The sequence below is a fragment of the Peromyscus leucopus genome, chromosome 6 (assembly GCF_004664715.2).
Source record: "Peromyscus leucopus breed LL Stock chromosome 6, UCI_PerLeu_2.1, whole genome shotgun sequence".
Classification (NCBI taxonomy): domain Eukaryota; kingdom Metazoa; phylum Chordata; class Mammalia; order Rodentia; family Cricetidae; genus Peromyscus; species Peromyscus leucopus.
Genome location: NC_051068.1, coordinates 65,683,176 through 65,755,264, shown reverse-complemented (window position 1 = coordinate 65,755,264; position 72,089 = coordinate 65,683,176). Strand labels below are relative to the sequence as shown.

General features: G+C 44.0%; 1 protein-coding gene across 1 annotated transcript; it reads right to left on the bottom strand.

Annotated features, from left to right (window-relative positions):
* Positions 1–17,969: 17,969 nt before the first annotated feature.
* LOC114683336 (Fc receptor-like protein 5) lies at positions 17,970–49,501 on the bottom strand. The gene is given in 15 exon segments (XM_037206741.1): positions 17,970–19,412; positions 26,275–26,346; positions 26,694–26,756; positions 26,949–27,031; positions 28,392–28,419; positions 29,039–29,152; positions 33,758–33,883; positions 33,886–34,035; positions 36,655–36,933; positions 38,208–38,489; positions 39,906–40,196; positions 40,460–40,708; positions 41,846–42,091; positions 43,725–43,745; positions 49,332–49,501. Coding segments are annotated over 14 exon segments (2,043 nt in total). The 5' UTR covers positions 49,396–49,501; the 3' UTR covers positions 17,970–19,412; positions 26,275–26,299.
* Between the last annotated feature and the right edge of the window lie 22,588 nt (positions 49,502–72,089).

Here is a 72,089-nt window from a genome sequence, read left to right as displayed (position 1 = left end):
TCTGGGAAAGGGAAGAGGGCTTAAGAACGATGGGAAGGGCAACTGATACCCTGTGAGTGTTTTGTAAATGCTCTAGGGACCATTGTCTTCACTGTACAGTTGAGGACATTGGTATTTAAATGATTTTGTCTCTGGGGTCGAACAGCAGATCATTGTGAAAACAAATCAGTTTTGCAGTGACTTACAGGGGTCAATCTATATCTGTGGTACTGTTTGGCTTCTCATAAATCATAGTTTTGACTCTCATAACTCCAGACTGCATCCCGGACACCCCTAACAGGTTCCTTGTAGACCTCCAATCACTTTGCCTTTTGGGCAATTCTGAGAGAAGCCACAAGATGGCGACATGGCATGCCTATGGCTCGGCATCTGGTCCTGGAAGATGGAAAGTCAGGTGTTCCATTGTTGCATGTTGAGCTGTGAGAACTGCTTTTCCACCTCATTTATTTCATCGGCCCGGCAGATCTTAAAGGGAACTCTTTATTTACCAGACTCACTTTCCATCAAGGGTCTGTTTAGGATTACACAGTTTAGTGCAATGGAAATGGAAAATGAATTAATTCATCTGGATCCCAAGTGCCTTGAGACTGAACTCCTCAGGGGAGACAGACAGACAGACAGGGGAGAACTACATGAGTAAAGCCTAGGGAGGCGAAGAAGCACTACTTTAGAACTGTCTTTCACAGTCATATTGTAACCCTAACCTTAGTCCTACCCTGAGGGACTCTGAGTAGTACCTAATTCTTTCCCAAGGCCATTGAAAGGAAGAGTTAAGAGTTGCCGGGAGAAATTAATACAGTTAAACTTAATTCTTGTGAATCCCACAATGGTGCTGTTGTATTGGAAAGCAAGTACTCTCTTAGCATGTATTTTCTTCTGCTTTTGAACAGATTGCCTTTCCTCCTTTAAAACGGGGGCATTTTATAGGAGGAAATTCCTACCTATTCCTATTGATTAGTGCAGCTCTCAGACCCCATCAGACTGTGCAGTGAACTCACCTCATGCAGAAACTTAATGCAGAAACTCACAACTGAAGTACAGGGAATAAGTGTCTGTTGGGTGCTCTTGAACCTCCGCCACGGTTCAAGAATAGTTGTAGAAGAGGGAGCAGAAAGACTCTAAGAGCCAGATGTCCTGGAGGAGCAGGGAAAAAAATGATGTCTCCTGGAGACAACTGGACTACTGGACTCATGAACACATGGCAGCTGTGGTGGCTTGCACAAGAACTGTATGAGATGGAGCCAATGAGCAGCCCAGCACAGAGTGGGGAGGGGCTCTTGAGCCCCCATCCCTAGCTGAGGAGCTTTTGAGAGCTGATAGCGGCCGGGGAGGGAGAGTCAGCAGTCTTTACGGGTGTATGGACCCTGGTCACATGACCATGCCTCAGCAGATGGTCTCACATCCATGAGTATGTGGACAGCACAGTATATGGAGGCCCTGGGCAGAGGTATAGAAGCAGCTGATAATAACCCACAGCGACAAATGCCAGCAGAAGGTGTGGCCCAGGGTCAAGGTGAATCTTTCCACCTCAAGGGATTTGGATTGAAGATGGGTCTTCCCATTTTAAATGACTTAATTAAGAAAAAAAAAAATCCCTCATAGGTGTGCCCAGCCATTTGGGTTTCAGTTAATTCCAGATATAATCAAGTTGACAACCAAGAATAGCCACCATAGTCCACAATCATAATATTTTAAAGATTTCTCCATTTATTTTTCTACTTTAATTCACTTAGCACTTCATTGTATCTCCAGTGTTCCAGTCTTTGATTGCCTTGCTTAAGCTTATTCTTTTGTGTGCTACTGATTTCACAAATGTCATTGTTTACTTCTTTTTCATATAAATTTTGGACCATAGAAATAACTGGTCACCCTTTAGCACAGTGGGCAGCATGTCAGTCTCATAGAAGCAACTGATTTTTCATTTTGCAACTTTTCTGAATTTATTAATTAGTTGTAGCAGGATCTTTAAAAATGCAAATATTAGCATTTTCTACACACAAAAGGGTGTCATATGCAAAACCAGATAATTTCACCCCATTGTTTCTAATTTGAATGCACATTATGTTTCTTGCCCAATTATGCTGTACAATACCCAGCGCTACGCTTAGCAGAAATGGAAGACAACAATAACAGCAACAACAACGAGATTCCTTGAAATTTAGATAAAGGAATAGACATCAAACTAGAAAAGATCAGACAAAAACATGACCAGAGAAGAACCTCTCCATGTGTGTTGTAATTAGGATGTCAAAACAAAGGGGGAACGTAAGAGAAAAATGCCAATCCCTCTACAAAGGCAAACCCATCAGAATAACATCAGAGGCTTCTAAAATCTGGGAGAGCATGGGATAATATATTTAAGGCCTTGAAAGTAAATAGTCACTAAGTTAGACTGCTATATCCAGAAAAGCAATCATTAAAAATTAATGGTTAAGTCAGGACTTTTTAAACAAACACAAATAAAACCATTCGTGACCACCAAGAATTACTGTGGAAAATGTGTAAGGAATCCTAAGCATAGAGGAGAAAAGAAGGTAGCCTCAATCATGAGAGCACCGGAAACAGTTCATGAAAGGACTAGATGAACAAAGGAGATCTAAGAGAGAAATCAATGTGTCAAACACTGTTCAATCAACCCTTACCACTAATAGTTGAGAAAGGAAAGAAACAAAAAATACAAGCAACCAGAAAGTCATCAATGAAATGATAGAAATTACCATCTCTCAACAATAACCTTAACTGTAAATAACCTCAACTCAGCAACAAGGAGGTGCAGATCGGTAGACTAGGTTAAACAATAGATTCCCCTGTCCGTCCTCTAGAAACACCCCTCACTGGTAAGGACACAGAGACTGAGAGTCAAAGGATGGAAGTCAGCCTGTCAGGAGAATGCAAGGCATGAGACAAGCTGGCATAAGTCTCCTAACAGTTAAAAAAGTAGACTACAAACCCAAATTAGTCAGAAGAAATAATGTCCCTAAATATTAATGATGGGAACTGTTAATTAGGACGCTATAGCAATCATTCATATAATATATATATATATAATACTATAGTATTAAATATATACAATATTATATATTTAAATATATGATATACTATATTACATAATTATATATGCGATTGCTATAGCTTCTTGATATATATATATATATATATATAAATGTTGGGCTCCCAGTTTCATAAAAGAAACACTAATAGATGTAAAAGGTCAATTAGTGATCATAGTGGATGATTTCAACACCATGCTCTCATCTCTAGAAAGGTCACCCAAATAAAGAAGGTGCTCACTGAGCTTGGGCCTTGTCTCTAGACTAGTAGTCACAAGAGTGTGTGCCCCAGACTGGATCTGGGTGACTTAATAAAAACTCCAAATCCATGAAGACCTCCTCCTGGCCTCCTCTTGGGTGAGAACAGCTCAGCTACAACAGCTGTAATATTTAATGTCTTATTTAGGGAATAGGCTACAAATCTACAGGAAGAGGAACCCTGGAGCACAAACTCATGAGATCAAACAACGCAGTACTGAACGATGAATGGGCCCATGAGAAAAATCAAGAAGGAAATAAAAATTCTTAGACTCAAATGAAAATAATCTATAATAAGCAGAAATTAAAAATCTCCCAAATAAAAGGAGTCTGGATCCAAATGGATTCTCTGATGAATTTTATCAGGCCTTCAAGGGATTAATACCAATGCTTCTTAAACTATGCTAAAAAACAGGAAAGGAAGAAACATTACCAAACTCATTAATGAAACTGACACCAAAAAATAAAGATTCACCAAAATATGAAAATTACAAACCAATTTCCCTGACAATATTAGATGCATTTTTTTTTGCAAAAATTCTTAATACAATACTTTCAAATCAAATTCAAGAACACATCAGAAAGATCATTACCATGATCAAGTTGAGTTTATTCCAGAAATTCAAGGATGACTTGGAATATAATAAATAAAAAATATTATAAATTAAGTAAATAGGCTCATGTACATAAAGCACGTGGTCATCTTGGTAGATGCAGAAGAAGCTTGTGACAAGATCTAAAATCCCTTGATGTTAAAAGTCCTGAAGAAACATTGAATAAGAAGAACATAGCTCAACATAGTAAAGGCTATATATGACAGATTTAGTTAACCTAATACTAAATGGGAAAAAACTGAAGGCATTTCCATTAAAATTGGGAACAAGACAAGTGTGCCCACTTTCCCACTTTTATTCACTTTAGACCTGAAGTATTAGAGTAATAAGGCAAGGAAATAGAAGGGATATAAATAAGAATGGAGAAATGCAAAACATCTCTATTTGTAGCTGATACTATTCCACACATAAAAGACCCTGAATACTCCACCAGAAATCCCTTAGAATTGATAAACACTTTCAGCAAAGTGGCAGGATATAAAACTAACTCACAAAATTTGCCTTCCTGTTTACCACTGAGAAACAAACTGAAAAAGAATTCAGGGAAGCAGTAATATTCACACTATCCCCCAAATTATACCATTGGGATAAACTCAACCAATGGTGTAAAAGATTTTTATAATGAAAACTTGAAAACACTGGAAAAAGAAACAGAGTAAGACACTATAAGATGGAAAGACTTCTTAGGCTTCTGGCTTGGAAGATTCAATATTGTGATTACCAAAAGCAATGTGTATATATATATATTTTCATCAATGCAATTTTGATGAAAATTCCTTTGTGATTATTCACAGAAGTAGAAAAAACAATTTTAAAATTCATTCGAAATTTAAAAGACCTTGGATAGCCAAAGCAATCCTGAGCAAAAGAAATATTGCTGGAGGTATCACCATTCCCGATTCAAGTTATACAACAGAGCCATAGTAATAAAAACAGCATGGTGCTGGCTCAAAACCATACGACTACAGCTACTCCACTTTTTGACAAAGATGACAAAAAATACATAGGGGAGAAAAGTGGCATCTTCAAGAAATGGTGTTGGGAAAATTGAATATCTACCTATAGAAGACTGGAACTTATTCCTATTTCTCATCACACACAAACATGTATTCCAAGTGGATTAAGGACCTCAATGTAAGACCCAAAATGCTGAAACTGCTAAAGGAAAATGTAGGGAAAATACTTCAAGATATAGTTATTGGTAAGGACATTTAATATGATTCTTATCTCTCAGGAAATCAGGTCAATAATCAATAAAGATATTTTGTAAAACTAAAAACTTAGCCGGGCGGTGGTGGCACACGCCTTTAATCCCAGCACTTGGGAGGCAGAGGTAGGCGGATCTCTGTGAGTTCGAGCAGCTGGCTACCAAGTGAGTTTCAGAAAGCGCAAAGCAACAGAAACCCTGTCTCGAAAAACCAAAAAACAAACAAAAACAACAACAACAACAACAACAACAAAAACAAAACAAAACAAAACAACTTTTGTATAGCTAAGGAAGCTGTCGATCACATGAAGTGACAGCCTACAGAATGAAAGTATTTCTCAGCTGTGTATTCAACAAAGGATTATGTGCTAGTTAGGTTTCTATTGCTGTGACCAAAGGCAACCTGGGGAGAAAATCATTTATTTCAGCTTACAGTTGTAGTCCATCATGAAGGGAAAGTCAGGACAGGAACTCAAGACAGGAACCTTGAGGCAGGACGGAAGCAGAAGCCATGGAGGCACACTGCTTATTGGCTTTTTCCTCGTGGAGTTCTCAGCCTTCTTTCTTATACAATCCAGGACGCCCTCTGCTTACAGATGGCACCACCACAGTGAGATGGCCTTTCCCACATCAACCAGTAATAAAGAAAATGCCCTCACAGACTTGCTTACAGGCCAGTCTGATAGAGGCAATTCCTAAACAGAGATAGCAAGAATACATAAAAGAAACTCAAGAAAATAAGCATCAAGCAAACGATGGGCCATAGAACTGAACATAAAGTTCTCAAAAGAAGTAATGCAAGTTGCTAATAAACATTTCAGAAAGTCGAAGACTAGATAGTTATACCATATACTAGATAGTTTTCTTTGTTGCAAAATTCAGAAAAGAAACTTACAAAACTGTTTTTCTGTGCAGGTTCCTCAAGAAGCTAAAAACAGAACTATCACATGACACATTTGTATCATTCACATAGCTGAAGGACTCCATATTTTCATGTAGGGATATTTATACATCCTTGTTCATTGCTTTTATGTAGACAGACATTTTTGTCAGACTTTCTTTGAACTGCTAGCCCCCAGATGATGACATGGAGACTTACTATTAATAATGAAAGCTTAGCCTTTAGCTTAGGCTTGTTCCCAACTAGTTCTTACAACTTAAATTAACATTAATCTTTTAATCTACATTCTGTTTCTATTAATCTACATTCTGCCACGTGGCTAGTTACCGATCCTCCATGATGTATGCCCAACTTCCTTGGTGTTTTGCACCTAGATTCTAACCCTGAATTCCTCTCCCCCAACCCCCAGAAGTCCCACCTAACCTTTCCCGCCTAACTATTGGTTGTTCAGCTTTTTGTTAAACCAGTCACAATTTGCAACCAACCCTCCTAATCAAACATCCATAACCATTGAATGACCAAGAACTGCCCAGCTGCCTCTTGGAAATGTGGGTGCTGTGTTCTTAAAATTACTTACCGTTGTCTGGGGGTGATAGCATCTTTAGGAGACCCTGGAAAAATTGGGATAATAGTAAAGTCCTGGGAGAGCTAGCTGTTTCCAGTCTCTGTGTAACAGGAAAATTCAGGGCTTATCTGAAGTCCTGGCTGGAGTAGTCTGTGAGGCTGAACCATCTCAGCTAGTCACTTTGAAGTTGTTCTGGATGTAGATTTTTGAGGAAACTGTAACAGAGGCATTCTGAAAGCCTGGATCACCTGGGCTACTTGTCCTCATTGATGGTTTTTGTTCTGAAAGCACATAAACTTTTAAAGGTAACATACATTTCTGCATCAACACAAATATGGAATGTGTGGTATGTACAAGTCAGTTAAAGATGGTTTTCTGTTCTATGTTTGAGCAGGTAAAAGACATCAGTCAACTTTATAAGTTTGATTGGATTGCATTACCAATCTGTAATATAAATCTCCATCCATGCCATATGAAAAGATGACATATAATAATGTCATGAGGACTCTGTAGACAACAAAATTTATCATGTTTCATCTAGTCTCAGAGATGTTCCCATGTTGAGGGATCAGCATATATGTCACCTGTCTTGTAGTTTTTCTTGGTTCCTTTCTTCATGTCTGTAACCAAGATTTTCAGGAGGTCTCTCCTGGTCAAATCTGATCTTTATTAATTTTGAAGGAGTCTATTGTAAAGGCATAACTCTCCCAAGACAACACATCTGACTTCCATTCTAAAGTTAAGACATTCTTAAAATATATAGGCTGGCTTAACTCAGTAGTTTTTCCCACAATCCAATATCTCTCAGCAGCTGCTGGTTTTTGTTCATTAGTATTTTAAAATTTCAAGTCAACAAAGCACCATACAGAATCCAGATGCCCTGTGTATTTCCCATCCTTACATAGCTTATTCTTCTTATATTACTTTTTCTTTAAAGACTTTATTAAACTATTTTTTTATATGACTGTCTATACCAATTTTCTTTTCTTTCTTTAGCACCTAAGCACATTTTTAAGTATACTGTATCTGTCCACATGTTTTCTTGGCTTTGACCTAGTCTTTTGTGGGGAGGGGACATCTGCAGCATTTCTCTAACCACATGAGTCAAACCTTAACCAGCTAGGCTACGCTCTGCTTGTCTCCACTTAGCACATGGTGCTGGATGCTGGCCCCACCACCCTGGGTTCTGTGAGAACCTAGCCTCATGCCCCCGAGAGTAGCAGCAGCAGACTGTTGTGAGTGCTCTTGGAGAGACCCAGGCAGTGACTGCGGTCATTGGTCAGCTGGTGTGACTTCTCCATCTGTGTGGTTTTGCTGCTTATTGGATCACCAAATGTAGGAGGTCTTTCTCATCAGACTTTCTTTGGACAGCCAGCCCCCAAATAATGACATGGAGACTTATTATTAATTATGAAAGCTTGGCCTTTAGCTTAGGCATGTTCCCAACTAGCTCTTATAACTTAAATTAACCTGTTTCTATTAATCTACATTCTGCCATGTGGCTAGTTACCTATCCTCTGTAATGTATGTCTGACTCCCTTAGTGTCTTGTTGGTGTCTCCTGCATGCCTAGATTCTAACCCTGAGTTCCTCTCTCCCCCCGGAAGTCCCGCCTAACCTCTCCTGCCTAGCTATTGGCTGTTCAGCTTTTTGTTAGACCAATAACAATGACACATCTTCACACAGTGTAAACAAATATCCTTTAACACTCCTTTTCCCAATAGCTAGGAAATGGAATATGCTTATATAGCTGTCTATTGATGATTGATAATAAATATATGGTGCATCTCTGCAATGGAATTTTATTCAACTGTAAAGATGAATGAAATCATGACATTTTCAGGTAAATGGATGAAACTGAAAACTGTTACACTAAGGGAGGTAATCCAAGCCCATCAACACAAACACCACAAACTCTCTATCATATGTGGCCCTTATCTTCAAATTTTTGGATTGTATTTTACTTTGGAATGCCATCCATAGAGATCAAGAATCTAGAAAGGGCCTTTGAGACAGGAAGAAGAAGTCTTAAGAGGTGAGAGGAAACTGTAGAACATATGCCATATGAATGTTTAAGTGAGGATTGGGGTTGGGGAACAGGTGGGGAGTGTTTTAACCAAAACTTATGTAGGTGTAAAAAGCCCTTTAGAAACCCACTACTTTATAAGCTAATTAAAAGTTACATTAAAAAGAATAAGGGTTTAAAAATAGGTATCCTGCATGGGTGGACAATGCTTCTTTTGAGAGACATAAAGGAAAATCTCAGTGCCAAGAACAGGATACCTCTCTGTGAATTGTTGGGGTCAGGAAGGCTGAAAGATACCCTAAATAATATAGGCTATTGTTATTTCTCTTAGCCTCCCGCTGTAACTAGATGTAAGACCCTGTTGTGGAAGGCACATCACACTGTAGTTGCAAGACAGAGAAATGAAGCCGTAACTGATGTGACAAATTTCTCCCTGCTGGTAGCTTTTATAGCGCTGGAAGATGCTATGGGGTGGGGGAAGCAGTGGTGTTACCCAGGAGTGAATCCTTGATGCTACAGTGTTGACATGGCAGGTGAGATGTGCCCACTGGACCAAGAGTGGCACGAATGTTACAGGGATGGCCAAAAGCTTTCTGGTTTGACTTGAGGCCTGCTCCAAAGAAGGTGGTTCATGCCTAGGACTGCAAACATGGTCAAAAGTTCATGACTTTGGAGGTCATAGGCCCTAGTGGGGAACTTATCATTACTGCTTTTCTAAATGAATGTGTGGTTAAACTGCCTTCTAAACATTTGTTTATACCCATAGGTTAGTGCTGCTATCAACCTTGTCCAGAGGAGCTTCTGCAGTGGACAGTAGTTAATGAAGAGACTCACAATGGTTGAAGTGCTGAGAATAAGTGGTTGCTGAGTGCTTGTCCCGAAATGGGAACCTCTATCACCCTTCCTCCCCAGGCTCAGGGGTTATCATGGTAGAGGGGGCAGAAAGAATGGATTGGGAGGAGGCCTGTGACGTGAAATGGCCATTGAACTCATGAACTCACTGCAGCTATGGTTGCCTGCATAGGATCAAGCCAACAAAGTCAGTCAACATTATACCAGGCAGCACTAACTGGACTCAGGAGGTTACCCAACCCCCCAAAAGAAGAAGCCATGAAGGTGGGAGGAGGTGTGTTGGAAAAGGTGTCTGGAGGGAGTGAGGACATGGGAGTGGACATTGTATACAAGTATGTAATTGTCAACAAATAAAGATATTCTTAAAAAAAAAAGAATGATCCAGAATAGCCAAAGCAATCCTAATAAGAAAAAGCAATCAATGGTGAGGACATCACAACACCTTATCTCAAATTATATTACAGAAACAAAGTAACAAAACCAGCATGGATCTGTCACAAAAACATAAATGTAAACAGTCCTAGGGTTTCAAGTGCTATGATAAGACCAACCATAATCAACTCAAGGAGGAAATGGCTTATTTCATCTTGTAGCCTGTAGACCATCATTCAGGGAACTCAAGGCAGGACCCTAGAGCAAGCATTGAAGCAGAAGCCATGGAGGAGTGCTCTTTCTGACTTGCTCCTCCTGGTTTACTCGGCTTGTGTTCTTAAACACCTCAGAGCCACTTACCCACGGTGACACCACCCACAGCGGGCTGGGCCCTCCAACACCAGTCATCAATCAAGAAAAGGAGACATTTTCTCCACGGAAGTTCCCACCTTTCAGATGACGCTATCTTGTGTCAAGTTGACAAAATGCACATAACCAACCAGATAGACTAGTGTGCCCAGAAATAAACCCACACAGCTATAGCCACCTAATTTTTGACAGGATGCTTCTTATCTGCTGCTCAGACTTTCAGCTGCAAAATGCAACCCAGCATGGCCATACTACACAGCGGCCCGTGCCTCTCCTTCCTTCCTTTCCTACCTCCTTCTTCCTTCTCCCCCTTCTCCTCCTTCTTCCATTCCTCCCTTCCCCCTCCCCTCTATCCTCTTTAATCCCCCTGCAGATTCCATTTTGATTGCTTTTTCTGAACAGCAAAACCACGATTCCCACATGCTCATTCTCACTGTGCTTTGAAGAAACTTTGCTCCCACGTGGTGTTGCTCACTTGGCCTCTTGAATGGGCAGGTGTCGTCATGTCCCTAAAATGGTTTAGGGCCAGGAGAACCGACTCCCTGGGGGCAGGGCCAGGCCTGGTCATGCAGACCCAAGGCTGGGGCACTCTGACTGGGCAGCCACAGGCATCACTTTGTTAGGAGTGGGAGGGTCACTGTTCAGGGTTAGCATGGCATGCTTGCCCCTGCAGGTTTGTCGTGGGGTGTTCAGGTGGGAAAAGCCTGTGCCTCACCTCAGCCAAGGTGGGGAGCCCGGGTCCACATTGCTGTGGCCAGGAGCAGTGTGGCTCTCTCTCACCCTCCGGGCAGCAGGATGGAGCTGGCAGTGGTTTACAGGGCAGCTGCTGGCTCTGGGGCTGTCAGGAGCCTACCAGTCTCTTTGGGGGTCTTGTCTTTTGACCTGAGTCCACACAGAGGACGGTTAGCGTCAGTGTCAGAGGTTAACGGTAAGTACTTTGGCTGTGGAGTTGAGCGTTAACACCGTCTATAGAGAAAACCCTTCCCACCCACAGCTTCCTCTTTGACTTCCTTCTCAACTCGGTTGGTATTTCTGGAAAATCAGAAAAAGAAATTGTCACGTTGACTGAGGCAGGGGACAGGGAAAGTCACAGACTCATTAGGGTTTTGCCCAGTGGGCTGTAAGGCCCTGTGCCTCGTCACAGGCTGGTACTGAGTAGCTGAGGTCCTGGGGAAGAGCGGCTGTCTCGGGGAGGAGGGACAGGCGCAGAGATGGGACTGAGTTACAGTTCCCGAGTCGCGGGTGTGCTCCCCAGGGCTAGGCTGCTTGTCCATCCTCGGCAGTTGCTTTTGGCAGGCGAATGTGTCCTGTGTGACAGAAAGGGCAGAGTGCTTCCTGCCTTCCCTTCTCCCCCCACAGTTGCTTGGAGCTCCACCGTTGTCCTGGAGGCCTTCCAGCACGGACCCTTTCCTCCCTCTCTTAGGTTGTCTTGGTAATGCTCCCTCTGCGTCTGAACAGCAGCTGGGGTCCACTCGGGACATCCCCACCTGGGCTGGGCTTCTGGGTCCTTGGGTATCATCAGCTTCCTTAGTGGGCTCCTGGGCTCCTTGGAAGGGAGGGCGGTGGGAGAACTGGAGCCCTTCATCCCGGAAGGGCTGGTAGAGTTGATGTCTTTGGGAAACCGAGAGAAAGAGTCCACATTCTGTTATAATTTACAGATTCAGAATGGGGGGAGAGACAACTAGCTTGTGGTGAAGAGGAGGTTGAGGATCCAAGCCTGGGGACTCTAGGCTGCAAACGGGATGATCCGCCAACAGGCCCCTATTCTGTGTCAACAGGAAGGGACTGGGGACGAAGCAGAAAGGGATGGAGACAGATATGGAAACTTGTCCTGGAGCAGAGACGTGAGGGCGTGGCACCCGGAACACGGGAGGTCACACTGCCTCTGAAGCTATCCTGTGGAGAGGGGTCCAGCTAGACTTCTGGAGTCTGAGCTGGAGGGAGCCGCACTGGCCTGGGGTTCTCCCCTGAGGAAGGAGAGTTGTTAGTGTGCATGCTTCTTCTGGGCTGGGGGCTCCTTTCCAAGCAAATTGCCACTAAGCAGAGGCCCCTGGAGGTCCTGGGTGTGCCTTAAAACCATGCATGGCGTTTTATTGCCAGTTTTCATTTAAAATATGAAAAGAGGGGGCTGGAGAGATGGCTCAGAGGTTAAGAGCACTGGCTGCTCTTCCAGAGGTCCTGAGTTCAATTCCCAGCAACCACAGGGTGGCTCACAACCATCTGTAATGAGACCTGGTGCCCTCTTCTGTATACATAATAAATAAATAAATCTTTAAAAAATATGAAAAGAGTTGGTTTTGTGATGAGAGGAATAGTGTGGGGAAAACTCTTTGTCATTCATGGGCATTGCCTGAGATGCTGCCTGGCCTGGGGACCTCAGGTGAAACCTTGTTTCCTAATGGTTCTTGGCAGAACCGTGGAAAACAGAGCGGGTGATCACTGATTGGGAGTATTGAACCAGCTCAGGAGTGTGCGTACTGTTGAGTAGGATGCACGTTCAGAAAAACAAATTTGACTGTTGTATGGGAGGAGTCTTTATTTCCCAGTGAGCTAAGGCTTTCATCAGCCAGATTCAGGAAACCAAACGAAATCCTCATTTTTAAAAGGGACAAACAGTTTCTAAAACTAAAAGGTTCTATGCAAATACAACGTGGTTTATGCCCAGCATTTGACAAGCTCTCTGTCACCGAACCACATTCCTAGCTACATGTCACATTTAAGAGCCTGGGAGAAGACCCACAACCCGATGAACAAGTGGCCTAATAAAATGATATGAGACGGTTCTCAAAAGAAGAAATGCAGATGTCCAGTAAACATATTAAAATCATTCAACCTCAGTAAGCTTTGAGGAAATGCAAACCAGGACTACACTGAGAGCCCACCTCCTCACCCCAGAGAGAAAGTCAGCCATTAGGAAGACAAATAGCAGGGCTGGAAAGATGGATCAGCAGTAAACAACTTGTACTCTTCCAAAAGACCCGGGTTCCATTATCAGCACCCACATTACGGCTCACAACCATTTCTAACTCCAGTTCCAGGGGATCGAATGCCCTTCTTTGGTGTCTGAGGGCACTGTACACACACACACGGTGCATCTACATGCAGGTAAAGTACCCATATATACATTTTTAAAAATATGACAATCACATTTGGCGAGGATGTGGACAAGAGGGAATCCTATACATTGCTAGCCAGCTTGTAGACTAGCCCGGCTGTGTAGACTAGTCAGTATGAAGGACTCTCAAAAAACTGAAAGTAGGGCTTGTATATGATCCAGCTACATCACTCCTAGGTGTTTACCAGGAGGCACCCAGATGGACATATCCTTGAGAGACTTGCCACCGGTGTTTATTGCAGCACTTCTCACCACAGCTAAGTTACGGAACCAAACCAGGCATCTAACAACAGATGAACAGATAAAGAAAATGCGGTGTCTATACGCAATGGTTTTTTTCTAGCCATAAGGAAAACAAAATGATGTCATTGGCTGGAAAATGGCTGTTTTTTGATCCCTATATTTGTGATCCCTAGATTTTATAGAGATGCATAAATTACATTTATATGTGTCATGGAAGTGGAAGTGAAACTGTCTGGGGAACAAAGGGGACTGACTAGAGAGGGAAGCACTGAGTCACAGGATGGGGGAAACGCTCAACCTACGATACACGCTCGCATGAAGATTGAAAAATACCTGGTAGACTCAGTCCAGGCAGGTCCATTCCCCCCCTCCCAGACCGAGCCAAGTGTCCCTGCATAAGTCCCAGGATTCAAACATCCAACTCATGCAACGAGCCCAGGACCCGGCACCAACGCACAGCTGCCTCCCAAACAGATCAAGCCAAATGACTGTCTCACCCATTCAGGGGGCCTGATCCAGTTGGGGGCCCCTCAGCCTTTGGTTCATAGATCCTGTGCTTCCATTCATTTGGTTATTTGTCCCTGTGCTTTATCCAACCTTGGCTTCAACAATTCTCGCTCATTTAAACCCTCTTCTATCTCACTAATTAGACTCCCAGTGCTCCACCAAGGGCCCAGCCGTGGATGTCTGCATCCAGATTCCTCAGTCCTTGGATGGGGTTTATGGCACAACTATCAGGGTGTCTGGCCATCCCATCACCAGAGTAGGTCAGTTCCTGCCGTCTCTCGACCACTGCCAGCAGTCTTTTGCGGGGGTATCTTTGTGGATCTCCGTGGGCCTCCCTAGCTCTCTGCTTCCTCCCCTTCTCATGTGGTCTTCATTTACCATGGTCTCCCATTCCTTGTTCTCCCTCTCTTTTCTTGATCCAGCTGGGATCTCCCACTCTCTTTCCCTCGACCGTCGCCCTTCATTGTTCCCACTCATGGAAAAATAAAGGAAACAAAACAGTAAGATCTCATGAACTGAACGGTCATGAAGGCTTTGACTGTTATATTAAAAAAAAAAAAAAAAAAGCCCAGCCAATTATGAACTTTCAGTGAATTTCATGCATTTTAGTGGACTGTATGGTGCACATTTGTGAAATAGGAACTGTTGAATGAACAGAGCTTTTTGGCCTCATTTTAAATAGATAGCTTTGGTGACAAAACGGAGAGTTTTCCATTTCTGGATGCTGTTTAGCAGGAGAAATGTATTAAAGGGAGTCTATAATAGACACTTAGAAATCACTCTTGATGGAAAGCACTGGCTCCTCACTCAGGCCTGTGAGGCCCCCCAGAGCTGAGTGAAAGCCTGACGTTCCTGCCTCCATTTTGCACTGGTCTTTTTCCCTCTGCTTTAAACTTTGGGCCAGACTCTGTGCTTAACTCTGCACAGAGCTGTGCTGATTACCCAAGATCATCTGTCTGAGCAGGCAGGAGATGAGATGCATAGCTATAATTCTAGACATGGAGGCTGAGGCTGGAGAATCACCTCAAGACTGAAGGAGCAAAGATAAGAGCCATCAAATCATCTTGCTGTCAACTTTTACAATGCCCTGTTTACACCCCCATCAAGATCCAAAATCTGTATACATCTGGGATTCCAGGAACAGCAGAATCTGCAAGAGATCACCCCATTGTAGCTTTTTTTTTTCTTTTTTTTTTTTTTTTTTTTTTTTTACTTTTTGCTCTTTGGGGGCCTGCCACTCAGCTCCCAAATAAATACAGTAATAACTTATATTAAATAAGTAAACAAAAAATAAATAAGTAAAAACTTATTCTTACTTTTATGAATGCCTGGCCTTAGCTTGGCTTGTTTCTAGCCAGCTTTGCTAACTTACATTATTCCATCTACCTTTTTGCCTCCGGGCTTTTACTTTTCTTTATTCTATATCTCTTTCTTTCCTTCTTACTCCCTGACTGGCTGTGTGGCTCAGTGGCTGACCCCTGGTGTCCTCCCTTTCTTGCTCTCTCTCTCTCTCCTCCTCCTATTTATCCTCTCTGCCTGCCAGGCCCACCTATTTCTCTCTCCTGCCTCATTATTGGCTATTCAGCTCTTTATTAGGCCATCAGGTGTTTTAGACAGGCAAAGTAACACAGCTTCACAGAGTTAAACAAATGCACCATAAAAGAATTCAACACATCTTTGCATCACTAAGCAAATATTCCACAGCATAAAAGATATAGCACATCTTAGATTAATATTCCATAACACCTCATGATGAGATTGCCCAAATAGGAGCAATCATCTCATGGGGGACAAGATTGCTCCCTTGAGCCATAAGGACTTTTTTTTTTAGGACACATTGGTGAATCAGAACCTAGAGAATGAGCAACTGGAACACACTTTGGCCAAGATGGCTTACTTATGCATGCTTCTCATCCCTGCCTCAATTCTTTCTCTCTTTAAAGTTAAAACTCATGCCAGCACCATGAAGGCAGGCTGCAGAGCTTTGTGCCTTCTCCAAATAGCTGTTTTATTTGCTTTCTTTTGGGTAAGTGGCTGACTCTGGTATGTTGAACAGGGGCCATGTTTCAGGTCTTGAACTCTAGTTACAAACAAAACTGTTTTCAAGGCATTGGGCCTGAAAGATTGAAAAAGGAAAATGAAAGACCAGAGACTCGTGCCTGCATTGCAGCCAACACCTAGGCTTCCGTCAGGACTTGTTCTACCTGAAACCATGCATAGATCAATTCTGGGCTTCCTCCACAACCCTACTATGTACCCAGACTTCCCATGTTCTCCTCCAAAAAACCACACCTACTCCAATAAGGCCACACTTCCAAAGATGCCACTCCCTATGAGTCTATGGGGACCATTTTCATTCAGACCACCACATCCCTATTCATACCTTTTCCACGATCCAGAAGATTTAGCTTTGGTCTTTCAACCAGTATACCAGCCTAATCTGGTTTTCCACGTCTTCATTGCAAAGGAGCTCTAGGCTTGGGGTAGGATCCTGTCCTTACCTGTCCCCCAAACCACAGGACTCTACCATGCCATATCCAACCTTCCCACCCAGATGTATCTACTCACAAGCTCCCGATGGGAACAGGAAGCACGTCCTGGACACCAGCCCAGTCCCCTCTGTCCACTTGACTTCGTCCACCATGCCGTCTCCAACCTCCAGGCCCAGCCTGCCTCCACATTTTCTCTTTTGCCCCAACTTTTTTTGTCCATAAGACTCTAACAAAGGAAGTCCACACCCATGCACTGGGCAGGGTGGCATCCTAGCACCTGGGAGGCAAAGGCAGGCAGATCTCTGTGAGTTCAAGGCCAGTCTGGTCTACCTAGTGAATTCCAGGACACCCAGAGCTACATAGTGAGACCCTATCTCAAAACAAACAAACAAACAAACAAACAACCTTTAATTTGTTGACTATAGATCACGTGACTTGTCGCTCTTCATAGATTCCTTCCTCCTTCTCTTCTCTACCTTTTGTAGGGAATGGAGGCCATTAGCTTCTGTTTAGACAACATGGTGGTGATATGGATATATAGTATGAATCAGCCAAAATATGGCTGACTCTGGACATTCTGGGAACCCCCAAAGTAAACAGTGATGCAATTTGTTGTTATAACTATTCAGGTCAGAGTGCCACTTTTGTATGGATTCTGTGTAAAAATGACCTGTGGTTAGACACCGGAGACCTCAGCTTCCACCTTTGACAGTAAGCTTACGTGTTTGTTGGTAAGCCTCGGTGCTTACCACCACGAGTCCTGTGTGCCACCTGCTGTGTGTAGCCCATGTGTGCCTGCCTGTGCCTGGGTGCCTATGGGTAGCTGCCTGTCTAGAAGCCTTTGCTTGAAGTGAATAATGTTATGTTTTATCTGTCTACATGTCTTCAAAATCTCTTTAACCTCCTAGGCTACTGTGACCCCCTTCCTTTCCTGGAATCGGAGCATGGGCCTTACATCTTTCTTCCCATCTCCCTGTCTTCTCCTCTTTTCCTATAAACCCACATTTTTTTGGTGTCTGCTTTTTTAGATAAAAATGGCCAGAACAATGATCAACAAGGTCAGAGGTCGAGAGAAAGTATGACGGCAATGAAAGGAGAACAACACTTCAGGAATGGAGAGCGCAATCAGAATGTAGAGGGCATATTTATTCACAAATTGTTCAGAGTATGAGGAGAAACAAAGATGGCGTCGGTCTCCTTTCCCTGCCACGGTAGCTGGCAAAACCCAAGATATCTCAGAGTTCTCTGAGGGTGCTTGTCTTAGTCAGTACTCTATTGCTGTGAAGACACCAGGACCACAGCAACTCCTGAGAGGGAAAGCATTTAATTGGGGCTGGCTTACAGTTTCAGAGGTTTAGTCCATCATCCTCATGGCAGGGAGCATGCAGGGAGCATGGTAGACATGGTGCTGGTGGAGTAGCTGAGAGTTCCATATCCAGCAGCAGAAGGAGAAACTCACTGGGCATGGCTTGAGCTTTGGAAACTCCCAAACCCACTCCTGGTGACATCCTTCCTCCAATAAAGGCCACACCTCCTAGGATCCCACTCAAGTAGTGCCACTCCCTGATGACCAAGCATTCACATGTATGAGCCTATTGGGGTCATTCTTATTCCAACCACCACAGTGCTTTTGGCCAAAGGATGGTGCAAGGGCATTGAGTGTGATCCTTGTGAACATGTCCTGTGGAGTTTGGCAGGGAGTAGCCAGATCTGCTTCAATAGTCTCTGCCAAGACCTGTGGGACCTCAGCTCTCAGTGTGATCCCTGCACTAAAGGATCGGCACCACCTGGAAGCTTATTAGAGATGCAGAATCTTGGGCTCTCCCTAGGCCCAGATAGTGAGCACCTGCATGTCCAGAAGGTTCTCGGGTGATCATGAGCACATGGAGATCTGGAGCCCTAACTCTTGGTGAACAGGATTTTCCCTCATTCCCCCTCAGGGGAAAGAAAGAGCAGCGTGCTTCTGAGTTTCTTGGGAGGCATGTAGAATCCAATGCTGCTTTCTTCCTCCTTGTTCATTCATGATTACACAGTACTTTCTACAGTCAAAGACGCATTATCCAGTCCTCGGTGCTCCTGATCTTGACTTTGCGGGGTTCCTTTTGCCGGGTTAGGAAAGGCCTGGGGTATGGGGTATTCACTTGACTTGGGTGGTTAGCTGTTGTGCAGGAAAGGAGTTACACTAATATCAGGTGCGGACCTTAAGTTCCAGACAATTAAAAGTTTGCAAAATGCAGCTCTGCTGTAAGGAGTTCATCATGAGTCCATTGTCCAAAGAGTGGGTGCTTCCCATTTGGCAGAGCAGCACAGAGGGCCACCGGGGTGACGCCATGCATCTCCAGAGCATGGCTTCCAGCTACAGTCGAGCAGTCCAAATCGAGAGGCAGCAGCAGCCATGGAAACTGAAGCTCACTGAGGAAGCAGGAGAGATGACTTTCCCTAGGTCAAGAGCAGCTTATCATTAGATTAAAAAGACACCCTGTGCAGCACTTAGTCTGGGGATGGATGAGAGCCAAGTAGGGCCCCAAGTCCTGGCCACTTGGTGCAAAGACTTCTGGATGCATTTAAGGCTCACTGCAGTGTACCCTCCCCCCAAGGAGAGTGCTGGGGTACACTAGTTGAGGCAGGAGCTGGGAGATTTGTGGACTCATCTGTGAGGTTCTGAGGAGGGTAGCTTCTGCAGCCAGCAGCTAGGGTGCTTGCCAGCATCCCCTGAGAGTAGATAACAGGAGACCCCTGGAGGACACAGCATCGGGGTAAGGGCAGAGCCGGCAGCCCACAGGAGAAGCCACAGCCATCAGAAGACTCACTGGATTTGTGGAGACCCTGAATTCAGAGGCCACTGTAGAAAGAAAAGGAGAATTAAAATGTGGGTGCCACTTGTGGGGGTGTCTCAGTGTTCTGTTCAGTGAGGTCACCCTCCACCCTCCCTCCTTTTCCTGACCAGCCTCCTTAACAGCGCCTCATCATGCTGCCAAGGTCTGTTGAGGGAAGGAAACTTGTTTTCTATCCCGTGAGTTGTTCAATTTTAGATTTGCGCCATACACTGTGAAGAGGCCCTGGGTCTGCTTGGTACCACTGTGGCCAGGGGCACATCGCTCAGCTTCTCTGGCCTCCGTCTGCCATCTGTATGATGGGAGCCATCTTACTATCTACGTATAGGGTTACTGTGAAGATGTGTGTGTTTACACGTCAGTGTGCTCATTCCGTGTATATATCCGTACAATGTCGCACATCTTCCCGTGTGGAGGGCGTCTTTGTTCTCTCCCACTGTCTTCCTTATATGTGCTGTAGTCATTCGCGCAGTATAGTTCCAGGGGGAGAAGTGTGACCTGAGGAAGCAGATGTCCAACAGGGGAGTGTAGAACAGCTGTGGCAATGGCTGCAGGCTGGCAGTCTCGCTATACCACCCATAAACCTCCACTCCTGCAAGTGACTCCAGTGAGGGAGCCTAGCTTGCTTTCTACCAGGACAAGAAATGGGGAGGACCAAGTCCTTGAGCAGGCTCTTCTTAAGTCTACTTTATAAAAACTGCTGTGTGGTTTTATCCACTGGGTTTCTCGTTCTGGGGTTCCAGCTTTTGTACAAAGTCAAACACACTTTGCATCTAATATCTGTTCTGCAATACTCCTTTAATGCCTATGAGATCACTTAACCTTACAACCCCCTTTGAGGAAAGCATTATTGTCCCCACTTTGTAGGTGGTAAAACTGAGACATAAAGACCTTAAATTACTGTCCCGAGGTCATATAATTAGTAGATCACCAAAAAGGATGTTTCCGGGGCCAAATTCAGTACAGTTTCAGGAAGGCTGGCTGCTCGGGCAACGTAACAGTAGCACCCCCTGAGCAGTTTCCGTGTGCTGGGTTCATTTCTAAGGTCTGTAAGTAAATACACACTTTCCCCCTTAGGACTACACTGAGTGAATGACTACAGCACATACAATGAAGACCGTGGGGGAGAACAAAGACGCTGTCCACACGGGAAGGTGACAGACATTGTACAGACACAGACCAGGTAAAATGCTGAACCCTTGATCCCAGCTCTCAAGAGGCAGAGGCAGGTGGATATCAGTGGTTTGAGGCCCGCCTCGTAAATATAGCAAGTTCTAGGCAAGCCAAGTCTATGTAGAGAGAGCCCATGAAAACAAAAACAAAACCCCTCAACATGGCGATTGGCAATTGATGATTAAAAAGAAGAAGACAGCAAGTGAAAGAGGGGGCTAGAGGAGGGACCGGAGGGGAGGGAGCAGGGGCTCTGGATCCAAAGGCATCATACACGTGTGTGTATTTAATACAACACTTTAAAAAGAAGGTATGTTTAAACGATTGAATACAAGTGAATAATAGAGAAAAAAGGAAAAAGAAAAGAAAACCTGGCCATTGTTAGGTCTCAAGGAAACCTGGGACCAATAGCTAACTGAGGTGTCTAACATCTCAAAGCAGACTCCAGGAGCCGTCTCCCTGAGTCTCTGCTCACAACTCACAGTCTTCCTGGCTGGCAAATCCCACCCCTACCCTCTCCCGCCCCTGAGCCTTGCTTCCCTGCCGCCAGCTTCTCTTTTCTCCTATATAACCCAGCCATTTTGGCAATGCGCCCTCCTGGCTCCTGGCTGGCCCTGCTCCTGGATCTCTTGGTCTGCATACCCCCTCCGCTCTCGCTCTCCCCTCTCTCCTCTCACGGCCAGGTTCAGTCTGCTGGCCACGTCAAGTCTGGAATCTTCCAGATGCCTCTGGCTGTTCTCTCCCTCATATCTACAATAAAAACCTCCTCCTCAACCACACCCGGGAGGAGTCGTGTCCTTGTTTTTCACTCATCTGGTGCTGAAACCAGAGCGGCGTATATGAGTTCCAAGGGACTCGGCCTTTCCGAACCAAGTTGTTGATGTGACTCGTCTCGGGTCTGTACGGATCAGTTGTTTCTGCTGCCACCCCCCCAAATTTGACTCCAATTCTGGAGTCCGCCTCTTCGGCTGCTTCTCCCCTCCACCTGCTCTTCCCATCTGCCTCCTCTGCCGACTCAGTCAGTGTCTCTGGCTCCTGTACCTGCTATGCCTCCTGGACCCTTGTCCTCTGGCTCCTGGAGCCTTCTACGCCGTACCTGGGCGTATCTCTTCATCTCTGTGGCCCGCCACACCCATGTGGGCATCTCTCTACCAAAGGCAGTTACCCACTCCCTTTTCCCCAACGCCTCTTCCAGTCTGCCTCTTCAGCTGCTTTCTCCTCTCCTCCTCAACTGGTTAAGTGTCACCCCGGAGCTGTCTGCCTTTTTTAATTGCAGCAAAAACCACCCAGGTGCACCAGGATGCTCCTCTTGCCCAACTGGGCCCCTATCATGTGGAAAAGGGATGCCTCTTCTCTGTGATTTGGGACAGTTCTCTCAGTCCACTTGAGGATGCTCCACACTGTAATTCTTGTTTGTCACCACAACACTTAATCCTTCTCTGCTCCCTTTGTCCTCAGCTCCTTCCTGGAGTTTTCTTGCCTCCCCACTCTGCAGCTTCTCCATGCCCTCCTGGGCCTGTGACACTTTCCTCATCCCCTCTCTCTCAGAGCTTCCTAGCGCCTCCCCCCTCAGCCCCCCAGGAGCTACAGTCCTGTGGCTTCTTCCTCAAGCCCCTCCGGGCCTCTGTGACTCTGTCTCTTCTCTCTCAGCCCCCTCCTGAAAGTCCCACAGCTTCTTTTCACCCTCCTGGGCCTCGTATGACCCTTTTTCTTTTCCTCCCCAGACTCAGAGATTTTATTAAAACCTCACTGTCTTGCTTCAGATGGCAAGGCCTCAGTACAGCTCAGTCAGTGGCTGAAGATGGCACACTCGATTTTCAATTCTCTCCTATGGTAGCAGCTTCTACCGTAGTTACACAAACAAATGATCCCCAAATCTCTTAAACCTGAACTTTCTCTGCTCTACACTTCCAAAAGTCTCTTATCTCTAAGATTTTTCTACTTTCCACTCTTAAAACACCTTTATCTTTATTATTTCTCTGCTCTGAAAAAACAAAAACAAAAATAAATAAGCAAACAACCCCCCCCCCAAACAAAAACAAAACCCTCTTAAGACTATGCTGTAAACTATCTCAGGATTTGTAAGTTCATTGGGTATGGTTAAAAATCTGTTACACAATTTTAGCTTAAAACTTGTAACAAAAGGTTTATAGTTTAAAATAAAAAACTATACCTGGGTAATCTCATTTTGCTATAACATACTATATATGTGACTGAATTCTTGTTTAGAATATTCTGTATATGTAACTAGGATTCAACATTTGTTTAAAAAAATAGATCTACTAGAAAATAGATGTTTTAAAATAGCAACCATGTGGCTGGTAGCCATCTTTACTAAGGTTAAAAAAAAAGTACATACAATGTAACTTTACCGCCATCTTGATTTAGATGACCACATGGCATAAAGCAGCAATTATAAAACTTCTCAGTCCTACAGATCTCCATTTATCATTGTATCTCCCTTTTAGACTGAGGAGGCAACAGCAGGTCTCCAAAATATTTTGGATTAGGATGTATTTTTATGTGATAATAAATTCCTAAGGTTATTCCTAAATCAATTCTTACAGGTCTATTCAGGTTAACAGAAATTGACTTAGAGATGTATGTCTAGCCACTTATGTCTTTGCTAACTGCTCAGCACTAGGCTTCTGAAAAATTTTAAATAAGGAACAACATTTGTTTGATAAATAAGGTTTATAGATTCCTAAGGTCTACTCAGGTTAATAGTCAGTAACTGACTTGAAGATTTGTGTCTAGCCTGTCTTTGCTAACATTTCTAAGCTTTAGCTCTTTGGATCAACTGAGTCATACAAGAAACCGTGATATTCTGTAATGGTGCACTATGAAAGGATGAAAAAAAAAAAAAAAAGATTTCGGTTTTGTAAAGTTTCCAGTCTCTTAATGGACTACATTTATGGCTTAAGGTTTTATTTGTTGCTAAAAGATCTTCAATTAAATCTTCAACACAAATTTCTAAGGCTCAGACTTAACAGAGATAAAGCTGTGAAATCCTGATCTTATAAGGCCATTAACTTGTAAACTGTTAAAGGTAATTAAGATGTGCAAGTTAATGCTCAGTCATCTTATAAATGATCAAAAATTTAATGTACTCCTTAATGCACAATGCTCATAAGCTATGCTAAGTATAAATGTAATTCATTTACAAGGACAAACTTTATTTAGTATCCTGTATTTGTTTTCAAGGTTAAGCCTAAAACTAGTAACTAAAAACACATAAATTTTGTTTAGCTCAGGTATCCTTAATAAATAATGGTCCTCAAACTCCTCAGAGATCTGTTGAATATGGCATTTAAACTGTTTAATAGAAAAATCTTCCCGATGATGGACAGAAATGCCAGCTCCTAGGTCTCCAAAGAAGGTGAAGGGGCACAGATGACTTCACCTGGATTGGTGTAGCTCTAACCACTTGGAAAAACTGCCCCATGCCTTGTCTGCTGCCAGGGCTCTGCCTGAACTGTGGACACTGTTGGGTTGGTTTGGTTGACTGCTTTACTCTGCCTTGCCAAAGTAGGTCAGTTTTTCCAAATTCCTTCACAGAAAAATCTCTCAGACTTTCTGGGTCTGGCAGCCAAAGGCCAATGCTGTTCGATGCAGCAGTCAAATATGTAATGTTGTCTGTCCTGTGTGACAGCCAAAGACCAACTACTTCTACCCCCAGCAAAGACAACACCACAGGAGCCTAGGATAACCATCCAGGTAACAGTAAGTCTCTGTCATTTTACTTGATACACAAACCATTTGGACTGTATTTCCTGCTATAATTTATCCTTTTCGGATCTCTGATGGTATTGATGGCTAACTGTAGCTTTATGTTAACAGCGACAGGCACCCAGCTCCTCCCCATAAGGCTGCAGCTGCCTGTTCAATTCATTTCATATATAAAATTAGGCAACAGACCTCACTTGTTTCTGGAGCTACTAGGTTTCCTGCTGAGAAAGGCAGGCACAGACACACTTTACCTTGCTGGCAGACCTCACACTGGTAGAGATACACTCACAACAGGTTTCAGTGTAACTTTTAACTATTTCTTTACTTAAAGGAACTTGCTTTGCAACAACTGCTCTCAGGAACCAACCACTTGTGTCTCATGGTAAATCGATTAGGTGAAAAGAAAAAGTTCAAAGTTTATGTAAATTGTGAGGGTCTAAGGAAGTAATTTAGGATATGAAAATGCAAGGTGTGAGGATGTAAAAGCTTAAGTTGTGAGGGTCTAAGAAAGTAATTTAAGGTGTATAAGTCCAAATTATAAAGGCACGAGAAAGCGATTTAAAGTAATGACAGATGTTTCCGATTTCTTTCCCTCTCTGTGCTATTGTTGCACTAAGACTTCTAAAGTCCAGAGGTTTAACATTGACCAGTGGAGTTCGGATACAATGTTAATCTAGGCCATGGTAAAGCACTGCTACTATTACCATAGTCACAAAGCTCAAATTTAAGTTTCCTTTGGCTGTCTTCTAACTATAGACTGAAAAGTGCTTCTCAATCATGCTAAAAACATCTCCTGTCCAATCTATATATCCAGGTTCCTGCATATAGAGGAAAAATGTTAATGCTTTTAGCCCAGAATCATATCTCTGGGTCCCCAAACTTTTACTCTGACTCAAAGGTGTGAGTCTACTGCTTTTTCTACAATGTAAATTTCAGAACAGATTACAAACAGTGGGAATGCTAACATATCTAAAACTTTTATCTTTTTGTAAACTGAAAATATTCTTATTACAGGTCAAAGGTTATGGACTCCAGATAAGTACTCCTTTTCATCAACAGACTATTTCCCCACCTACTGCCTACACCTGAGGGTGGGCTCCCCATTTCCTTGGTCTTGGGGTTCCTCCCCTTCTTCAATTACCAGGACTAGAGTCTAGACGTTTCAAGTGTACACCCAAGATAAAAATTTTCCCCTAAGGTCCTTAACTTTACCTTTGGTCCCTAGCCTATACCTGTCCTAGCAGATTTCCAATCAGCTGAAGAGTGCAGACTGTTCCAAAACTCCCTGGTTACTGCAGCCCCAGATGTTCCTTGGAACCTGCATCCTAGACTGTTCCAAAGCAGCCTGCACTTCACTGGCCCCAGGTGGTCCCTCAGAACCTGGGTAACAAGCAAGGGGGTGTAGGGGAGAAACAGCTGTCTCCCAGCCTTCATGCCTCTCTTCCTTCCTGGCTCTGACCAACATTCCAGCCTTCCTGGGTCCCAACAATGACACCCCTGTTTCACAGCATGAAGTAGTTATAGAAGAGATGATGTCACCCCTTATCATCAACAAAAAGCTGGAATGTTAAGTTTCAAAAAAAAAAAAAAAAAAAAAAAAAAACCACTCAGGACAAACGGCTGACTGAGGTGCCTATTTAATGTATCAAAGTGGACTCTGGCTGCCAGTCTCCCTTAGTCCCTACTTACAAGTTCCTGTTATAGCGTCCTCCTGGCTGGCATAGTCAACCCCTACCCAGCCCCTGGGTTTTGCTTCCCTTCACCTGGCTTCTCTTTTCTCTTATATTACCCAGCTATTTTGGCGATGTGCCCTCTTGGCTCCTGACTGGCTCTGCTCCTGGATCTCTCTGGGTGGGAATTGTCCTTCCCCAATGTCCACCCCTCCCCATGGCCCAGTTCAGTCTGTTGGCCATGTTCAGTCTAGACTCTTCCAGATGCCTCTGGCTGTTCCCTCTCTCTCTTCACCCATACCTTGGAGCAGACATGTCCTCATTTTTCATTCAGCCATCTGGCACCTTGGTGTTCGGTTTTCAGTCTTCTGAACTGTAACAAATATTTGTTATTTCAGCTGCCCAATCTACAGTGCTTTGTTTTAGCTGCCCAAACTAGGAAAGCAGGGATGGCCGTCCTCTCCACCTTGTAGGTTCTGACACAGAAGCTCAGAGGGGACTACATGATGGTTTTTATAACTCGGTTATCCTGAGCTCACGCATGGGCGATGGGAAAGGCAGTACTGTACGGTAGCTTTGGATTAGCTCCCAACAATGTAGATGCAGGTTAAGGAATCCTAGCATCCTGGTGAGGAGAGGCCCTGTGCCTGGCTGGCCCAGCCCTGCTGAGGAGGTGGAGGCTGAGCAATAGTAAAGGATCAAGACTCCCCCAGATTTTACCTGCATGATTACAATTCTGTTGGGTTCTCCGAACTTCTGTGTAAATCACTTCTTCCTTAGGGTCTGTTTAGGAAGAAGGTAAAGTCTCAGAGGATAAGGCGCCTGCCTCTTTTCTCAGCTACTTCCCCGCTCCCTGGGCCAGCTTGTTCTCTGGAAGGATTATAGCCCCCCAGGCTTTACCATCTTTCTGATCCTGTTCTAATATGCACCCTGTGATTTCTGCCAAATCAGAGACTGGAGGGCCCTTGTCCTCACCGTTGCTGTATACTGGTTGTAGTTCTATACAGGCTGGTACGTTGTAATAGGTGGGCTCCTGGGTTTCTGGATAGGAAGGGTCCCTGTAAGATATAGAAACACTGATGTTTTCCAGGAAGTGAGAGAGGGGATGACCATTCCTTTTAAGGAGTTTTCAGTCAATATTATTCCTTTTTCTAGGTTTATGGCCACATGGTATGCAAGAGGTGCCATGCTAATGCTTAGAAACATTTAGTTCTGCTTTGTTCCCATTCTATATGTGTAAGCAAGGGGTGTTCTATAAAGCTAAGTGGCTTGCCAACACCACTAAACTAGAAAGGGTAAGAGCCAAGACTTAAACCAGCCCTGAGACCCTTCTCAGAGATATCAGTCTCAGAGAAACAAAGATCAGATAGGCCCCAAGGAACTCTGGTGGTCTGAACATGGTCTCCATGGGAGGCCCAATGACAGTTTGTAAACTGTCTTGGGATGACTCTTAAAGCAAGCCTTTGGGATACAAGACGGTGGTCACGTCCTCACAGACACTACTTGTTGACAGAGTGACTTCTCGAGGTGGGTGAGGTCTGTGGCTCCGTCTTCTTGGCTGTCAATGGGAAGGATTTTGATCAGGCTGGCCACGCCCAGGGATTTCTAGGCTAATTAAGCTACGTCATCTCCGATATGGATGGATTCAATGTCTATGTGGCAGGAGAAAAGGAACTCAAAAAGCACTTCCATGTTAACGTGAAAGAAGCCAAGTGTGCAGAGGAGGACCGGAAGGCATCATCTAACAAACGGAAGAGAACGTGTGTGGAACACAGCCCAGGACGTACAAATGGGGTTAAAGAGACTGTCTACCACATGCTCGGCTGTCTCTTGGACTCTCTTCTCAGACCACTGGCCTAATTCCATTCTTGGGTGTGATATTTCTTTCTTTCTTTCTTTCTTTTTTTTAAATACACAATTTCTATTCCATGCTTCTCAACTTAAAAGGCTTGACTTTTTCTCCATCTTTCCTCATTGGTGCTACCAGGATTTTCACCTAACTTGTTTATGTTTTTCTCTTAAATTCTTATAAACTTGCTGTTGAGCTTCCTTCTGAACCCGTTTCTAAATTCTTCTCTTAATGAGAATAAGAACTCCCAGAGGGAGCCTCCGCTTCCCTGTTAACTGCCACAGTGGTCAATTCCGACAGCCAAGCTAACAGCAGTGGTTATAAGGAGGTGAGTTAATGCATGAGAGACATTCACCACTTGATGTGAGAAGGAGGCTTAGCTGTCTGTAGCGAAGGCGGAGGTTCTGGGAATCGGCTGGAGACACCCCAAGGCAGGGGCAGCGTCAGCTGGGTACAGCCCGCCTCGGCCGCACAGGTAGAGATTGTGCTCTCAGTGATAATAAGATTCGATTTAATTTTTCTGTCCTATGGGTGTTTCATTACTTCCAGAAGTAAGGCCAAGTTCTTACCCGGAGTCATCAAAGGCAGGCTTTTCCCCTGTAAAGGAAGACATTGTGTTTCAGGAAGAGGGGACCTTGGGCGCCCACAGAGACTGCCAGGAACTTCTGTTACTGAGATCTGAATCCTTGCTATGCCAAGAGGAGTAAAAACTGCTGAAGTTTTTTTTTACCCTGGCCTCAAGTGAAAAGAGCCTTCTCAACCCATACTCCATTAACCTAGGTTTTAAATGACAGTGATCTTTAATGACTATAGATAGTTTAATAGCCTCAGACAGGAAAATAGATTTGATCATTAATAAAAATGCTATACATTTTAAAAATCAGTAAGTGACCAAATCTTATTTGGGTTCTGTTTGATTCCCACCTCTTAGAGTTTTCTTCTTCTCATTCCTTGGGAAATCTTATGAATACCCAGAGGAGAGCCTCTGCCCTGTCAGAGGTTAGACAGACAGCATCTCATCAAGGCATGTTGCTCTCGATGTGGCTGTTGGTGCAACTTCGTATTTGGTAAACAGGACTTCTGAAGGACCCAGAGGGAAAGGTAGGGGATCATGTGATGGAGGAGGAGGCACTCATGAGAGCCTAGGGATAGTCACATGGTCAGTGTGAGCATGCAGGAACAGAGATGGGAAGGGCATGCTTAGGGAGCCACCCACCTGCTTTTCTAGAGAACCAGAGATAAAACAGTACTCCAGCAGCTGCGCCAGCCACGATGAGCAGTCCGCCAGCGATTCCAGCAGCCACAGTAACACTTCTGTTCTTGGTCGTGTCTGGGGGGCAGAGGATACCCAGGCATAAGGTCAGGAAGAGGTGTGCAGGGTTTTTGGCATGAGGTGAGGAAGCTCTGTAACCAGAAGTCCTGAGGCTTGATAGTGATTGATGTGGCACAGTAGAGATGGCTTTGTTTGTGGGGAAGTGTGTCTCGATGCCTCATCCTTGTGCCCAAGGAAAGGCCGAGAGTCAAGATAGATTGGTTGGAGAGAGGAGGCAGCCGCCTGATGAGCTGTAAATTCCGAGATGCCCTGTAAAGCCTGGCTCCCCTGCACCAATTAAGAACCACAGAACCACAGAACACAACGGTTTGGAGAGCCGTGAGCTCAAGGTACTTACCTGTCTTTGAGAAGCACTTTCCTGATCAGCCATCATGAGCTCTGTGTGTTAAAGCATATATTCTGGCCCCTCTGGTTTGAGCATAAGAAATTTACCAGGGATTAAATAAAAAAAGTCACTTTCTTACTGTGCTGGGGCCCTTAGGCCATTGTCAGCCTCACAGAAGAAGTTTCTAGAATGTTCTGCAGTCAGAGAGATGTTGGCAGACACCCCTCCACCAGAGGGAGTGGAGATGTTCCCCAGGGTGACATTTTTTGTGATAACATTGGCACAGGATTGGAGAAAAGCCTCACAGAGCCTCACCATATCACCCACCACAGCCTGGGCCCCAGGGACCCTGAGTGTGAGGATAGGGCAGGACATTGGAACTGAGTTAAAATAAAACTTCAGTAGAAGCATCTGCTTCTAACATATGTGTTATCCTTACAAGGGACAAATGGTATTATAAGCAAATAAAATAGATAAAAACATTTGATGCATTTAAAAGCTAATTACTTTGACCCACAAGGAGATTTTCATGTACAAAAATATTCAATAGAAAAGTGAATAGTGTTATATGAATCACTGAAAATATCTGTCAACAAATATATAAAAGAGTCATCTTCATAGTTAATTAAATGTACAATTAGACCCAGCTATAAACTATTATTCCTTTCATGCTTAAACAGATTGATAATATGATGAAGTTGTGGCAATGCAAACTGAAGGCATTTTTTTAAATGGCAGTTTCACAATATCTAAAAAATTAAAAATACGCCAGGTGGCGGCAGTGGTGCACCCTTTTAATCCCAGCACTCGGGAGGCAGAGCCAGGAGGATCTCTGTGAGTTCAAGGCCAGCATGGTCTACAGAGCGAGTTCCAGGACAAGCACCAAAACTACACAGAGAAACTCTGTCTCGAAAACAACAACAACAACAACAACAAATTGAAAACACATAAACTTTGAGCTCACAATCTGCTTGGAGGACCAGGTGGGTAAAAAAAATGTGTATTCAGGGCTTCCAGAGAAAAAAAGATGACCACTGACCCACCTACAAAACCTGAGCTCCACAATGGTGACCTGCCTTCGGGATAGGCTGGTCCAAAATTGGCACAAACTTTGTGGGGGAACCAATCACTATCTGATTGGATTTAAAGCCCATGCCATGAAGTGAACCCACACTCGACCCTGCTTTGGTGGCTGAGAACCTGAGACTAGACAGGCCACGAACATGGGGGAAAAGCAGACACTATTGTTCTGCTAAAGTAACACAGTAATAAAATGACTCCCAATGACATTCTGCTCTGCCCAGAGAGCAGTGCCTCCCTCATCCACCACCAGAGAAACTTCCTTCTGCAGTAGATGGGAACAAACACAGAGAACCACAACTAGCCAATGTGCAGAGAACGAGGGACTCTGGAACACTCATTCCTAAGTGGGATGTCTTCATCATGCCACTTAGGGTTCAGGGAGCTGTGGGGAAGAGGAGGTAGAAAGATTGTGAGAGCCGGAGGAGGTGGGTGACACCCAGAAAACAGTGTCTTCCAGGCACAACAGGACTGATGAACTTACAGAGACCCTGGCAGCGTGCACAGGGTCTATACAGTTCAAGCCAGATAGAGGCCCACACTGAGAAGGGGGAAATGGACACAGGCTTCCATCCCTGAACAAGACGTTATCTCCAACTGACATTTGCTTGCAAAGGGAAATTAGTTTTCTCCAAAGGAGTCTCCCTAGATACATTACGCACTGTGGTGGTCTGAGTAGGAACGGCCCCTATCGGGAGGGTTACATAGTTGAATGCTCATTCAGCAGGGAGTGGCACTATTTGAGAGGGTTAGAAGGATTAGGAGGTTGAGCGTCACTGGGGTTGGAGGAAGTATGTCACTGAGTCAGCCTTTGAGGTGTCAAAAGCTCATGCCACCCACACTTCCCTGCTTACAGATCAGGATGTAGCTCTCAGCTACTGCTCCTGCACCATGTCTGCCCACCACTGTGTTCCCCACCCTGGTGATAATGGACTAAGCCTCTGAAATGGTAAGCAAGTCTCAATGAAATGTTTTCTTCTGTAAGAGCTGCCTTGGTCATGGTGTCTCCTCCCAGCAATAGAGCAGTGACTAAGACAACCATACTCAAGGACAGACCCCATGCCCAGCAGCGGACGACCAACACACAAGAACTCAATGGTGTTTTGTAGACCATCTCAAATTGCTTTGCTTGGCCTTTTTTTTTTTTTGTCTTACTGGTCTTTTGCTTGTATATTATGGTTTCTGATTTTGTGTTTTTATGGCTTTTCTTTTTGGTATGTGTGTGGAAAAAATTGTTTTCAATAATATACATATTATATATACAATATGATAATATATTATATAATAATTACACACACACACACATACATATATAAAACTACACGTATCTAGTTCATGCAGGATTTCTATGGTAATGTTTCTGTAACAATGAAAACTAGAGACAACCTGATAGATTGGGTAAAGAAGTAGAAAAGACAGACAAGATGCATAGAATTTATTTTAAACTTAAAAATAATAGAGGTTTTATAGCTAAATGCACAATATGATCCTGCTATAAAAATACTTTATGCTTCATTCCTCAGTAGTGCAGCATCTGGTAAGTTACCCTTGTTTAAGTAAATGACTCCAACTAATGTTTATACAGGCAACCCTAATTTAATGCAGTGGGGCAAAAACATAAGTAAAGATATGAAAGTAGGAGGTGACTCGTTGGGCAAAAGAAAGTGGGGGTGGAGGAAGAGGGGTCAAAAGATTAGAAAGGATATTCTGTGAAAGGAACCGCACTGAGATACCAAGTCAGGAAACAGCCCCTGCCTTCAGCTGCTGGAAGGAGTAGGTGCTGGCCAGTGTTTGCTTGGTCCAACACCCCTGTGACACTGACTGTCACTGCCTCCCTGTGCTGGGACCCCAGGATATTGCCAGCCTCGCAGGAGTAGCTCCCTAAGCATTGCATATTTAGAAGGAAGTAGAAGGACTTTCTATTTCAGAGGAGGCTGAGCTGCTCCCCAGGGTGACATCCTCATGATAAAATGGTACAAGATTGGGGGGGGAGCCCTCCAGGGTCTCACAGTGAAGCTTCACCATGCCCCCCCCCCCCCCGCCACAGCTTGGGTCCCGAGACCCTGAAGGTTAGGGTAGGGTGGGACACTGGGACTGAGGGAGGAAAACCAGCCCTTGGTTCCTTCTCTTTGAACACAGCCCTCCCCACTAAAGGCGTTTCCGACTGCAAAACGTTTTATATTAGTTTTTAGTGGCCTTCTCAGATTCCTCAGGACTCATCTATCATGTATTCCAATCTTGGGAAATGAGAATGTTTGTGTAATGCTGAATATATTTTGAAGTGCCAACACAAACACGTTTGAGGAATCTGAAAATAAAGCCACAACTGAAAGCTGGGCATCTGAGAAATGAGAGGGTTTCTAGGAAAAGTGGATGTGACAGAAAATGCCCGGACCTGCTGTGGAATAGGGGGCCAGAGCTAGTACAGAGGGACCAAATGAAGAAGTAAATGACGAGGCAGGTAGCGTGTGCAGACTGAAGATGGGCACTAGGCTGGTCCACTGGAGTTGTTGCAACAGGTAGGGTAGCAGTCAGAAGGGCCCAGTAAGTGTGATGAAATAGGAGCCCAGAGAGTCGGTCAGGACTCTCCTGCTAGAGGTTTGATCTGTCTTTATCAAACCGTGGAAAGGCGTGAAGATGGATTGAAGTGGGGTGAGAGCGGGGCAGGTGGGTCACCGAGTGGCCTTCTGTAGTTGAATTCATGGTGAATTTGACTGGACATTGGCAGGAGAGAGAGAGACGATCTAAGGAACACCTGGGAAGGACCATCGATAGGACCGACGGTGAGGAGGGCAGGGAAATGTCAGGGAAAACCCCTGGGACTCTTCCCTATGTGTCTGGATGAAAGGAAGTGTCTCACAGGGCTGAAGAAGACCAAGCCAAGTGGAATGTCAGTAGTTCCCTTCTAGAGATGTCCGGTGGAGGAGCTTTCAGAAAAGGTGGGCTGTGACACACGCAGGTCCTCAGGGGGAGGTCTTCAGGGACACAAGTTTAGGACCGTCACAGGTAATGGAGGAAAGGGGCAAATCCACCGACACGTAAAACCCAAAGCTCTCTACAGAGACCGGGCAGGCAGAAGGCTTGCTGTGACATCACACAACAGCTGTTTCTGTACAAAATACCCCAACCTCGCCTCCTGGGCCCCGGCAGAGAGACGATTTGCCCCTGAGACTGCTAGTTTTGAAGAGCTCACTTACCTACGACACTCAGAGCCAGTGTCTCACTGCGCTGGGGTCCCTGGCCATTGTCAGCCTCGCAGAAGAAGTTTCCAGAATGTTCTGCCGTCACAGAAAAGTTGAAGGACCCTCTTCCTCCAGAGGGGCTGAGCTGCTCCCCAGGGTGACATTGTGGTGATAAAAGTGGTACAGGATCGGAGGAGAGCCTCTCAGAGTCTCACACTGAAGCTCTATCACATCACCCACCACAACCTGGGCCCCAGGGACCCTGAGTGTGAGGACAGGGCGGGACACTGGAACTAAGGGAGAGAATGAGTTAGTTCACACCAGTGTCTTTTATTTTTTTATTTATTTTAATATTAATTTTTTTTGGTTTTTTTGAGACAGGGTTTCTCCGTGTAGTTTTGGAGCCTGTCCTGGATCTTGCTCTGTAGACCAGGCTGGCCTCGAACTCACAGAGATCCTCCTGGCTCTGCCTCCCAAGTGCTGGGATCAAAGGCCTGCGCCACCGCTGCCCGGCTTTTATTTAAAAAAAAAAAAACCCAATATATTAAAAAATAAATTATCATTGAGAATTCTTATCATGGATTTTCATTTTCTAGAGCTCACATCTGTTGAGTATTTCATGTTTTTCTGTCTGTTCCTTTTCTTTCTTCCCTCCCTCCACGTTTTTTTTTCTTCTGAGATAGTCTGATTAGTAGCCCAGGCTGCCCTTGAAACATTAGCTTGTAAACATTGCACCTCCCAAGTGCTGAGATTATAGCTCTGCACCACCACAACAAGATTTTTTTTGCATCTTTCCTCTGTATGAGTACACTCATATCAACACACAAACACACAAACACATACATGAGATCACAATGTACACACTGGTTTATAATCTGCTTTCACTCTTAGCAGTGTGAAAGCCCGTTGTTCTGATTGTAATAATTGATGGTGGAGAGCTTGTTCCACAGGAGGGGGGACCGTGCTTGGGTAAGTGGTGCCGGGCTACCAAAGAAAGCCGGCTGAGCAAGCAGTGGAGAACAAGTCCATAAGCAGCATCCCTCTGTGGCTTCTACTTCAAGCCTCTCTCTGCCTTGGCGTCTCTGGAGGATGAACTGTAGACTGTAAGCTGAAAGAAACCTTTCCCTCCCCAAGTCGGTTTTGGACAATGCTTTATCAGAGTGATGAGATGCTAACTAATACACAGAGAACTCAGTGCAGTAGAGACCCAGGGCAGTAGATTCTGGGGCTAGCAGAAGTTTTATGAGGCAGAAGTCATGAGGCAGGGGAAGCTGAATCAGAGCACTCAGCACCAAGGGCAACAGAGACAGGAAAATATGGATGGAGATCATTGGAGGACTTAAGAACAGGGCATTGGAAACTTCTACCTCACTGGGTGTCAAAATTGTCAACAACAATGCTATGCTGAGAAACATATTCCATTGTGAGAAATCCAGTTCTTCCCTGAGTTGGCTATGCTGTCTTTCTTATTTTTCTTCCTCTCAAGACAGCCTTGCCACAAATTCTCACCCACCTAGGACTCCTGGCCCCTTTCCTTGTGATACAAGTGATTCAGTATTTTTCAACAGTATGTCCTACTGCTCTGAAAAACAACAACTGGATTTTTACTTTCTCCTAAACAAAGACCCAAGTACAAATAGAAGCAAATTTGTTCCTCTAGTGACTCCTTGGTGATGTTAACAAGTGGCCTTGATAATTACCAACCATGATCTGTATACTGAATGAAATGAGGACATGGCCACTCGCTCTAAGGTATAGTTGAAGAGAAAGTGGTTTTGTCTGTTTGTTTTGTTTTTGTTTTTGGTATGAGGGATAATACAGCCAGAGGCATCTGGAAGAGTTCAGAACAGGAAGAGAAAGGAGTGGACTGAATATGGCCATCAGAGTGAACTGGGCCATTCAAGGAAGGCAAGGGGGGAGGGGCAGGGAGCAAGAGAGTAGGACCAAGAGAGAGAGAGAGAGAGAGAGAGAGAGAGAGAGAGAGAGAGAGAGAGAGAGAGAGAGAGAGAGAGGAGCTAGAGAGAACGGGGCAAGCGGACCAGGAGAGGCCAAGAGCCAAAAGGGCAAAGAGAACCAAGAGGGTGCATGGCCCCAATAGCAGGGGTATCCAGGGTGAGAAGCTGGGGGGAAGGGAAGCCATGGGCTGGAGAAGTTTAAGGTAGGGGGCAGGGTGAGAAGAGTCAGAGGAGCCAGGATGCCTGCACAGGACTCTGCAAGAGGAGCTTGCTGAGAAAGCCTAGAGGCCAGCATGCACTTTGGTATGCTAACAGGCATCTCAGTTAGCCATTTGTCCTGGTTTCTTTTCGACCTGACATATCCCTTTCTGCCACCCTTCAATAAAGGTCTAGAAAACTACATAATGCAAGCTCATTTGCCTAAATGGGCTTCTAGAAAGAGAGTCATGAAAATCCTAGCAAATTCAGGAATGGATTTTCCCCAGAAAATTCCCCAGAAAGCCCTTCCCTCCTTTTCTTTCAAATCTAGTCCTTTCCCACCCTATGTTGAGAGCTGTGATTGCTTGGAACTCTTTGAAAAAACTAAGGTCTTGTATAATAATTGTTCATGCCACTGTTGAGAAGTTATTTAGTGATTGTAGAGAAGTGGGTGCCTCTGTCGATGAGGAGAAGTTAGCTTGGGGACTAAACATTACAGGGCACAAGGGGATAGTGTGAGATGACCATACATATTTATTGAAAGCTATGAATGGAGGCTTCTGAGCTAGGTAGAAGTCAGGTCTAGCCTGGGCTAGGTAAGCACTGAAGCCGACAGACAATGAGTTGGCTGAGAAGGTGTCTAAAGCAGAGTTAGGGTGGTTATGGTAGGGAATAGAGGTGTCGGGGCAGACTTCCAAAGAGTTTGGTGAGAGAGAGAATCTGTGCAGCAGTGGGAATCAGCAGGAACCCAGGTCTTACCAATGACAGAGATCCGGACAGCCTCACTGCGCTGGGGCCCCAGGCCATTGTCAGCGGTGCAGTAGTAGTTTCCAGAACGTTCTGTGGTCATAGAGAAATGGAAGGATGCTCCTCCTCCAGAAAGTGTAGAGTTGATCTCCAGGAAGACATCCTCATAATAGAACTCATACCGGATATGTGGAGAACCCCTCTGGGATCTACAGTGAAGTGTCATCAAATCTCCCTCAAGGGCCCGGGTCTTGCCAGTGCTTAGGGTGAGGACAGGCTGGGACACTGGGACTGAAAGAGAGAAGGTGGGTTGACAGTTACTCCTGTTTGGTTCTGTAGATCTCAATGCATGGCTAGTGCAGATGCCTCGTCTCCAGCCTACCAGATCTTGGGACAGCTCAGCCTCTAAGACTTGTCATCAGCAATCTCCTGACTTCCACACTGGTCTTTCATCTGTTCCTTTCCTGTCCATCCTCTGGCCTTGTCCCTCCTGGCCCTCTTGTTGGATGACTCGTCTCCATTTTAAGAAATGATACCTTCAGGGGAGACCTCTGTATTTTGCTGTCACAGGACTAACACCCTTTTCCTGGTCAACTCTTTGCTCCTTTGTGACTCATTTGCTTTCCTGCATTTTAAGACTCTGTGGCAGTCTGTTCTCCATTTCTCTTCTCAGGGGAATGCCAGTGCTTTGCTCCAGGAGCTTTTCCCTTCTGAATTCTCATGCTCTTCCAGGGTGCTCTCTTAGGTCCTTCCTTCTCCCAGGTACCCAGAATGACCCTCTCTATTTACAGGTGAGAAGGTGAGCAGGAAGAGGTAAGGCGTCGCTGTGGATGGGAGCTCTTGTTAGGAGCATGCAACCTGAATTCTGGACATAACCCGATTCTGGAGGCTGCTGCTTACTCTGATGGACAGCAGCCTTTCCTTGCTCCATTGCCTGGGCACAGGAATAATAAATCACATGTTCAGTGAACAGAGAGAGGTGTTGAGGGCTGGGGGCCTTAGGATTTCAGTCTCATGGTAAAACCAATAGATGGAGGTTGGGCCAGAGGGAGGGGCTCTCTTGGCCTCCTGGTGAAGCTCTACTACAATCTCCACAGAATCTCACTGTAGGAGCCTGAGGGTAGGAAAAGAGCGTGCCACGGAGGCTTGAAGATGCAGCAGTGTGGTCATCATGGGTCACTGAAAATCCTTATGCTTACAGTAAGAAGCTTTGTTCAGGAGGCACTTCCCAAGGTGCATTGGTTCTAGCATCCCATCTGTTCTTCCTTATAAAGAGCCTTTTCTTTTCAACTGAGAAGGAATTTGTAATTTACAAAGGGTGTATTCCTAATCACTGAACATTTTCTTCCACCCTACTCTCTGAGAGTTCCCACTGTGCTCAGCCCTTTCTATCTATTTCTAAGTCTTTCCTGTTAGCCCTTGAGTAATGGTTGTAGGTTATTCAGAGCACTGAGTATTGGTAACTGACAACATCTACTTCCACCCGACTGTCTTGAGTCCCCACTAAGGATCTCTGTGTCCAGTTTGGGGGATCCATTCCTCAGATGATGCCTGGCAACACGCACCTTTTATGGTCACGGGCACTGCTTTGCTGACAAAACTTCGGCGACCGTTGTTGGCTTCACAGTAATAATCCCCCGCGTCACTGCTGTTCACTGCGGAGATCTTGAATTCTGCTTCTGAGGACTTAGGAGTCTTTGTTTCTTTATTCAGCTTGTCCCCTTTGTACCAGGAAAATCTGATGGGCCCTGGGACCCCTTTTACTGAGCAGTTGAATAACAGCAACTGTCCTTCAAACACCGACGTCAAGGCTGGGACACTGTGTATTTGGAAGTCCGCAGAAGCCCCTAAATAAATAAGAATGACTTGTGTGGGACGTTTGGTGATGGGATGCTCATAGATGAGGGGTGGGGAAGACAAAAGCTGCTCTATTATGTGGGAAGTGGCCTGAGAGTAGAGTCAGACTTCTCTCTGGGAAGTGGGAAGAGGGTGGAGGTTGTGTTTTCTGCCTGATGAAAAGGTCCTGTATTCCTCAATGGCCTTGGTCAAGAATATGGACCAGGAATATAGGTTACTCTGCCCAACCTGACCTTGTGTCTACCCATCCTGACAGGGCAGTTCCAGAGATGTCACCTAGTGCTCTACACTTAGGACAAGTGGTGGAGACGTGAAGGGAAAAGGGAGACTTGGCATCACACATGACTGTCGTCGCGAGTCCAGTGACAGCACAGTTGATTGGAAATGACAGTTGACATGGGGAATAAGCTGGCCTCGAGTCAGCACTTCTTAACTTGTCAGGTGGACAAAGAAAGTAAGTCCAGCACAGACTGACAGGGAAGGACTGTCTGTGCTGGGAACAGTTTTAGGTATACTGGCTTAGGACGGTGCCTTTTGAACCATTCTCCGGTCTTGAAGAACACAGTCTGATAGTTGAATAGAGAGGGTGGGAAGCATGTATGGTTTAACAATTCTGTTGAAGGAGAGGCTGTGCTAGGGACCACTGTGACATGACTGTTGGATAACACTGCTCTGATTTCTCTGAACTGTCCATCCTTAAACCAGTAGCCACAGGAACACCCATGTCCTACAACTGAAGAGCTGAGTTTAGTCAGTGTAGGAGAAACATTGTTTTCTTGGGAATGGGAGCACATTCATGGGTAACGATCACTTTTCTTCCCTCCTCACTCAGAATCTGGGTATTCTAGACCATGTGTCCCCTACTATTCTCAACTAGATTCCCTGTGTGATGGACCAAATTCAGTCAGGCAAAGCTATTGGCCAACGATCATGCCTAAGAAAGCGATGCTATTCTAGAGCCTTAGGAAAAAGTGATCGAGTGTGTAGCAGCATCTCTCTAAGGGCATCAGGATGGATTTGTTTATCCCCAAGACTTCACCTTTTGTCTTTCTTGTCCTTAAGCAGTCTGTATCAGGCACCTAGTGTTTTAGAAACCTGTCTGTTGGGCCGAGCAGAACATTTATCCTGGTCAGATAATAGTCCACAGCTTAGGACTACAGCGCTGGAAGGAAAACATGGCAGGGAGGGATAAGGAGCGGCTTTATCTAAAGGCATCGAGAGAAAAAAACCAAACAAACTTTTTTTTCCCCTTGGATCTAAGGATATTCATGTAAGTTGAATATTTTCTCTCATACAACTTCCACAGGCATGAGAAAATACTTCCTATAGAGACCAGTGACCCAAATTGGTGTGTGCTTCTGCATAACTTCTAGTTCATACCTGGGAAATCTCAGAATGATACTCACTCTGCACAGGAATTTTAATTGCCAGGCTTCCTTTTTTTACTTGGGCATCCATTGCTTCTGTCGTGCACCAGTACGACATTGAATCTTCAGTCCATATGGCAGGAATGTGCAGCTCTGAGGAGTTGCTGCAGCCTAACCCCAGAGCCTGAGCCTGGAAGTTTCTGAAGAAACAGAACTGGAGCTGGACATTTGACTTCTGTGCGGGGAGCCGAGTCTGACAGATCAGGGTCACTGGGCTTCCATCTACGGGTTGAGAGGGTGTGGCTCTCAGCACAGGATGTGGGAATAACTCTAGAAAGGATCACAATCATCCACTGAGCAGTTAAGTACTCTGCAGAAAACCCCGATTCATCCTGAGCACCAGCATGTGGATTGGTGTTGCTCACCAAATGCCAGCAAGAGAGAGGTGCTGCTTTTGGTTACCAACATCCTTCCATCCAAAAGACTGTGTTTTCTCTCAGTGGACTTCCAGTCCACCCTTTCTTCCTATTCTACCTCTACAACTGTAGAGAGGCTGCCTCTGACTAATCCATTCAGAATAATTAAAGTTGTACCTTGAACTTGGATTCTGATAGAATTGGAAGAAGTGCTGCTCCAATACCACTCCTCACTGCAGTGGTATTCACCATTGTCCCTCTGATTTGCATGATGAGTAAGGATCTCAGAACGTTGACCAGATGATATCCGAGTGCCATTCTTGTAAAATGTCAAGGTCTTTTGTGTTTTATTTTCCTTTGCGTGGCATCTCAGAACCACAGGATCTCCTTCAAACACCTCAGGTGGAGCTCGCAGGACCAGTGGACCTGTGAAACAAACCAGGCCCATCACTTGGTTCATTCTCCCGGTTCTCCTTTTCATTACTATCCCAAGTAGGCTTTACAGGATTGGAGAAAGTATCCTTAGTTCTTTTTCTGAGTTTAAAATAAATTCCTGCAGTTTGATAAAAGTCGGACAGCAGAAGGTAAGTTAAAAAGCCCCCATCATCATTGTGAATGCAGTCTTCCAGTTCCTTCTCCCGTGTGTTTTTTCTCTCCTAGGGGATTTTAATGAACTGTCTACTCGCTAGCTTGCCTTTCATTTGACTAGGGCTTTCTCAGGTTGCATCACCCCCGAAGCTGATTTCTGGTAGCCCTAGCTTTCCCTCAACACCAGCGACATCATTTAATGAGGTTTCCTGTTCATTTAGGGACCTTCATTTTGGGGTGTGTAGATCTGTATGCTTCAGTAGGTAAATGTTCAAGGAACTCATTAGACCAAAGAGCAAAGCTTTTCCCCCTTTCCTTGCTAATAGTATCTCTTCGTGCTCACTAACTCAAAGGCAGTTATCACGAGGCTGACACCACTTCAACTTCAGGAGGTTTCATAACCAAAAGAGAAAGTCCCTTGTCACTCTCTCTTTGTCTATCTATAAAAATCAATTGATTTATTTCTATCTATCTAACATTTACATGTGTTTATAAACATGAAAGTCCCCACGTTACTTATTATTCCTAGTAAGCAAAATGGATTCAAGAACCATGCAAATAAATTGCTTCTCCACGAGCAGTTTATAAACACTACATATCTTGGGGCTCAAGAATCTCAAGTTGGGAGTCTGTAAACACAGGGTAGGTCTCAAGTCTCTGTGTAGTCACAAAGATCTTTCTGCTTTGGGCCTAACTTTAAGGACCGCATCAATAGAAATGGGTGGGTGTATTTGGCTCATCCAGAACTAAATTAGCTGTTAGTAACAATTATGACCTTCTATATGTACTAGTTGAAGTTACTGCCTACTAGGCTGAATAGATTTTATACAGACAATTTAAATTTCATTAATTTTTATGTTTTAATTTAAGATAATTGTGAAAAAAGGTTTGTTCATTTGTGGTGAGTAATAATTAAATCTGTAGAGAAAACTGGACTGAAATGGTGTCTGAAACTTTATTTCTCTTCCATCTCACCTTTATAAAAGTGTAAGTGCACAGAGATGCTTAGATGTAAGTCATCGGCTTGGCATTGGTACTTTCCAGACGTAGAGACCTTTACGGCGTGAACTTTGGTTTCTCCTAATGCTTTGCCATTCCGGTACCATTTTGCTTTCTGGGGTAACTTGAAGCCATATCTATAGCACTTCAGAGTCACTGTCTCTCCTTGAAAGAAAGTGGTCCATGGAGGAGTCAGAGAAATCACAGATTCGGTTGCAGTTTCTGAGGATGAGAGAAAATGAGTCTGTAGCAGAGTTTCAGCTCCAGAAGGGCCCTGTGGGATAGACAGGAAGGATCTGGCTTTGGACTGTTGAAGGGCCCCACCCCCAAGTTCACTGATGTCTGAAGGCTGCATGTCATCCAGGAGCACTCATCACCCACAGGGAAGAGTGATTGCCCATTGATGGCAACGAGCAAGACAGTTCCTGGGGGCAAAGACAGCAGGGTTTACTGTAACACTGATGGTTAGCTAGCCTGCTCTGGAAGTCCGTCCTAGATAAAGTCATCTCGTCCTTTGCCATCTCACCATTCATAAGCCCATAAAGAACTACAGAATCATTAAAGTCTCAACTTTGCATTTTCCCTAAAAGAATAAATAACTTTATTATTAGGTTTTGACACTAGAAAAGCCCGAGAGACCAACACAAACTGCCTTGTTTCATAGAGGATGATTTAAATGACTAGAAAACCCATCATCGTTAGTTGTCAGAACAAGATATAGACAGTCATCTGCTGACCCCCCCAGGGGAATTAGATAAGGCATGACTGAGTGGCCAGGTGTGGAGAGAAGGGGAAGACTTCTTGATATTACTTTGGATCCAACCCCTCTGACACAGGAAACTGGTAATGAGTCAGTACTGAGAAAACATGTGTTTTAATGTTAACTTGCCACAAATTAGAATCGCCTGAGTAGGGAACTTGACTTGAAGAGCTGTCTCGATTGTCTTGATGGATGTAAGAAGCCCCACTTGGATTGTGGGCAGCACTCTGAGGTAGCAGCTCAGATAGAAAGGGTATTTCAGGAGGAAGATCATCTGCCTTTGGCTCTCTCGGCCTTCCCTCTTAGTGGATCTGCCCTGCTGCTGCTGCTGCTGCTACTGCCTTTCCGGAGAGTAGAACCAACGTTCCAAACTTTCGTCGTGGACTAGGGACCAGAGGCTCCAGGGACCGTCCAGACTTTGGGTGCCAGACTGGGACTCCTGAGGCACCCTGCCTTATCGATTGAGTAATTGCTGGTTTCCTCACCCTGGTAAGGGACAGCTATCCTGGGACTACTCCGACTGTGTAATTTCTGGGTTCTCAGCGTCTCAGCTGTGATTTAGCCATTGTTACTATTTTACAGCACACTTAATACATTCCGAGATAATAGTTCCAGTCCTCTAGAGAGCCCTGACTAGAACACTCTGCACTTGCCCTTGTCAGGCTCCAACTGTTGGTCACTCTTCTTTCCCTGCACTTCCTGGAGGATTTTACTCTTAAAGGAGCTGAGGAAACAGTTTTACAGTAGGCTTCGTAGTGTGTTTCATAGTTTTCGTAGTTGAGTGATTGGAGAGGAATCCTTCCTGAGTCCTTCATATTTACGTCAGAAGCAGAGATGATTTCCATTGCTAAGTGGGGCCCATTGGCAATAGGATCCAAGGCAAGGCCTCAGAGAGGTGTCCCCCCCCCCCCCCCCGCCTGTGCATTCACCGTCTCACCCAGGGAGTGCTAGAGGACATCGCGAAGTTGCTCTGGCTTGGAGCAGTGCCAGGGGGTCAGACTTCACTCTCCAGTCCCTATTGGCCTCAGCAGGAAAACGTGAGACACTAGGGAGAAACTCTTACCAAGGACTCATAAAGCAGAAGAAAGGACTCACCGTATTGTCTCCTGACAGGAGCTGGAAACAAAAACAAACAACATTAAAAACCAAGAGTTAGAGACTGAAAGCACAGAGTAAGGACTTGTTTTTCTTATTCAAAAAGATAATGTATTTCCATGTCCATTTTACTACTTCTTGTTAAAAATTCATTTATGAAAATGTTGACAATTGGCCGGGTGTTGGTGGCGCACGCCTTTAATCCCAGCACTCGGGAGGCAGAGCCAGGCGGATCTCTGTGAGTTCGAGGCCAGCCTGGGCTACCAAGTGAGCTCCAGGAAAGGCGCAAAGCTACACAGAGAAACCCTGTCTCGAAAAACCAAAAAAAAAAAAAAAAGAAAATGTTGACAATTGTTTTGTCAAATGTCTATATGTATGAAGATATTGCCCATGAACTTTAAAGATAAATTTTAAAATGCGACTTTCTGGCAAAAAGTAGAATACTAGAGGTAAGATGCAATGATAGCAAGAAACATGGGCTAGCCAGCTTAATGTGGAGAGAGAGAGAGAATGTGTGTGTGTGTGTGTGTGTGTGTGTGTGTGTATGTGCCAAGGAGATGGAAATACCATGGATGATAATTGAAGGAAATTATGACCAAGAACACGGAAACCATCCAAGTGAAGGTTAATACTTGTGTCTGGCATGAGAGCCCAGGGAGGGTGATCCAGGCACGAGGGTCACAAAAGAAGGGATGTTAGCTGGGCGGTGGTGGCGCACGCCTTTAACCCCAGCACTCGGGAGGCAGAGGCAGGCGCATCTCTGTGAGTTCGACCAGCCTGGTCTACAAAGTGAGTTCCAGGAAAGGCGCAAAACTAAAAAAAAAAAAAAAAAAAAAAAAAAAAAAAAAAAAAAAAAAAAAAAAAAAAAGAAGGGACGACGTTGATGCTCGGAAGTGGACTGAGCGGGTCTGGCAGGTGTGGTGGAGTGGTCTGAGGAGGGTGGGAGAAATACAGTTGGGGAGGAATGCAGGGCCAAGTGAGTAGCTCCAGTTTTCTTGTAGAAGTCACAGGGAGCCATAGGAAGAGCTCAGGGAGTGTGATGAAGTCAGAACTTGAAGCTTTGATGGAGTGTTCTGGCAGAGAGAAGCCTTCCACGGAGAAGATGGGGAATATCGTAACTGGGTGATGGCAAAGGTTAGCTTTCTTCAGAGTGTTTATCCAGGTTTATCTGAATTGTGTGCATGCTTCCTGCTCATTTGTAAGGCCTGCTCTCGATTGGAAGGCCTGCTCTGGAATGGAAGAGCTGTGAGCTTTTTTTGAATAATGAATCAGTTAAACAAACAAACAAATAAACTAGGCTGGTACTAGGAGAAATAGGTCAGGTTGGAGATGTGAGTAATGAGGAGAGAAAGGTGGCAAAACTCAGCAGGTTTATTAATTTATAAATTATCAGAGAAAGGATGGATTTGATTCTTTCTCTTGAAAGACATTTCTGTAATGCCAGCCATTTACTGGGCAATGTAATGAAAATCCATCTGAGTGAGGAACACATCACCCCTGTCTACCTGGAGATGATAGAAGCGTGACTTAAACCCAAATGCTTTATTGAGACTGTGTGATTAATCACCATTACCAACATATCATGGTCATTATGGCTTTTGTGTTTGAGGGCTTTCTACTTGGTGTGCAATTACATACGTCTGTTCATGGAATTCCCCCTCCCCCCACAGGGTTTCTCTGTGTAGCTTTGCACCTGTCCTGGATCTCACTCTGTAGACCAGGCTGTCCTCGAACTCACAGAGACCCGCCTGGCTCTGCCTCCTGAGTGCTGGGATTCTTTAACGGTGGCCACCACCACCCAGATCATTTAATGGAATCTTGTCAGCAACACTATAACTTAGGTACCATTTCATAGATAAGAAAGCTGTTTAACTTAAAGAAATGTCCAACATCCTTAGCCATCAGGGAAATGCAAATCAAAGCTACTTTGAGATTCCATCTTACACCTGTCAGAATGGCTAAGATCAATAAAGCGAGTGACAGCTCGTGCTGGTGAGGATGTGGAATAAGTGGAAGACTCATCCATTGCTGGTGGGAGTGGAAACTTGTAGAGCTACTATGAAAATCAGTGTGGTCGTTCCTTAGGAAGATGGGAATCAATTTACTTCACTATTCACTATGCCACTCTTGGGCAGACATCCAAAGTAGGCTTCAGCCTACCACAGAGACACTTGCTCAACCATGTTCACTGCTGCTCTATTCATAATAGCCAGACATTTGAAATAATCTAGAGATCCCTCAACAGAAGAATGGATAAAGAAAATGTGGCACATTCACACAATGAAGAATTACCCAGCCATTAAAAACAAGAACAAAACCAAACCAAAACAGAACAAAAAACACATCATGAAATTTGCAGGCATATGGATGGAACCAGAAAAAAGTCATTCTGAGTGAGGTAACCCAGATTCAGGAAGACAAATATGATATATATTCATTAATATGTGGATATTAGCTGTTAAGTCGACGATAACCAAGCTACAATCTGTAGAACCACAGTGTGCAGGTATAGAGTAAGGAACTAGAGGGTACAGATAGGTCTCATTAGGAAAGGGAAGTAGAATAGATAATTATGGAGAGAAGGAAGGGGGGGTGGAATGGGAGGACCAAGTGGGGAGGGGGAGAGGGAATGAAGTTGAAGGAGGGAATACAGGGAGAGGCTATAATTAAGTGGCATTTGAGGGCCAGTATGGAAAACTAGTAACTAGAAACTTCCTAGAATATATGTGTATATGGAGGCAGTCTAAATGAAATCACCAAATACTGGGGGAGACAGAGTCCTACAGGCCATCTCTTGTCACCAAGCAAAGCTTCTAGTACTAGGACTAGGTTACATCTAATTGAGTTGTTGGCCAAAGGGGTCCCATGGGAATCCCCAAACAACCCAGGCTGTTGACAAGACTATAGGTTTCTCTCCACAAACTGACTGCAAGGCCCCATTGATGGAGACAACACCCACACAGCTCACTGAATTTGGAGACATTGAGCAGGTGCCTACGTAGAGCCTTTACTCCTATATTCTAGCGTCTTTGGTAAAGGAAGACCAACCCAGACACAAACCTTCTGATCTACCATGGTGTCCTGCTTGAAAGACATGCTAGGGCAAGGGTGGCACAAAGCTTGTGCAAGTAAGTAACCACCCAGTAACTGATTTGACTTAAGGCCTACTCCATGAGATAGAATCCATACCCAGCACTGCACTGCCTGAGTGACCAAGAATATAGTGACTCTTAATGATAATCTGCTATACTCATAGATCAGTGCATTGTTCAGTCATCATTAGAGAAGCTTCCTCCTGCAATAGATGGGAACAAATGAGACCCACAGCCCAACATTATGCAGAGAGGGAGAGAGAGAGAGAGAGAGAGAGAGAGAGAGAGAGAGAGAGAGAAAGAGAGAGAGGATGTCTCCATTAAATCCTCCCCCTTCAGAGCTCAGGGAACCCTGTAGAAAAGGAGGCAGAAAGAAAGAGTGTAAGAGCCAGAGGGGATGGAGGACACCAAGAAAACAAGGCCCTCTGAATCAATGTGGGCAGAGCTCGTGTGTCCTCACAGAGACGGAGGCAGAACGTACAGGGCCTGCATGGGTCTGCACTGTGTGTGAGTCCTCTCAGTCTATAGTATGGCTTCCAGTTTAGTGTTTTTATGGAATTCCTGAGCGTGAGAATGAGTGGGGCTCTGATTTTTGTGCCTTCTCTTGGGTCTTTTCTTCTTGTTCAACTTCAGTGTAATAGTTTTTGTTTTATCTTATTGTGTTTTATTTTATTATACTTCATTATTATCTCTCAGGAGCCTGTTCTTTTCTAATGAGAATCAGAAAGAGAGGGGGTTTGCATGGTGGGGAGGAACTGGGAGGAGTAGAGAGAGGAAACCATAATCGGGATATGCTATGTGAGAAAAGGATCTATTTGAGAGAGAGAGAGAGAGAGAGAGAACGAGAGAGAGAAAGAGAGAGAACGAGAGAGAAAGAGAGAGAGAATGAGAGAGAAAGAGAGAGAACGAGAGAGAGAGAGAGAGAGAGAGAGAGAGAGAGAGAGAGAGAGAGAGAGAGAGAGAGAGAGAGAGAACACGGAAGCTGGTTAAGTGGCCAGTAGGTAGCAGCACAATGGTTTGGAATCCAAACTCTGACCCCCCACCCCCGACCCTGTGCACTGTACTGACACTCTCCTCCCCTCCCCCTCTCCTCCCCCCTCTCCTCTCCTGCTCCTCTTGTGCGGTGCTTGGCTGTGCTTCTCTTTCTGCAGTAACAGTTCCTTGCAGCTATGGGGTCCTTGCCCCATCCGCTGCTCAGTTCCTGAGTTGCAGAGCTATTTACCAGCTGTTATGTGTGTGGATACTTATCTGTCTGTGCCCTGCACCGGGATTATCTGTCTGTGCCCTCCACTGGAACTTGTCTGTCTGTGCCCTCCACCGGGATTATCTGTCTGTGCCCTCCACTGGAACTTGTCTGTCTGTGCCCTCCACCGGGATTATCTGTCTGTGCCCTCCACCGGGATTATCTGTCTGTGCCCTGCACCGGGATTATCTGTCTGTGCCCTCCACCGGGATTATCTGTCTGTGCCCTCCACCGGGATTATCTGTCTGTGCCCTCCACCGGGATTATCTGTCTGTGCCCTCCACCAGGATTATCTGTCTGTGCCCTCCACTGGAACTTGTCTGTCTGTGCCCTCCACCAGGATTATCTGTCTGTGCCCTCCACTGGAACTTGTCTGTCTGTGCCCTCCACCGGGATTATCTGTCTGTGCCCTCCACCGGGATTATCTGTCTGTGCCCTCCACCAGGATTATCTGTCTGTGCCCTCCACTGGAACTTGTCTGTCTGTGCCCTCCACCAGGATTATCTGTCTGTGCCCTCCACTGGAATTGCATCTCCCGAGCTGCTTCTTGTGCACTGACTTTGCTGAGAGCTCCTCTGCAGCTGTCTTTGTGGGCACGAAACAGCCCGTCATCCTCAGCATTGGGTACAATGTTGCACATAGGTGGCGCTAAGATTTTTTTTTTTTTAATAGGTGGACCCACATTTAATTCCAACCTTTAAAAGTTAGTGAAAAGCAAACACTGCAGGTATGAACTGACAGAAACGCATGTCCCCGGGCAGTGACCCAATCGCCTGCTGCAGGCACCTTCCCTCTGGGAAACCGTGTGTCCACCTCCGACTTCCGCAGTCCAGCTGTGGCTGGCACACGTGTGCAGAAGGAGCTGCCCTCTATGTGACTCCCTTGTCATCTCCCCACAAGACCTGGAGTAGTCTGTCACACGAGGGATTAAAATGTAGCTCTCATTTGAATAAAAGAGTGTGGCCAAACAAGTGTGATTCATTGTCTGTGCCTCATAAAGTATTTGTTAAAGAAAAAAAAAACCAGTGAAACTTGAGTTATTGCTCTTGTTACAGTTTCCTCCCCTGCCAATTGAAGGATTTTCCCACCTGTGACTCCTTTCCTTGGGCTCAGGAGAGGAAATCCCGAGCTGCTGCGCGGTAAACTTGGGGAATACAGCCTCCTATGGGGAAACTCTGTGGTGCTGATACTCAAGAGACAACCAGGCCTGTGGTGGAGAGAGATGGATGCTGCCCGACCCACTCCAGACCCACACTGAGCCTTTCTACTCACTCACAACCCGTGGAGTCAGCCACAGCAGCGTGAAGACCACCCAGGGAGAGACTGAAGTCGGCATTTTCTCACATAGCAGTTAGGTCTTCTTCTTGATCTCACGGTAGTCAGTACGCAGCTCACACCGCCTCCAGCGAGACTATCTGGGACACCGCTCTTCTAAGACAGCAGAGCGCATCTTGATCAGAAAAAGGAAGTAGGAGTACCTAAATTTAACTATTAATTAGTTTCCTCCTCTACAGCCAAAGTGAGAAAGTTAAGGTTTTTAACAATCACGTGCTCCCAACCCCACATTTCTGCTGTTGGGAAATCACCTTAAGGAAACTACTAGAAGACAGTTCTATGAAAGATGTCTGTCATTCATCGCTGTTTGAACAGGGAGGCATCACACACGATTATGGCTGTGGGACTGTACAACGACACCATTGATGGTGAAGTGAAGCTTCCACTATGCAAAGGGCAAGAGCATCTCCTGGTGAGGGAGAGAGAAAATGAGGTGTGGATTGGTATTTGTAGTGCGGCCCTTCCAGGGCAGAGGTAAGAAATGGAATGTATGTATGAAAACCTCTAAGGGCACATTTTCCTCAGAGAGTGCCCAAAATCAACAGTTGCGTTACGTCTTTCTGTACTATTTTTTCCTTCAAATTATTATGGGAGCAGATTGCTTTTAAATTTTATTTATTTATTTTTTTCGAGACAGGGTTTCTCTGTGTAGCTTTGTGCCTTTCCTGGAACTCGCTTTGTAGACCAGGCTGGCCTCGAACTCACAGAGATCCGCCTGCCTCTGCCTCCCGAGTGCTGGGATTAAAGGTGTGTGCCACCACTGCCCGGCCCTTAAATTTAAATTTAATTTTTTAAAAGTTGAATTTCCAGTCTGACAGTGGGTCAACAAAGTTCCCTGAAACAAGAAGTGAGTTTTTTTTTCTTTCTTTCTTACAGACAACTTTTCCCTTAGTTTCTTATTGGTCTCAGACCTTAGTCTTCCCCAAAACATAACTAATTCCATATGTATCAATGCCTCAGGCATTTATGTCACATCAATCACACTGTGCCCTGAGAAAAACATATATGGATAAGCAGATTAATCTGTCCCAGGTCAGGAGGAGACTCTCGAAGGGAAGTGTGTTAATACACTTTTGGAGCTGAGACAGACAGCGTGGCTGTGAACATTCTGCATGCCCTCCTGTGGATGTGCACACCCACTCCTACTGTGCACACACTTGGGGGTGGAATTCCTGGCTTGTAGACTATGTAGTACTGTATCCAGAGAGTGCTGATTTCTGTACCAGGCCTTCTTTTGAGCTACCAGTCAGTTCCCAAATCATGACACGGAGACTTATTATTAGTTATGAATGCTTGGCTTTAGCTTAGGCTTGTCCCACTAGCTCTTATAACTTAGTTTAACCTGTTTCTCTTCATCTATGTTCTGCCCCAGGGCTTTTACCTTTCTTTCACGCTGTATGTCCTACTTGCACTGTTTCCTCAGTGTGTGCCTGGCTAGTGGCTGACTGGCTCCTGGCGTCTCCCTTTCCCTCTCTCTCGAGCCTAGATTCCTCCTCCTATTTATTCTCTCTGCCTGCCAGCCCCGTCTATTCCTTCTCTGCCTAGCTATGGGCCGTTCAGCTTTCTGTTAGACCAATCATGTGTCTTAGGCAGGCAAAGCAACACATCTTTACATCATGAAACAAATGCAGCATGAGCAAATGTCACACACCTTTACATAGTTAAAGTAATATTCTGCAACAATTTTCTGAGACGGCTGAGTGGGAACTCCACTAGGCAGCGTATGAGAGCCTCGTTTGCCCTTCTACCCACGGCAGATTTTGTGCTCATCTTATACATTTTAGCCGTTCTGGTGAATTATGACATCTGAACTTTTTCATATTGTGAGGTTTATTAATTTGTTTTTGAGACAGGGTCTTACTATATATCTCTGGCTGGCCTGGAATTTGCTCTGTAGACCAGGCTGGCCTTGAACTCATAGTGATCTGCCTGTCTTTGCCTCCCAAGTTCTGGGATTAAATGTGTGAACCACTATACCTAAAAGACTTTTTTTTTTTTATATCTACGTGGTATTTTAGATCATTTCTAGAATGTGAAGTATTTGTTTAAGTTTCTCAGTCTTTCTCATACTGTTTTGTAGTTCTTTCAAATTCTGGACATGAATTTTTTTGGACATATGTGTGAAATGTCTTTCTTTACTCTGGCTTCCCTTCTTGGTCATTGGTAGTGCCTTCTTATGAATTATCATTTCAGATTTGGTATAGAACAATTCATCTGTCTTTCTCTTTATGGCTAGGGATTTTTACAACCCTTTCATAAACTTTGTATACACTAAGGTTATGAGGGTACTCTCAGCTTGTCTCTAGATATCTATAATATCATTATAGCTAATTTCATGTGTATCATAAATGAACATGTTTGTTTACATTTAGTGCATGGGATTTGTACCACACCTTTCTTATAGGAGCATGTAACTGGTGGTGCAGATTGTAAGAACTTTGGCAACAGAAAAACGTTTTTGAATGTGTGCTGACTCCAAATCAACTCAAAATAAAACCAACATGTAATGAATAAAGAACATTTCTGGCAGCGTTTGCCTATGTTGCATGGTGTAGCCTTGGTCCTGAACACCCTGTATTTTAAAATATGCCCTGTGTATTTTACATTGTGTATGCCACCAATCCACCCAGTACCAACAAGCTCTTCCTGAAGCTCAGAAACTAGACTGTTATATATTATAAACTGCACTACTTTTTACTGTATATCAGTAATGGTTTAATTATGGAAAACAAAGATAGCATTTCCCTACTATCATTCCTCAGCATGCGTCAGGTTAACACATATCTGGACTGTATTGTGCTGGGAAGTTTACACATATTTAAATATGTGCAAACAAACAAACCAAACCAAAACGAAACCAAAACAAAACCCAAAGTTGTTTAAAGGAGCAGGCAAGTGGCTCTGTGGAGAGAGGTACTTATACCCAATATGAAGAGCTAATTTAATCCATGGGACCCACGTAGCAGGAGAGCACCAACCCCTGCTGGTTGCTCTGTGGCCTCCATGTAAGCTCCATGGCCCCCAGAAGTAAACACATATTTTTAAATGGCCACTTGAGTTGCTGATTCATTGAATGAACGTCCACTTGGGATCAGTACAGGATTTCCAGGTTCTGAATTCGCACCAAAATACTTCTGACACTTTGGATGACATAGTTATGTGAAGCAGTGTTTTCTACACTAACGATTATAAAATTATTAACAAGCTCTGAAAAATATTGAATATTCAGCCGGGAGGTAATTCTTTATGTAAAAACAAATAAGCACACCCTTCTCATTATTATTCAAACTTGCTTTAATTTAGTAAATGGTAAAATAATACATGTATAAAAGAATTGCTTTAAAAATACATTTCTTTATGATTTATTACCAGTAAATGTTTGACATATATATTTGGCTTAAATACCTAATACCTGGGGTCATAAGTAAACAAAGCTTAAGAAGCCATGATTTGGACTCTTCATGCAGCTGGACTTGCTGAAATATGATTCATTCTACATCCTGGGTTCTGTTAGATTTGTTGCATGCACAGTCCTATTACCTGTGAACATTGACAATTTTGTTACGTTGTAAATAAAAACCCCTTTCCCACTGACTATCATTCTGAGAACGAACTTCAGCCTGGTGCCGAAGCAGCGGTACCAGGCATCCTCTTGGTTTCACAGGGAAAGAAGCGCTTACTATCCCACCATTAAAAGCGATGTTTTCTGAAAGTGTTGTTGGCAGATACTCTTCATTAACTTGCGTCAGTTTCCCTCTGTACTGAATCCAGCTATAGTTTTCCTCAGTCAAGGACATTGAGTGTATTAGTAACTGTTAGACTGAGACTGACGGAGGCGACTTGGAAATAAAAGAGACAGGCATCTCCAGAAGCAGAATTGTTCCTTTAATGAGAACTGAAGGGCCACAGTCTCCGTGGGGGTAGAGGCTGTGTGCAGAAACAGAATTGTTCCTTTAATGAGAACTGAAGGGCCACAGTCTCCGTGGGTGTAGAGGCTGTGTGCAGAAAAGGGCTGGGACGGAAGTCTGCCTGCACGTCTCTTCCGATGCGGTCTCGCAGTGGTGGATGTCCGCTCTATCAGAGGCTTCCTAACAGCCCACAGACGTTATCAGCCAACTTTCTCATCCAGAGCACCCGAGGCTTCTAAGTCAGCAAGCCTGCAGCAGCCTTTCTCCTTGCTGAGACCAAATACCCCACGGAAGCAACTTCAGGGGAAAGACTAAGGGGAGGAGTCTTGTGGGGGAGGAGTTGCAGCTGGATGGCCTTGACCACCGGCAGTTCTTGAGAACTGTGGCTGAGTACAGGGCCCCCGGTGTGTTTGGGTGGCAGGGAGCTTCAGCCTGGGGTTCTGGGTTACAGTCCTCAAAGATCTGCCCCACAAGTGCTACCAGCTGGGGACACATGTCCGAATACCCGGGCCAGTGAGAGGCATTTCACTTCATACCACAGCGTTTTGATCAACATTTTCCCATCAGATGAAGTACATTGTCGTCTATTTTTAGTTCACTAACAGTTTGTCCTAAATAATCGATACTGAGTTTTTGTTAACATCAGTTTTGCGTTTATGTTATGACTACATGATTCTTGTCTTTTCTTGTCAATATGGCAAATAACATGGATAATTACAACTGTCAGGTCAACTCCACATTCAGCTTGTCTGAGATATGTCTACTGAACTTGGCTTCTAAGTTTGGTTTTGGCATTTGTTTCCACAAGGAAGATGAACCTACACTTCACTTCCTTATCAATTCCTGTATCAAAATTATAGTGGTCTCCTAAAACGGAGTCTTTTTTTTTTTTGTATTGTCTTTAAGAGTTTTTGTAGCCAGATGGTGGTGGTGCACGCCTTTAACTTCAGCACTCGGGAGGCAGAACCAGGCAGATCTCTATGAGTTTGAGGCCAGCCTGGCCTGCAGAGCGAGATCCAGGACAGGCACCAAAGCTACACAGAGAAACCTTGTCTCGGAAAAAAACAAAAAACAAAGACAAAAAAAAAAGTTTTTGTAAAATTAATGTTGCTTCTCCCTAAAATACTTGGACCATTTTACTGTTTAAGCTAACTGGGCTTTTATTTTCTTGGTATGGAGGTAGGGAAATACAGATTCGAATCTTTAATCCCAGTACTCAGGAGGCAGAGGCAGGTGGATTTCTGTGAGTTCAAGGCCAGCCTGGGCTACAGAGTGAGTTCCAGGAAAGGCACAAAGCTACATGGAGAAACCTTGTCTTGAAAAACCAAAACCAAACCAACCAAACAAACAAAAACGAATATGGGTTTATTCAGATACTTTGTTTCTGTGTAGGTTTGGTAAATTGTGTCTTTGTAGGAATTTGCTTGACTGTGTCTCCAAATCGCAGCACAGTTTACAGCGTCCTGCTGGGTCCCCAGAGTCTGTGAGGTCTGTAGCAGTTCAGAGGACACAGCAGGACTTCACCTTCTCATTCCTACTTGACAGTTGTGTCTGCTAAACAGCTCCTTTTGCCCCAGTCAGTCTCTGTAGGGACTCATCAATTGAACCAGCTTTCTCAAAGAACCTCTGGCTCTGTGGTTTTCCCTCTGCTGTGTATTCCTTTCTTGTTTCATTAATTTTTGACCTTTTTGTTGTTTTTTAATTTCTTCCTTCTAAAATTTCATTTGCTTATAAAGAACTTCACATAGAGACATTTAGCTCTTTGTTTTTTAAATCCATGTTCTTTTCTAATATATGTGCTTATGGTATACTTTTTTTTTTGTCTAAGTGTGGCTTTAAACTGCATTACATCAGTTTTGATATGTCATAGTTCTATGGTCATTTTCTTTAAAATACTTTAAATTTCATTCAGATTTGCTTGGGATAATTTGAAGCATATTTTATGTATGTATGTATGTATGTATGTATGTATGTATGTATGTATGTATGTTTTTGAGACCAGGTTTCTCTGTGTAACAGCCCTGGCTGTCCTGAACTCACTTTGTAGACCAGACTGGCCTCAAACTCACAGAGATCCACCTTCCTCTGCCTCCCGAGTGCTGGGATTAAAGGCATGCACCACCACCACCACCACCACCACGCCTGGCCTATTGTTTCATTTTATAACTCTTAGGAACTTTTCCCTCTTATTATTGATCTCTAGTTCAACTTCACTGTGGTCTGAGAACACATTTTACAATTTCAGTATATAAATTTATCAGAGTTTGCTTTATGGACTAGTACACAGTCAGATTTTCTAAATATTCTGTATTTTCTTTAGAACAAGAATTAAGTATTGGTGCAGAATTTTGCCAATCATATTATCTTCTCCTGTGTATGGCATTGTTTCAATATCCTGTACTCAGGGTTTTTTTTCTTTTTTACTTTCAATCAATTACTGAGAAAATTATGTTAAAGTTTCTACCATACCTGTGAACTTTTCTGTTTTCTCTTTGTTTATACCTCTTCTTTTGTTTTAAAATTCAGAGTTATTTTGTGAAATGTGAAGACACTTAAAATAGTTATCTTCCCTGAAGGTTTGACGTGTCCTTTTAGTTGTTGATTTTTGAGATTATAATTTAATTAAGATGTTTCTCCCTTCCTTTTCCATCCTCCAAACCTTCCATATATCCCTCGCCGCTCTCCTTCAAGTTCATGGCCTCTTTTTTTTTTTATTAATTGTTATGTCATGCACATATGTATTTGTATATACATTTACATTCCTAAATATAGCCTGTTGAGTCCACACAATGTTACTTGCGTGTATGTTTTCAGGGCTGGCCATTTGGCACTGGACAACCAATTGATGTGCTCTTCCCTGGAGAGGACCTCCTCTTCCTCTTCAGCCCTGCTCAGTTGCTTCCAGTTCTTTATGTAGGGTTGAGGCCTCCTGGGCTTTCTCCCATTCAGTTTGGCATGTCTATTGTCATCCTCGTTGGGATCATGCTTGGGTGGTCATGTTGGTGAGACTTTCCGGGTGTAACTTCTAATGTTGCTAGGAGACGCAATCTCACAGCAAAGTCCCTGATCCTTGTCTGGGCCTTGCAATCTTTGTGTCCCCCTTGCTGCCACGTTCCTTGAGCCTTTGGTGTGGGAGTGTTTTGGCGATGTATTCACTGGGTCTGGACTCTACAATGCTGCATTTTGATTGGTTGTGGTTTCCTGTAGTGGTTTTCCTGCTCTCCATCTATTGCAAAGAGAAGTTTCCTTGATGTGAGTGAGGTAAAGACTACAGTTATCTGTGGGTATAGAGGATAAATGTTTAAAGATTATTGTTAGGGATTATGCTGGTTTAGTAAATTAGTGGTTGTAGATTCTCCTCCAATAACCATGATTTCACTAGCACTGAGTGGTTGCTAGGTCTTCAGTACCAGACATGGTTTCCCTATTGTTGAGTAAGTCTCAAGTCCAAAGAGAGAGCTGTTGGTTACTGCCAAGGTGTATGTGCCAACACTGCACCCACAGGTATGTGGCTCCATGCTGGTCATGGCTGAGTAGGACTCTCGGTCTTCTTCCTCCTTCGGAAGTTTACATGGTGCTTTCTGGTATCATGAAAGCTAATCCTCAGAGAAGGGACATTTAGGTCAGTTCCAGATCAAGGGCCTCTAAGCTCTGTGAACCCTGTGTCTGAAGAACATAGTGTCTTCAGCAATAGGGACTTAACTTTTACCTCTGCGGGGGAGTGGGGGCACCAGGAGGGGAGAAACAAGGGCAATAATGATAGGCTGTACATTTTGGGAATCCTTTTGACAGCCCCAGACAACAAATCAAAGAGGGCTTCTCATGTCTGGTAATAGGGGTTTTGTTAGATGGTCTTTGGCTCTTAGAGAGAGCAACATCAGCCCAGATGAGAAAAGTTTATATATATATATATATATATATATATATATATATATATATATTATACACTGAACAATGCATTATAGGGTTTTATTTTTTTAAGTAAATAGTAATAGTATGATTCCTTGTGGCTTTTTCAGACATCCACATTGTTACCTCACCTGCCTCACTCCTCCTGTATTTACCTCCCTCTCCTTCCCTAAGACCCCCTTCCCATTTCCCTGACCTGGTTACTAACACCCTGTTACTCCCCTTCTATTGTTCCCGAAGCCCCTTATCCCGGCAGTGGTCCAGTTTTACTTTCCTGCTTTCTGTCATCACTACAGGCCTTGTACTCACCTCTGAAGATCTGGAGTCAGGACCCTCCAATAAGAGAGAACACTTGACGTTTTTTTCTTTTTCAGTCTGGATTATCTCCCTCAGTATGATCTTTCCTGGTTCCTTGGACTTACCTGCAAAGGTCCGGATTTCATTTTTTATTTTCAGCTAAACAGTATTCTGTAGTGTATACGAACCACATTTCTGTTATCCATTCATCAGTTATCAGACACATGGGTTGTTTCTATTTCCTAGCTATTGTGAGTGGGGTAACAATGAACACGAATGAGCAAGTATCTGTGAAGTAGGATGTGGAGTCGTTCTGGCGTATGCCAAGGCGTGGCATAGCCTGGTCATATGGTAGACTTATTGTTAGCTTTTTGAGAATTTTCACACTGATTTCGATAGTGGTGGCCCTAGTTTGCAGCTCCCCAACAGTGAGCGAGGGTTCCCTTTGCAGCCCCCCAACAGTGAGTGAGGGTTCCCTTTGCAGCCCCCCAACAGTGAGTGAGGGTTCCCTTTTTCCTGTAGCCCCTCCAGCACTTGCCGTCTGTTGTTCCATCAGGCTTTGCTATTCCCGCTGGGGTGTGATAAGAATCTCAAAGTTGCTTGGGTTTGCATTTCACTAATTGCTAGGGATGATGAACAATTTTGAGATTTTTTTTAAACCATTTTTTTTCTTCATTTGAAAACTCTCTATTTATGTACCAGGTCTATTTAATGACCATGAATGTGTCATTAAAAAAAAATCTTTCTTTTTGAGTTATTTGTATATTTTGGATATTAATCTTCTATCAGATGTATAGCTGGCAAAGATTCTCTCCCATCCTGTGGGCTTCCTCTTCACCCAGCTGATTGTTTCTTTAGCTGTGCATGAGCATTTTAATTTCAGGAAGTCCTATCTGTCATTTGTTGGCATTAATTCTTGATCAAATGGAGTCCTACTCAGGAAGTCTTGGTACTGCTTATGTTTTCTTCTAGCAGTTTCAGGTTTCATATTTAGGTCTTTAATCCACTTGCCATTAGTTTTATGCAAGGTCTAATTTTATTTTCCTACATGTGGACATGCAGTTTTCCCAGCACCGTTTCTTGAAGATGCTTTCTTTTCTTCAGCTTATGTTTTTGGCTTTGTTGTCAAATATTAAGTGGCTGGAGCTAAGTGTCCTCTTGTTTATGACTTTGATTTTTGTCCTATTGTCTATATGTCTGTTTTTGTGCCAGTACTATATTGCTTTTAATTACTTTGGCTTTGTAATACATCTCAACATCTGCAATGGTAATCCTCCCAGCCTTGTTCTTTTTAGTCAGCATTGTTTTGGCTGTCTGAGGTCTTCTATTGCTCCATATGAATTTTAGGACAGTTTTTGCTATTGATGTAAAGAGTGAGATGGGATTTTTATTTGGATTGCCTCGAATCTGTAAATAGCTTTTGGTCACATGGTTGTTTTCACAATGTCAATCCTTCCACTTCAAGGGCATGGGATGTTCTTCCATTGTCCAGGGGCTTGGGATGTCTTTCCATTGTCTAGTGTCCTTCTCTTTGTCTTTCTTAGGGAGTTTAAAGTTTTTGTTGTAGAGGTCCTTCCCTTCCTTGGCTAGGTTTATTCTTAGATATTTTATTTTCTTTGAGCTATTGTGAATTGAAGGGTGTCTGTGATCTCCTTCTCTGTGTGTTTGTTGTTGGTGCATAAAAAAGCTATTTGTTTCTGCAAGTTGATTCTGTATGCTGCCACATTGCTCAATATGTTGCTTCTAGAAGTTTTCTGGTAGGATTTTGGGATCTCTAATATATAGTATTATATCATTTGCAAATAGGGATAGTTTGACTTCTTCTTGGCCTGTTTGTACTCCTTTAATTTCCTTTTCTGGCTGCATCGCTCCAGCTCGTACTTCTGGCGATGTTGAAAAGGAGTGGGGATGTGCACATCCCTGTCTCGCCCCTCACTTCAGTGGATTGCTTCAAGACTGTCTGTGTTTGGGTTGTTGGTGCTGGCTGTGGGTTTCTCGTGTATAGCTTTTGTTGTGCTGTACAGTCCCTCCAGTTCTATGTTCTCAGACTTTTACCATGAAGGTATGATGGATTTTGTCAAAAGCTTTTCCTGCAGCTATTGAGATGATCATGTGATTTTTGTCTTTCAGTCATTTATGTGGTTTATTGCATTTATTGACTTGCCTATGTGGAACCATCCCTAGATTTTTATGGATAAAGCCGACTTGGTCATGGTGGATAATCTTTTTGATGTGTGTCTGTCTTCTATTTGCAAGTATTTTATTTGCAAAATATTTTTGAGTCTATGGTCATCAGTCATATTGGCCTGTAGTTCTCTCTGTCTCTGTCTCTGTGTCTCTGTGTCTCTGTCTCTGTATCTCTCTGTCTCTGTGTCTCTGTGTCTCTTTGTCTCTGTCTCTGTCTCTCTGTCTCTGTCTCTCTGTCTCTCTCTCTGTCTCTCTGTCTCTGTCTCTCTCTCTCTCATAGTTTGAGGAGGACTAGCCGTAGATCTTCTTTGAATGTCTTGTAGAGTTCTGCTGACTCCATCTGGCCCTGGGTTTCTTTTGGCTGAAAGACTTTTATTACTAGTTCAATCTCCTCATTTGTTATGGGTTACTTTAGGTTGTTGACTTCTGCTTTGGTTTAATTTGGGTGGTTTGGCTGAACCTAGAAATTCACCCACATTTTAAGACTTTTCCAGCTTAATGGAACACAGTTTTTTTAATTTATGTTTTTTTTTTTTATTTTAAACGTAATTCTTTATTGATTCTTTGTGAGTTTCACATTGTGTACCCCAATCCTGCTCACCTCCCATATCTGCCCCTCACCCCTGCAGGATGCCCCTCAAAATTAATTAAAAACAAAACAAGCAAATAAAATACCCACCTTGCATCTTCATCTTTCCAACACCTCTTCATTCGTCCTAGTGGCATTGGGAGCTCTAATGTGTCACACAGTGTACCATTTTGTCCAGTCAGCCCCACCTGCAAAATGTTCATTGGAGTACAGGGTTTTAAAAATATTCCCTTGTAATGTTCTGGATTTCTTTGTTGTCTGTTGTATTGTTTCCCTGTTTATTCCTGACTCTTAATTTGGGTTCTCTTTTCCATTTTTTTGGTTAGTTGGGCCAAGGCTCTGTCAATTTTATTTATCTTCTCGAAGAACTCTTAGATTTGTTGACTCTCTGTATTGCTTTTCCTTATTTCTATTTTGTTGATTTGTGTTCTGACTTTTATTATTTCTTGACGCTCACAGTGTTTGGTTTGTTTTATTCTTGGTTTTTCAGAGCACTGAGTTTCATCACCAAGACATTTATCTGTGCTCTTTCTGGTTTTTTAGTGTAGACACTTAGAGCTATAAATTTCCCTCCTAGGACTGTGTTTCCCTCCTAGGAAGTTTTGCTGTGTTGTGTTTTCATTTTCATTTAGTTTCAGGATGTTATTTTATGTTTCTCTTGATCTCTTCTTTGACTAACCCATCATATAGTAATAGTAATGAGTTGTTTAAGCTTCATCAGTTTACATATTTTCTAGAGGTATTTTTTGCTGTCAATTTTAAATTTTATTGTATTGTGGTCAGATAGGAACAAGCAGTGATCTCAGTCCTTTTGAATTTGTAAAAAAAATTTTGTGTCTTAACATATGGTCTAATTTAGAAAAGCTTCCAGATACTGCTGAGTAGAATGTGTTGGGTATAATATTCTGTAAATATCTGTTAAGTCTATTTGATGTATGATGTCAGTTAATTCTGATATTTCTTTCTTCCTTCCTTCCTTCCTTCCTTCCTTCCTTCCTTCTTCTTCTTTCTTTCTTTCTTTTTTTTCTTTCTTTCTTTCTTTCTTTCTTTCTTTCTTTCTTTCTTTCCAGATGATCTGTCTATTGGAGAAAATGTGGTGTTGAAATCACCTGTTAATTGATTGATGCTAATCTATGTCTTTAAATTCTGTAGTAGATTTTTTTATTAAACTGTGCACTCCTGAGTTTGGTATATTCATGTTTAGAATAGTAATATCTTCTTAGATAACTGTTCACTTGAGTAGAATAAAGTGTCCCTCTCTATCTCTTGCTGTGTGATGTTTTTCTGTATGCTGTGAATATGTGTTGCTATGATTGGTTAATAAAGGAGCTGCTCTGGCCTATGGTGAGTCAGGTTATAGCCAGGCAGGAAATCCAAGAGAGACAGGAAGAAGAAAGGCAGAGGCAGGAGAGACGCCAGCCTGCCGCCCAAGAAGCAAGATGCCAGCAGACCTGTAAAGCCACAAAAAATGTGGCAAAACATAGATTAATAGAAATGGGTTAATTTGCCGGGCGGTGGTGGCGCACGCCTTTAATCCCAGCACTCAGGAGGCAGAGCCAGGAGGATCTCTGTGAGTTCGAGGCCAGCCTGGGCTACCAAGTGAGCTCCAGGAAAGGCGCAAAGCTACGCAGAGAAACCCTGTCTCGAAAAAACAAAACAAAACAAAACAAAAAAAGGGTTAATTTAAGTTATAAGAAGTATAACTAGTAAGCTAGTAAGAAGCCTGAGACATAGGTCATATAATTTACAATTAATATTAAGCCTCTGAATGATCATTTTATAAACAGCTGCGGGTCTGTGGGGTCCAGGTGGGATTCAAGAAACCTTCCAACTACAATCTCTCCTTATTAGATTTAATTTGATGTCTATTTGTGCTAGATATTAGGACAGCGATGCCCTGCTAGCTTCTTGGTCCCATTTGATTGAAAACTTTTATCCATCCTGTGTTTCTCCAAGTTGGTATCTCTCTTTAAAACTAAAATGTGCGCCTTTAATCCCAGCACTTGGGAGGCAGAGCCAGGAGGATCTCTGTGAGTTCGAGGCCAGCCTGGGCTACCAAGTGAGTTCCAGGAAAGGCGCAAAGCTACACAGAGAAACCCTGTCTTGAAAAACAAAAACAAACAAACAAACAAAAAAAACCCCAAAAAACCTAAAATGTGTTTCATATAGACAACAGATAGATGGACTTTGTTTCTTAATCTATTTTGTCACTGTGTGTCTTTTGGTTGGATAATTGAAGCTATTGATATTTGAAATTATTACTAAAATGTGTGTATTAATTATGGACATTATGTTATTTGTCTTTTGGTACTTTTGTTTGTATTTTCAGTAGTATTATGTTTTAATAATTATGTCTTTGTATTTCTTTCTACCATCTCTCTGCTACGCTCATTCTTTACTTCAGCCTGAAATAATGATTCCTGTATGTTTTTTTAGGGTTGGTTTGTAGGATGTAATTTTCAAAAAAAAATCTATTTATTAATGTATATGAGTGCTCTGTCTTCATGCACACCAGAAGAAGGAATCTGATCCCATTACAGATGATTGTGAGCCACCATGTGCTGGGAATTGAACTCAGGACCTCTGGAAGAGCAGTCAAGTGCTCTTAACCACTGAGCCATCTCTCCAGCCCCATAGATGTAATGTTTTTCAGGCTGTTTATGTTGTGGAAAAAATTTCTTTTTCCTTCAATCATGGCAGGTAATTTTGCTGGGTATATTATTTAGGTTGGTTGTCATAGTCTTTTAGTACTTGAAGTGCATTGCTCCAGGCTCTTCTGGCTTTCTAATTTTCTGCTGAGAAACTAGCTATTATTCCAGTGAGTTTTCTTGAAGCTTTTTATACTCCTTCTTTGTTGTGTATGTCTAGTGTTTTGATTATTATGTATCATGGGGGAATTTCTCTTCTAGTCCTGTCTCTTTGGTGTTCTGTATGCTTCTTATACCTTGATAGGCACTTCCTTCTTTATGTTGGAGAATTTTTCTTGTATGGTTTTGATGGAAATATTTTCTGTTTCTTTGACCTGGGTTTCTTACTCTTTCTCTATTTCTATTATTCATAGTTTTTTTCATAGTGTCCAAGATTTCCTTGATATTTTGCACCTGGATTCTTTTAGTTTTAACATTTTTCTTTGACTAAGATTTCCATCTCTTCTACTTTGTCTTCTCTGCCTGAGAGTCTCTCTTCCATGTCTTGTACTCTCTTGGTGAATCTTATCTCTAAGGTGTATATTTGACTTTCTGCATTTTTAAATTTTATTTTATTCCAGTTTTATTTCAGCTTAGTTTTTCTTCATTGATTCTATTTCTTGGTCAAATTATACTGTCATGACATGGACTGTTTTTATCATTTCATTTGACTGTGTATTTTCACAGACTTCATTAAGGGATTCGTTGATTTCCCCTTTAAGGTCCTTGAACATATTCATAATTGCTTTTTGAAGTTTTTGTCCTGTGCTTTAGCTATACTGCATTTCTCAGGGCCTACTGTAGTAGTACCCTACATTCTTGTGGAAGCATAATGTCTAGGATGTTAACTGTGCTGTTGTATAAGCATCTGGGGTTGGAATGTGGAGGTGATTCTAGATGTTGATATCTGGTCTTCTCTTTGTTGATGTGGGTGTTCTTTTTGTGTATTTTTGGTTTTTTGTTTGTTTGTTTGTTTGTTTGTTTGTTTGTTTGCTTGGGACAGGGTCTCCTTATGTAACTCTGGATGTCCAGGAATTCACTATGGAGACCACCAGCCTGGCCTTGAACTCACAGAGATCTGCCTGCCTTTGCCTCCTGAGTACTGGGATGCTACCCTGTCCAGTGTGTGGGTGTTCTGTTCCTTTGTTTCTGTTGTCCTCTCTGGATCTTAGGAATGTGTGGCGGATGTGGAATCCCTGGTATAGAGTGCTTCTGCAGGTCAGTGGACAGCAGAGAGGAACGGTGATGACCCAGGAGAAAACGCTGATAGGGATCGAGGAAGACTCTAAGGGGGTCCTGTTCACATCTAGAGGCAGGCTCCCTCAGGAGTGCAGGTGTGGTAGAGAAGGGGTTCCTGCAAGTAGGCTGCAGTCAGACATCCTGAGAGACAGGATGGATGGGCTAGGGGGACCCTGGGTCTGAAGCAAGAGTTGGAGTCTTTGTGAATGAGTTGAGGTAGGAAGAGGAGCACCTGCAAGCATGCTGTTACAGGGTTGCAGGTGGAAACGGGACAGATCACAGTGGAGGACAGAAAGGGTAGTGTGACCCATCCACCTGAGTTCCAGCCCAGCGTGGCCACTGGGAGGCCCACACAGAAAGTGTTTCTAGGTCCTGGAGGGTGACAGAAAGGAATGGGAATGGGCCAGAAGAGGACAGAGAGAGTTCACAGGAAGGAGGAAAACTGAGTCTGCGTCAAGATTCAGTGGAGTCCCCAGGGAATGAAGGTAGGGTTGGAGGCCAGGCATCTGTAATCAGGATGCTATAGGGCTGGGGGTGAAACTGGAGAGATTATAATGGAGGACAGGAAGGAGGGTAAAAGCTGCCTACCTGATTTGCAGTTTGGTGTGGCCCCTGGAGACCCTAGGTAGATAGTGTTACTGGGTGGGGGTGGCTGACAAAGGAATGGGAATGGCCTGGAACGGAGGTCTGAGAGGGTCCACAGGAGGAAGGAAAGCGAGGTCTGCACCAAGGCTGGGCAGAGTTCCCGGGGAATGGAGGTAGGGTGGGAGGGAGGCACTGATGAGTAGGCTGCTGCTGGGCAGGGGTGAGACTTAGCTGCGATCTTTGTTGAGGAATAGGAGAGTTATCGAAATCTACCTACCGGCTCGCTGAGTGTAGTGGCGCACGCTTTAATCCCAGCACTCTGGAGGCAGAGGCAGGCGGATCTGTGAGCTTGAGACCAGCCTGGTCTGCAGAGTGAGTTCCAGGCCAGTCAGAGCTGGGACCTCCTCCCAATGTCATGTCTTCCAGGCCACAGAGAACTGTATCCCCTGAAATCGAGAACTAAAATAGGTATTTCCCTCATTCCCTGAGTATGTCATCCCACAAGGGAGAAAAGAACTAATACAAGTGCCCTCTGAATACAGATGTTCAGATAGACCGGCCTTACATAGGCAGTCTGGGGATTCAAGGCAAATTGAAAGTCGGTCTATAACACAGATGACTGACAGCCCCAAGAAGCTGCACTTTCCTCTGGAAACAGAACTTGTTTTCTTTGCATAAAGAAAGTGCCGCCATGAAGAAATGCTCTCTTACCCTTTCCAGCGTAGCTGCCTGCTCCTCACGTTAGCTCAACAGTCATGCTGGTAATTCAGGAGGAAAAGGGAAGGTAGGTGTTTCAGGGCTGCTTTATCCGTCAGCCCTTTCTTATTCACAAATAAGTACTGGTAGAATGTATACATCGTTAACAAACTAAATACATATTTTTAAAAATAGTGTGCGCATTGTTCTAATAAGAAACACGTGTATGTGTTCATAAGCTACAATATAGGAATCGTCTCATTTTGCTGATTCCATTTATAAACTAAATGCTCTTACACTGAGACGTAACATCAGCACTGGGAAATATAAAGGTGAGCAGCAATTTTCACACTCCTATTTAAACTTGTAGTTTTTAGGATGACATTAAATAGCGAATGAAAGAAGTCACAGACGAGTCCACAGCAGAAAGACAAAGGTTTCCATTTGGACACTTCCGCTTTTTGCTTGTTTTGTCTTGGGTTTTGAACGGTGATCTTGTCCTTCTATCTTACACCAGCCAGTTTTGCAGGTAATTTTGTTCTTTCTTTTGTAGATCCTGGGCAGCTTTCTGGGTAGAGCTCTGGCTTTCTGAATAGCTGCATTATTAGAAAAAGACCCTTTGCAGACGAGCTGACTTCTTTTTCTAATGGAAATCCTAATATTTAAGCCGGAAAAAAAAATAGAAGTCACTGGCTTGAGGCTTTCTTCTTCCCCACAGCTCATGTAAATATTGGGGTGTTATTTTTCCATGCCTCTGGGAAGTCCGATGACCCAGTGTACTTTTGCATAAACATGGCTGCTATATTTATCTTGGGGTTCCTCTTTCTGTGGCTTTTGAACTAACATTTGGGTGGGGGATGTACTCACATCTTATCTCAGGCCTGTGCTTTGTTGTTCGGCAACCTAACTAACCTCCCGAGCAAGAATCTGGGATGGAGCCGCTGTGCGCTGAAGGGGGCCGACACCATGAAATACACAACCTGCCAAGACTGTGGAGGTCGCACAAGTGAACTGTGGCCTGGTTCAAAAGTGACAGCGAAGAGTTGCCAAAGGACACACCACCCTTTTAAAAGGAAAAGACTAGACCACAAAGTGATAGTCTACAGGGAAAGGAAGCTGAGGAAAACCTCGAAGTTTCTAGAACTTGTCTTGTGAGCATATTTAGAACATCAGACTTTGGCGAATCAAGTGCAAGAGGAAGAGGGATTGTGGAAGACTGCAGGTGGCCAAGGGGCTGTCGGGCCCTCTTTGTTCTTATCCATCTGAGGCATCATTGTTCCCTGGCTGCCCAGAACACATATCTGGGAGGCATCCTGGACTTCCTCCTTTACCTCCGAACATCAGTGGTTTTCTCTGTGCTTTCTTTGAGTTGGGTATCACACCCTCCCACCTAGCACACGTGTGGCGCTGGCCTTGTTCCCCTCACCTAAATGACAGCAGCCAACTCTCCCTATCGCAGCTAGCTAAGGTCGCCTCTCTGCAGCCCCCAGACAGGCCTTCTGGACAGCGAGCTGAACGTGTAGCTTTAGGAGGCTGGCGGCTCCCTGTATTTTCAAGACACAGCTCTCGAGCACAGCCTCAGAGTCTCTTTGTTTCTGGTCTTTTCCGGACTGAGTGATTTCCAGGAAAAGTAACTGTATTATGCAAACACACCACTAAAATTCTTCTGATTTCCTGGGCACACTTGCTCTCTCATGCCTCTACACAGTATCTATTTCCATTCAGAGCCTTTCATTGTTGTCTCTAGCCCACCTTTATTGTGTCTGTTTATGGCTTCATTTCTTTTCCCTCTTTTGTTCTCTTTTGTCTTCTCCCCCCACTTCTTCCTAATTATTATATTTGTTAAATGTCTCTATATTCCATGTATTGCACTTAAGATTGCATACATTCTGTACAAGTTTCTGAATTCAAATTTATTGAATTTTTTTAGCATTCCTTATTTGTCAGAGCTGGAATGTAGGTCAGAGAGCTCGAATAACCACTAGGGTCACATAGTTCAGTGTGACCTGAATTTGAATTTAGATTTTCCTGGTTCCACATGTGAACACTTTCTCTGTGAGTGATATGCTCCTGGAAAATGTCCCTGAAAATTTCCCCTGACTAAATGTAGTAGTGACTGGCTAGGATGCTGCCCAGACTGCAGCCTTTGCTTCATGGGCCATAACTAGATCATCTCCTATCCCTGGATTAAGTGGGGAAGTGTGATGGAGCCCTGGCTGATGGAATATAAGAGGAATGAGTGCATGCCACGTTCAGGGCTGGCCCCACAGCCTCCTGAGTCACTTCTGATACTTTCTCTGCTCTTTCAGAGAATTGGGGAGTCTAAAGGGTGGCACTGTGGTATCGAAGGAGCCTGGTGTCCCCTCTAGCCTGGGAACAACAGATGGTGTTTTGAGAAGCCTCGAGATCTCAGGGATCATCTGTTAGACCTGTAACAATACAGACTAGTGTTGCTTCCACACTATATGAACATTATCTCTGTACGTAATTATCTCTTCTACCATGTGTCTTTGGAAAGTTCTGAGGATAGACCCCCGACCCCCGCCTTTTTTTCTCACCAATTTGTGTTTAGTATACACTAAGTATTCAATAAACATCTGTTGTCTTACAAACTATGAATGGGATAATACTAATACTAGAGTTTATATAGAAGAGCTACCTCATCAGCTTCTCACACTGCCTTTCACAAGCCTCGTATCTCACTGCTGTCGATTCAGTGCCTGGCACGGATTCACCTCTGGAAGATACACTAGGAACAGAGGAGTGCGCAAGGCAGGGGAAAGTCCCTGTCCTCATAGAGATTAATTTCAGGCAGAACACCAACATAGAATAGTGTCAGAGGGTGAAAGGTGCTCGGAGAAATGGAAAACAGTGATGGCTGGCACATGCTACTAACACAAATGGGTGGGAACAGAAACCCTCTCAGAGAAAGCAGCGTTTGAATAGTGACCGGAAGTAGAAAAGGGCCATTAACAGGTGTTAGGGGAGAGAATTACAGAAGAATAAATACAGAATTCAGACTCCACTTTGACATACTTCTCCTGTCTTCAGTTTTTACTAGTTATACTGAAAGTGTGCATACACACACACACACAGACAGACAGACAGACACACACACACACACACACACACAGAGACAGACAGACAGACAGACAGACAGACAGACACAATTTAAAAAGAATTCTGTGGCAAATACTGAAAAGTGTCTATTAAAAAAATAACCTAACTTCCTTTTAAGAGTGATTTCTTGCTCAGTAAGGCAAGGCCTCTGCATGTCTCCTCTCTTCCACTGAGAAGACTCCCTTCATGACTCAGGTGCAGGGGTGGTGTAATACACTGTGGCCTTGTGGGTCTCCAGGAAGCTGGGTGATAGAGGTGGGTGGGTTTAGTCTTCTGAGTTTCTGTCTTGGTCCATCAGCTCTTAGGTTGATGGCTACAGCAGCTTTTTGATCTGAGAGCTTTACCAGTGGCGGCAGGAGCTGTAAGGATCTGGAGCCAGCTTGCAGCTCACCAGCTCCATGTGCTCCTCGGAGTTGTGCTTGGAGGCCTAGTTTGGTGCGGAACTCTTTAGTCTTCCCCCTTGATATCCTGCACTAAATCTCTTCTCAAATGAGCTGGAGTGAATTCAGTTGTCTGCAATGAAGCCTGAGTGTTATGGGGTATCCACCAGAGAAAACTACTCAGACACGAGTTGAAGCCAATAGAAAGTCTTTATTAGCTGGCTAGAGACTACACTGGGTGTTTGGGATCCTGTAGCCCCAATCCTTTCTCAAGACGAGCTTTTGAGCACAAAACTATACCCTGAGTTAATATATGTCAGTTTATAAGAATAGTTAGCCAGAAGCAGAACTACAGAAGCCAAAAAGTAAGGTTAGTACATTTAGAGACTTTCCCAGAACTATGGACTCTGATGATTAGGTCTTTGTTTTTGCATTGGCAGTGTGTACGTGCTGAGTTTTTTTTTTTTTTTTTTTTTTTTTTTTTTTTTTTTTTTTTTTTTTTTTTTTCGAGACAGGGTTTCTCTGTGTAGCTTTGCGCCTTTCTGGAGCTCACTTGTAGCCAGGTGGCTCGAATCACAGAGATCCGCTGCTCTGCTCCAGTGCTGGATTAAGGTGTGAGCCACCACCGCCCGGCACCGTGCTGAGTTTTATGGCCTGAATGGTATTTCCATCATGGAGTCAGTTGTGCTAAGGTCTGGGGGCCTATTAAAGTCTAGGAGCCAGTTACATTCCCCACTGGTCTTAAGGAATGAGTCAAATCATGGACTCTTACTGGTAATTGGCCATATAGTTTAAGATGCAGGGTCCTGCTGTTAATTCAATCAGAATGAGAATTAAAGGCCCAGCCAGTGCTGATAGCAGAGTAGTTTGCCAGTGGACCAGAGAACAGAGACCAGTACCAATTATCTGATTTACATCTTTCTCTCTCTCTTTTTGAGGTCTTCCCCAACCATGGCAAGATTTTTTTTTTTTTAAATTACTCCTAACCAATGAGCATAGAACAACAGATTTTTCCCAAAGGCATATATGGTCCTCCTTATCTTTTGACAAGTAAGTCTAAGCCCTCTGATTTTGCAGGACCATTTCTGCAAGGAATTTGTTGTTTTAATTATGAAATGGAAACTTTTAATACCTATAGGTCCTGATCAACCTGTCTATCTAGTTTTATTTTTTTTTAAGTTTTTATCTCCTATGATAAAGGCTGATGTGATGTGCCCATGGCTGTTAAGCCAGATGTGCCTAATCTGATCAGGAGTAGGATGAGGACAGGCAAAGCTCCATTTTTCCTTGTAGTCCAGGGTCCACATTAAAAGGTATTTTCCCTTCTTCCCCATTATATGGATATACCTGGGGCAGAATGTGTACTAGGGGGCAGAAGAGGGGCTTCTTGGTTTGGAAAGCACCAGGAGAGGCACATTTAGTCAAATCATTAGCACACGCTCACCGAGTAGTCTCAGGGGCCTGCTAATATTGCTTTTGTCAGGATGAGTTAACCCAGGGGGCAGGACTGCAGGCATCAGAATAAGGGGAAGTGCCTAGGTTAAAGGTTCTAGATATTAGACAAGTTTTACCCCCTGTTCATGTTAATCTGGGCTGCCCCTAGTCACAGTGAGTTTTGTCAGCCAATCAGCAGACTGGTCAGTCTGGTTAGTTCCTGTTCCTAGGTAGCACAGGGCTGGCGGTCCAAGCATAGCCACCCATCCAGACTGATTTCTGGCTGGGAATGGCTAACGAGCAGTGGACCCGTCAAGAGTGGAAAACAGGGATGGGGATCCCTCAGCTTCCTGGACATTGGGAGGTGGGACTCTGGCCATGTTCAGTGCTTTGGAGGGGAGAGTTGGTTGGGGCCTTGGCATGGGTAGGAGATTGTTAGGACACAAGGGTCTGGGGTCCTGGGGAAGTGGTTTCTTCTGGATAGTAAAGCTGTCCCCAGGGTCCCTTCTGGAGTAGAGTATGATGCCCTAGGTTCTCCCTGTTTTCCAAAGGCCCAAATCGCTTTGCATGCATTTATTTATATATTTATTTATTTATTTAGTTTTTGTATCCTGACTGCAGTTTCTCCTCCCCCCTCTCCTCCCAGCCCTACTCCCCACCACCCCTCTTCATCAACCCCATCTACTCCTCTCCATTTCTCCTCAGGAAAGGGCAGGTCCCCCTGGTATCAGTCAGCCATGGCATATGAAGCTGCAGTGAGACTAGGCACCTCCTCTCCTATTAAGGCCGATGAGGCAATCTGGTAGGAGGAAAGGCCCTAAAAGCAGGTAATTATCAGAGGCAGCACCTGCTCTGTCTGTTAGGAGTCCCACAAGAAGACCAAGTTACACAACTGTAACACATGTGCAGAGGTCGGTCTTTTGCAGGCTCCCTGGCTGTCGGTTCAGTCTCTCTGAGCTCCTATGAGCCCAGGCTAGTTGGTTCTGTGGGTTCTCTTGTGATGTCCTTGACCCCTCTGGCGCCTACAATCCATCCTCTGCAGGATTCCCCAAGCTCTGCCTAATGTTTGGCTGTGGGTCTTTGCATTTATTTTCATCAGTTATTGGGTGAAACCTCTCTGATGACAATTGGTCTAGGCATCAATCTATCAGTGTAGCAGAATATCATTAGGAACTATTTCATTGACATTTTTATCATAGTCATGTTTGGTTCTATCCTAGGTCTCTGGGCTATCCAGCCTTTGAGTCTCAGCCTTCCAGTCAAGGGTGGGCTACTTTTCATGGTATGGGTCTCAAGATGGACCAGTCATTGGTGGCCAGAATCTTTTTAAAGGAATTTCCAGACATAAAATTTTATGGCCATTTGATTACATTTTATTATTGTATATTCCTTGGGAGGGGGCTGTCTTTCTGTATATTTGTGTTCATCCGGGCATTTCCAGGAAGCCTCAATTTCACAACCCCAATTTTTGCAATGTAAACTCCCTTGTTCTTGGCACCTAGTGGGCACAGCTGCAGGGCACGCACAGAATTGTAAACCATGTATATTTCTATCTCAGAAGATAAAAGTCCTGCATCTTTTCTTTTTCTAATACAACCAAACGCCTAAAGTGGGCATCAGTGAGCAAAGGTCAAGACGGATATGGCTGGCTGGTCTGTGGTCAT